A 72089-nucleotide genomic window follows, 5' to 3' on the forward strand; every position below is an offset into this window, starting at 1 on the left:
TAATCATTCCTGCCAGGATAGTGATGATAGGGACCATTCCTGCCAGTATAGGGATGAGGGGGATCATTTCTATCAGGATAGGGATGATGGGGACCATTCCTACCAGGACAGGAATAAGGGGGCATGCATACCAGTCTAGGGATAAGGAGGCATGCTTGATAGGATGGGGATGATGGAGCTATACATACCTGGGTAGGGATGAGGGGGCCACCCATACCAAGGTAGGGATGAGGGGGGCCATGTATTCCAGGGCAGGGATTTGGGGGCATGCATACCAGGGTAGGGATGAGGGAGGCAATGCATACCAGGGTAGTGATGAGGGGAACCATGCATACCAGGATAGGGATGAGGGGGCCATGTGAATCAGAATGGGGGTGAGGGGACCATATACACCAGGATAGGGGATATTAAGTACAGAGTTGACCACATTTTTTGCTTACATTTTTTTTCCTAATTTCCTCCTCTAAAGCCTAGGTGCGTCTTATGGTCTGATGCGTCTTATAGTCCAAAAAATATGGTAGATAATTGATTAAATTCTAGGTTTCTAACATTCAAAGGTACTGCTCAAAGTACTCTTAGCTCCAGTGGCAGAAACCTGGGTAGCGTTCTTGCACAGACACAATAACAGAATTTCCAGGCTGTGGTTTTAAAATGTTATATTGAAGTGCTGTGTATTACTTCTCATTTTCACTTAAAGGACATTATTGATTCATTTTAAAAGGAACAGTGAGATAAATTGTTGTCTGACTGCATACTAGGATAGAGATGGGCCATGCTTACTAGGATAGGGTTGGGGGTGATCATTCCTGCCAGAATAGTGATGATGGGGACCATTCTTGCCAGGATAGGGATGAGGAGGACTATTTCTACCAGGATAGGGATGATGGGGACCATTCCTACCAGGACAGGGATAAGGGGGCATGCATACCAGTCTAGGGATGAGGAGGCATGCATAATAGGATGGGGATGAGGGGGGCCACGCATACCAAGATAGGAATGAGGGGGGCAATGCATACCAGGGTAGGGATGAGGGGGGCCATGCATACCAGGAAAAGGATGAGGGGGCCATGTGTATCAGAATGGGGAAGAGGGGACCATATATACCAGGATAGGGTATATTGAGTACAGAATTGACCACATTTTTTGCTTCAATTTTTTTTCCTAATTTTCTCCTCTAAAACCTAGGTGCGTCTTATGGTCCGGTGCGTCTTATAGTCCAAAAAATACTGTAAATAATTGATGCAATTCTGGGTTTCTAATATTCAAAGGTATCGCTCAAAGTACTTTTACCTCCAGTGGCAGGAACCTGGGTAGAGTTGTAGCACAAACACAATAACACAATTTCCAGGCTGTGGTTTTAAAATGTTATATTGAAGTGCCGTGTGTTACTTTTTTATTACTCGTTTTCACTTAAAGGACATTAATGATTGATTCTAAAAGGAACAGTGAGATAAACTGTTGTCTGACTGTTGTAGAGATTTTATCTACCTAAAGGACAATAGACCTTGTTGATCCATCTTTCCTAACAGACACCTTGATCTACTGAGAAAAGTCTTATGCATTCCCAGTTTTCATAACTTTCTGAAACATTTATATACATAAGTGAAAATCCTTTGAAAATGACTACCTATGTGCTGGTTTTGTGTAAAATGATGATTTCTTATAAGTAGAATATAAAGGCAAGGACCAATCATTCTTCTCTGAAGGATGACATTCTGCAGTAGCTTGAATTGGAACATGGAAATAAGTGCGTAGGATGAGGCGGCATAGCCAGCAATACGCACAATACCTGAGCTATGAACGCTTTTTGTTTGTTCATACTCTTATCTGGCTTAGCTACTACAGTGAATAATATTCCTGAATGGTTCGCAGTGAGCTATGAATTCTTATTTCCCCACAGGTTATGAAAACTACAAGTATTTCCAAGCGGTATGATTCTATGGAGTGCATCTTTTAAAGCTGCTCCAAGGATTAGACTGTTGTTAATTTTTTTTGCAGTTACTTAAATCCCATTGTTCCTTCATGAAAACCTTATATCATCTGTGTGGAAACAAGACAATGCAGCGGAAATGAAAAATGAGTTTGACTACCAAGTTATCTCACTTGAAAGGGACTACGGAAATAGTGTTTCAAAACAAAGTTTATTACTTTTTTTCCCAAGATATTTGAACCGATGTTATCAGTTTAATGCAAAAATTGGATTCATATAGCAATAAAAAGAAGGTTCAACGGCTATTAAACTTTTACTACAGTTTGAAAAATGGAAATATATTAATTCTGCACTTTTGCTAAATATAGATTGCAATAAGAATCATTTAAAACAAGATTTGGGACACTTTAAATATTTGAAATAGTCTGGAGTTAATGACATTACGTTGACTAGACACTGTCAGTAAATGGGCTAAGATATTGGAGAGTCCTTGATCAATAGATATTAGTCAGCAGTGGCAGCTGGCACATGGTCTGTATCTTGTAATGATTTAACTGGTTTATCGGTCTCATTTCAAGCATTAAGATATTTCCAAACTTTTTTACTAAGCTTTTCTTCTTGAAATGTGTGAACCCAGTTTCCGTCTCCCCACATACATAATTTGACACTTGATTATAAACCTGGGTCATTATTTTAAGTTCACATCTATAAAAGTACTACTGCACTGGTAGGGTGGTTTTAGCACAAGGGAAGAGGAAAAAAAATTGGCTTTCCCAGTCTCTGAGTCCCCAAAATACCCTTGCTACCTTTATTTTCATTTTTTTATCTCCCTTTTAGCCTCTTCAATTTATCCTTGTGGTCTATTTTTTACAATCTTGCCTGCTGTCCTTCTGTGCCACTAAAAAAAGGGAAAAATCACTACACACAGTTTTGCCTTCTATCTTTAACCCCACTTCATCTAGTATACACTGTCATGACACTCTCCTGCAGTCAACAATGATCCAGGGGCTGAAACTGGAATCATGCAGGCTCAGTGATCTGTAGGGGAGCAATAAGTTATAACATGTAGTCATTTATTATAAGGTAATCTAGAACTCCAAGATGCCCAGCACATTCTCTCTGACCAAAATCAGTAGTTGATAAGCCTTCTATTTTTGTGGAGCTTCTGCCATCGATCTCTCCCTGTGAATCTTGCCGAGCTTGACTGGCCCCAATTAAATCACCATTTAGTCAAGCTGTTTTGAGTTCTGACTCCTGCTTATGGGGCTGTGATGACTGACAGGATATGTCTCTGCCTTTCTTAACGCAGACAAGTAATCTCCGTACTCCATGTTTTGAATGGACTATAGCAGGAAGTAAGTAGCAGGATGTCACACCACAAGTCACAGCTTAAGGACAGAGCAAAATTTTGACAGCAAGTAAATTATGATGATTCCTCATTTTTCATAGGTTTTTTAATGTTGTAATATTCTATTTGACTGGAAAACCCCTTTAAGATATGAACTTTGATACATGATCCCTTATTTTAACTTATAGCAAAATTCCCCAGCACGTAGGTTTGTTCTAAGTGTTTTTTTGTTTCTGAAAGCACTTGCTTCCATCGCTTTGTCTGGATATGTTTACCATGCTAGAGTTTTGCTGAACTTGCACTGATGAGCAAAAGGGTAACAATGTTTTGAACTTTTGCATTTCAGGCTCCATATCTCACCATCCACTAATGCTTCGAATGTGAAACTACCATTATGTTATAGACAATTTTCTTGGCTACCTCATTCAAAAATTTGACTTTTGAACTATTTAACACATGATCAGTTATACAGATTATTGTTGTGTCACTGCTTTGTTAGTGTTTTGCTCATAAAATCTAAATTTTATTTTTTATTATTTTGTTATTATTTTGTAAATCCACTTTTTGGCTTTACATACTGCTTAAATTGGTCTGGGCATGTTCTCCATAAAATTCAAGCATGTCTCGACCGAAATCTGATCCCAGGTCTCTTTTGCACTTTCTCTAAGTTGGTGCATACTGGTTGACTCACTTGGGTTTGTATACAGCTTTTTCTTCCACTCTATCCACCAGTGTTCGATTGGATTGAGGTCTGGGGACTGTAGGGGCCAATCCAGCACCTCTACTTCATTGTCATTGAACCATTTCTTCGCCAATCTCAACAAATGGTTTGGATCATTGTCCTTCTGGAACACTATGTCATCCTTTTCATATCCATAGTAGTCAAGTGTATGAAGTAACTCATCTTGTATGATACTTGCATATAGCTCAGCATTGAGACCACCATCGGTCCTGGTCAAGTATCCATCCCTATATCATCAGGCTTCCTCCACCAAACTTGACAGCTCCTTCAATTTTTTGATCCGTTAGCCCCTTTTTTACTTTTTTCTTACAAACGCATTTGCACCCATCAGAGCCTAGTTTATTGACTTTCATCTCATTGCTCCAAATTACTGGTTTCCAATCATATATAGTGATGAGCGCGTATACTCATTGCTCGGGTGTCCTTCTTTATTTTGGTGTGCTCGGAGATTTAGTTTTCGTCGTCTAATCTGCATGATTTGCGACTTGTAGACAGGCTGAATACATGTGGGAATTCCCTAACAAACAGGAATTCCACACATGTATTCAAGCTGTCTAGAAGTCGCAAATCATGCAGATGAGACGATTAAAACTAAATCTCCGAGCACGACAAAATACTCAGAGGACACCCGAGCATGCTCTGAAAAACCCGAGCAACGAGTATACTCGCTCATCACTAATCATATACTGTCCAATCTGCACTTTTTTGCAAAATTGAGCCGATGCTTCTTATGAAAATATTGAAGTCGAGGCTTCTTCAGCCTTTTTTGGGTCACCATTACAGACTTCTGCAACATGCATCACATGGTGCTTGCATTAACGTCTGTGATTTCACTGTTATGAAGCCTCCTCCACTGCCAACTTTATTGTGCCAGAACCGATAGACCTTGTGATGAGCCGACTTGTTGACTCCATTTTTTGCCTGGACATCCACTTCTTGGCTTTTGAATGGTTGGATGGATTTCATTTCTTATTCTTCCAACTGTCATGGCACTCACATGATGTAGTTTGGCAATTTTCTTGGCCAATAGACTGCCATCAATGACCTGCATAATGCTGTTTCTCTTTTCTTGGGAAATCTTCATAGCTGCTCCTCAATTCGAACCAGTGACCGTTCACTTGAGAGTCAACCTAATAACACAATGAGCTATTAGGGAATGTGAGAACGGTTGTAATTTGTAGTACACAGAAAAGAAAAAAATATCTTTACAACACCTGGTGCAAAACAGTAACAATACAGTGACATGACAATAATCTGCATAACTAATCATTTGCTAAATAGTTGCAAGTCAAATTTATGTATTCAATAACCAAGCTGATTGTCTATAAAATGATGGTAGTCTCACGTTCAAAGGTTTAGTGGATGATAACATATGGAGCCTGAAAGTCAAAAGTTCAAAACATTGCTACTGTCTTCAATTTATAATAGCCAAATGAAAGCCAAAAAAATTCAGGCACTTTTATGTTTCTTTATATTCCCACAACATATACACTTAATATGTAAAACTTTCCAATTACTCTCTTACTTGCACATCTTCAAAACATATTTATATACTCCTCAACATCAAAATTGCAACAAGAAGGAAAAGTAATGGATTTATGAAAAGTACAGTATCAATAGACATTATAGTGATATGTAAATCATGATTAATGGAAACAAAGCTTTCAAAACATCCTTATTTATTCAGTATCAAGTCTAAAGACCACAGGCAGAATTACGCACTCTTACATGTGTCGGCTGCTATCAATGAGGTTATTATTGTTTGTCTGAAGAATGTTCTGCTATATTGAAAGCAATTGAACAGCAAATCATCAAAATCCACTGCTGGAAGCTCCCTTTGTAAATGCCGAACAAAAACATCAGAGGAGTGCTCTAGGGGAGACAAATCCGGAGACTCTGCAGGATTTGGCAGCACGTGCATTGATTCCGCATGTGTTCATTGAAACATGCGGAATCACGGTATCCTATACATAGGATGGTGATATTTTTCTTGCAGAGACTGAGCATCTCCTCAAGATACAGTAAATAGACATGCTGCTGTTTGGAAAGATGCGCCGCATGTCTGGTTATGCAGGGAAGCCGGAGGTGTCCCTCCACGCATATTGGAGATGGGATTTCATAAAATTCCCTCCACTATGCTGTAGCATCTGGCCACTGTGGATTGGATGCTGCAGCTGTACGCAGCATCCAATCCGCAGCGTTTACTGACCGTGGAAACATATCCTAATGTGTTTGGAGGTAAGGATCCTCTGCCCTGTTGGAGTTAATAAGATACTGCTCACTTTATGTAAGCAATATAATCGCATGAATCCCATACATGATGAAATGAACGGGGTTGCTGTTGCCCAGTGTCCAACTGCCAGATCCCAAGTCAGAAATTTCAGAGGTGCACCAGTAGAGTCAGTATAACTATGCGATGGGAAAAACATCTTAGCGACACTGTTGAATAACGGGATGAGATGTCGGAGTTGAATGCAAATGGCAGATTAATTCTAGAGATGCTTGTTCAGTGAAATATTTTCCTTTATTTGGAGTTTCAGTAATGCATGTACTTAGCTTGATGAAGGGGAATTATTCCCAGAATCTCTCCCGGGGGTATCCAACAGTGCCCTTGAGTACTTTTTCATAATATAGCACTACTAATAAAAGTCTTTGGGCACTTTACATCAATTTCTGTGAGGGAAACTCCAAAATAAAGAAATAATATACTGTCCAACAGTTATACTGTAATATTAACAGATTTATTCAGTATATTATTATGTCTTTCACTAAGACATGAAGATGAAAGAATTCTTATCTGCAGCACATGGAATAAAATTAAACTCTTAGTGCTTTGAGTGTTATGCAAATTCCGAGCATTTGTCATCATTTTATTTCTTCAGCATTAATGTAAATGCAGCCATTTTGTAGGCATTATAATTATGTTGCATTAAAGTAAAAAGGCATATGCATGACGTAAAGATGTATTATTTAGAATGTCTGTGATTTTTTTATATTTGGAAATTGAATATGGAACATAAAAGTAGAACACAACAATAGATTATAAGATTCCTCTACTTACTGTAAGGTAGTATGAGGTTATGCCTATTTTGTGTTTAACTGAATATGTAAAAATTTAGTTTGCAAAAAATATAGGTAGAAGGGTCTAAAAATTAGGTTGGAAGTTTGCATTATTTAGAAGATTCTGCATACTTAAATACAGAGAAATGGAAAATATTTTAGGCTCTATTAACAATAGCCATGCCAGCTACAACAGATTTTTAACTTGCAATGGAGTCCTTCAGGTTTCCATCCTACGTCTGGTAATTTTGATAAGATCAGAGCTGTGGGCTGCTAGTGTGAACAAAGTCTTTATACTTAATACAACATATATTTAGTTGTAAAGCCAGCTCATAAAATCTTTAGTATACTGGAGCCATTTTCAATTGCAATGAATTTCAACTCCTCATCAATAGCAAGAAAAGCAATGTCAAAACAAAAGACCCCTCCTGATGCAACCATATTTATTCTCCACCATGCAAGATTCCCACATTGAGACCACATAATTTTATACACTATTTCTGTAATCATGATTGTTTAGCATGTATACTGGGACTGTGGAGACAATTGGAAGCACCAATTATTTCTCTATGGGTATTCAAAGTAAATGGTATTATAATGACACCTTGTAAGAAGAAGGACCGGACCGGGGGTACCACTCTTGTGCAGGGTCTGGAACTGTCGGGGCTGTGACCTTTGTTGTCCGGGTGAAAGCTTAGAAACCCGGACCGATCTTTGCACTCAACAGCAGGGGGCATGACTAAGCTAAAAAAGCCTGAGTGTACAAAAGAGCAGAGAGACTGGGCGGGAACATGCAGCGCATAGTAGGGGAAATTTGTTACTCCATCCTCTGAGCACCGTGACAGCACAGATCTGAGCTATAGAGTCACTGCGACCACGTACAGAGACAGTGATCAGAGGTGTGCCGTGTGCCCGTTGGCTCCCGCACCTAAAGGTACCAAATGCTCCGGGCCAGTTAGTACTGCACGCTTGCCTCTTAAGAAGAATTGAATTACTCATCGTGAACTGTGCCCTTACTCACCCGCATACATCTGTCGAGCTACGTTAAGCTCCAGCAGTGTTGGAGACTGTACTTCACTCCGCACAATGAATCCTGGACCAAGGACCCTGTACAAGATGTCAAGGACTCACCTTCACCACCAGGAACCAGATCGTTAATGCCTTCAGGACGACACCATACTCATCACGTGCTAACTGCGTTGGTGCCACCATTTGAACCTAAGACTCTGCATTAAGGAAGCTGTCGGACTGATAATTTAACCCTTAATGAACGGTTGCTTTACTTATTACAATTGCTATCTCACCTTGCACACCTTTTGTGCTAATATAATGTGCTCTACCCTTGTTTACCCCTTCTCCTCCTTTCGTGGAGTATCCCCCTCTTCAAGTAAAATTAACATTAACCCTAATGCTGCCTCCTGTCTGTTACTACATCCGGCAACCTGCTCACACTTGACATAGTCGGCAGGATGCAGTTGAACAGCACGGAGGTGGCAGACCAAGCAGATGGGGGGGCAAGGTCCAGCGTATCCCTGGGGGTGATGTTGAGTAACCTCCTGAAGTTTACTGGGAGCAACACTATGCTATGGAGCTGGACTGAACGGATCAGGGGAATGATGCGGATGCACCCCATGACCCCTGCATTAGAGGTGGAGGTTGCCATGATGGCTTTAGATGGAGAGGCGAGGGATTCCATCATGCTACGACCCCCTTGAGAACAGGACACTTTTAACAAGGTGTCACAAATATTGGAAGAGACACAAGGAGACCTCATGGACGTAGGGGAGTTAAGCATGCGTTTATTTTGCCGGGTTCAAAGGGAGGGGGAGACGGTGACCCAGTACATGAACGTGTTACAGGAGATCCACACTGCCATTACTAGAAAAGATGGCATAGGGTCTACTGACATAATACTGCGGGATCAGTTGGTGACAGGCTTGAGAGACGTGCTGCTGAAACAGGCCTTATGAGAGTGTTTACAGGTAAATCCACTCATGACCTTTTCAGAAGTGGGGAGCGAAGCACGCACACGCGAGCAGGAGCAAGGGGTGACAGTCCCGGCGGGGAAGGTATGGAGCAGAGAGGTATCTGTGACAATGGCCACCAAACCGAGATGTGTGGAAGAGTTGAGGAAAGAAATCCAGAATATATGAGAAGAGTTGTCTGATTCAAAGAGGAAACCAACAGCATCATCAAACCCACCTGGGGATTGAACTGGTCCTGAACCTCGTCGCAAAGTGAGAACGTCCCACAGAGTACTCCCTACATGCTACAACTGCAGTGAGATTGGACATTTGGCTCAGGGTTGTGTATGACGAGGGAGGCTCGTTCAGCGCCATCCATTAAACTAGGAGGTTCTGAGGCTGGGGAACATTGCCCAGAGCCTGAACAGTCAAGAAAGAGAATTAGAAGTCTAGTTTCCCTGTGTCCTCTAGTCTGTTTCGAAATGGATGTCGGGCTGTTCACTGTTTGGTTGACACCGGCTCACAGGTGACTACGATGCTTGAAACATACTTCAGATGACATTTTTCTGAAGCGATGCATCCTGAAAGGGGCCTGGTGGTAAAGTTGATGGCTGCTAATCACTTACCCATCCAGGTCACAGGGGTGGCATGGATGCAAATCACTGTCTGTGGCAAAGACCTGAGAGTGGTGCTGAACGCTGGAGATGTAGGTAATGGGCATGCTGTCACTCTAGGGATGAACGTGCTGAAGGAATTTGGAAGTCTCCTCATCAACAAGTCCCCAGATGTGTTCCTGAAACAGTGGAGTCCTCGCACTCCCCAAAGGAAAGTGTTCAAGCAGCTAATCTGTACAGCCCAAGCCCAAGAAACCTGACGGAAAGATGCTGGGAAAAGTGTTCGTCCCAGCCGCAGCCAACCTTACTCTGCCCCCAGGCCAAACCGTACTCACTCTACCCGTTCAGGCTTGCATCACTCTGGAAGGAGTTGAGATACAGCTAGAGCCAGCTTTTTTGGAGCAACTACCTCCAGGGCTCCTCGTTGCGCGGATGTTAGCTATGGTGCACATGGCTCCAGTGCGATGTATTAATCTGGGAGAGGGTAATCTCATGCTCCCATCCAGGAGTGAAGTAGTGCAAATTCTGGACATGCTGAAAGAGCTGATACCACCACAGGCTGTTCAATTGACAGTGAAACGGAGATGCTTGAACCGTGGCTGTAGACACATCTTCAGTACCAGAAACCCAGCACCTGCGGGAGGGGTGCCATATTCTGGAGCAAATGCAGGCTGAATTAACAGAACTTACACAACAACAGGTACAGCAGGTGGAAGCCCTACTAGGGCGATATCAGGACGTATTTGCACGTCATGAGGACGATTTTGGCTGCACTACAGGAATCACTCGTGAGATTCCAACTAGAAATGCCCCACCCATTAAAGCATGATACTGACAAACCCCACTGCAAATGTACCAAGAGGTGAAGAGGATGTTGCCACAGATGCTGCAGAGTGGTGTTATTCGAGAGAGTCAGAGCCTGTGGGCTGCTCCCATTGTGCTGGCATGAAGGAAAGATGTAACTTTAAGTTTCTGTGTGGACTATCATAAACTGAATGCCTGCACTGTGCGAGATTCATATCCATTACCAAGGATCAAGGAATCATTGTCTGCACTGAGAAGCACAAAATACTTCTCGTCGTTTTTTATTTAGCCAGTGGCGATTAGCAAGTACCTATGTCCGAGCACGGCCGAGCGAAGAGGGCCTTCATACTGACTATGGGCTTGTTCAAAATCAACCGGATGCCATTTGGTCTTGCTAATGCTCCTGTTACTTTCCAGCAACTCATGGAGAGGTGTCAAGGCGACTTCAACTTTAAGGCCACTCTCACCTGTCTAGATGATATCATCGTGTACACCGCCACATTCAAGGAACATTTGGAGAGACTGGAACAGGTGTTGAGCCATCTTCAGAAACACGGTTTGAAATTGAAACATCAGAAATGTCATCTGTTTCACACCCAGATTGAGAACTTGGGACATGTTGTCTCTGCTGAAGGGGTGAGACCATCTCATGAGAAAATTGCAGCAGTACATGATTGGCTCACCCCAAAGACTGTGAAAGATGTTAGGGCCTTCTTGGGGCTCATCGGGTATTACTGGTGATTCGTAAAGAACTTCACTCGGATTGTGAATCCATTGTTGGAACTGTTGAAATGGGTGCCATTTGGCACAAAAAACATGGCTATTCTGTGGGGAGATCGTCAGGAGAAAGCGTTTTGAGCCTTAAAGGTGGCTTTGACTGAAGCGCCGGTGCGAACCTATGCAGACTTCTCCCAGCCATTTATTCTGCACACTGATGGAATCCTGCATGGACTCAGAGCTGTGTTGTCCCAGATTCAAGATGGAAAAGAGCAAGTGAATGTCTACGCGAGGCAGTCCCTCCATGACTCTGAACGGAATCCAGACAGTTACAGTTTGTTCAAACGAGCTGTTGGCATTAGTGTGGGCCATGACTAAGAAGTTTGTGGAATATTTGTCTGGCTCTGAAGTTCTAGTACACACCAACAATAACCCTTTAGCCCACCTGGAAAACATGAAACTAGGGGCCCTGGAGCAGCATTGGGTGGCTCGGATGGCGAATTATCGATATAGAATCACCTACAAGAGGGGAGCTGAGAATACTCACGCAGAAGCCTTATCCAGAGTGACACATGAGAAACCTAGACCCAACCAAGATGAAGAACTGGATACTGAAGAGGTCCCTGAGTTCCATTATTCTGTCAGGACATTGGTGGCTACGCAGGAACAGATACAGGCAATGTCCCGGGAATGCATACTGGGACGGTCCCGTGACGAGTGGGTATGATTACAACAGGAAGATGGGGAACTCGCTCAAATGAGACAGTGGTTAACTCTAAAACAACTTCCCAGTCAGAGACGCCCTGTCCCCGGGGACTCTGCAGATCCTTCAGCAGTGGGAAAGGCTCCAACTGAAGAATGGGATGTTGTACAGAAAAATTCAACTAAGTGGGTGTCACCTGGCAGGTGGTGATCCCCGAGGCACTGCTACAAAAGGTGGACACAGAGACACATGAAAGAAGTGCTCACTGCGGTCAAGACAAGACCTTTCAGTGGCCGCTAAAGTTGGTTTATCATCCTCGACTGAAAGCTGTGGTTGAAGATGCCTGCCGGCAATGTAGAAACTGCAAATTAGCTAAAGCTCCAGAGCAGAGAACTCCCAGACAGACCATCGTGACTTCAGCTCCTCTAGAAGTAATGATGATAGATTGCCTGACAATAGGTCCGGCACACCATGGATATGAGCATTGTCTGGTGATGATGGACCACTTCACTAAGTTTGCCATTGTGACTCCGACAAGTTATCAAACTGCTGAATCAGCAGCACATTCCATTTGCAAGGCACCTATTTCCTATAGTGAGTGATGGAAGAACGGCATCGCCTGTATCAGATTGAAAAATCTCCGACGACGCCTTATCATCCTCAATGAAATGGAGCCTGTGAATGGTTCAATCGAACTCTAATCCAGATGTTAAGGACGCTAGAGGAAGACAGAAATGTCCAATGGCCTGAATTTCTAGCTGAGTTAGTATGGGTGTACAATAATCGAGTACATCGCATCACTGGTCACACTCCATATACCCTGCTGTTTAGTCTGCCATGATTACTGAGCTGGAGTTGGATCCAGAAGAGGACTACCCATGGATGGGGGTGTCCACCTGGGTCCAAGAACATCATCGTCTTCTGCAGACAATACATTGCCTGGTGCAGACTAAGTTTTGGGAACTTGAGCATTCAGAGACAGCTCCTCTGCAAGGAACAGCTCTCCAAGCCAGGGACCATATGTTGGTCTGAGATAAGTATCCGGACAAACTGGAGTACTGGTGGGGAAAAAAACTGTATCGGGTGAAGCAGAGAATCAACTCCGAAGGGCCCGTCTATGAAGTCCAACCTGAAGGGGAAGAAAATGCCCCCAATCGAGTAGGGGGCATTTTCACCAGAATATGCTATGTCTCTGCTTGTCGAGAGATCCTGACCAAGTAGAAGAGATGCAATGTGCTTCTGAAATACTCCCTCCGGTAGTTGCTGATTGTGAGAAAAAAGAATTTTCTGATATATCGACTGTAGACCCAGGAGTAGTCCCTGAAGTGGCGGTTCCGTTGGAAATGTGTGCAGCCCCGCCCATGTCTGTTCAGCCCAGCTCAACTACTCAACCTAACTCGACTACTCCTTCTGACTTATGGCACTCTGAACAGGCAACAGTCGGGATACCACCCAACAGATACGAACAATACCAGATTATTTGGCAGCAAATCAGTCAAGGAATAGGAGAATGTCAATGCGTGCTACAAGAACTCTCGCCTGTGAGATGGTGAGCAAAAGGAGAGGGGTTGTGTAAGAAGAAGGACCGGACCGGAGGCACCTCTCTTGCACCGGGTCCGGAACTGTCGGGGCTGTCACCTTTGTTTCCCGGGGGAAAGTTTAGAAACCTGGACCAACCTTTGCACGTGACAGCAGGGGTTGTGGCTAAGTTAAAAAAGTCTGAGTGTACGAAAGAGCAGAGACACCTGGCGGGAACACGCAGGGGAAGTTTGGTGCTCTGTCCTCTGAGCACCGTGACAGTGCAGGTCCGCACTATAGATTCCCTGCGACCATGTACAGAGACTGTGATCAGAGACGTTCCATGTGCTCGTTGGCTCCCGCAACTGAAGGTGACAAACGCTCCGGGCCAGTAAGTACCGCACACGTGCCGCTTAAGAAGGACCGGGTGACTCATGGTGAACTATGCCCTTACTCACCCACATACATCTGTCAAGCTACAATAAGTTCCAGCAGTGTTGGAGACTGCACTTCACTCTGCACAACGAATCCTGGACCCAGGACCCTGTACAAGAAGTCAAGGACTCACCGTCACCAATGGGAAATGGATCATCAACGCCTTCAGGATGACACTGGACTCATCACGTGCGTTGGCGCCACCATTTAAACCTAGGACTCTGCAATCAGGAAGCCGCCAGACTGATAAGTTAACCCTTAATGAACGATTGCTTTACTTATAACAATTGTTATCTCACCCTGCACACCCTTTGTGCTAATGTAATGTGCTATACCCCTGTTTACTCCTTCTCCTCCCTGCATGGAATATCCCCCTGTTCAAGTAAAATTAACGTTAACCCTTGTTCTACCTCCTGTCCGTTACTGCATTCGGCAACCTGCTCACAACCTTTCCTCTTTTTTGGAAGGGTATATCTGTAAATGTTAATGACTAATGGGCTTTTGTGAGGAAATTTCCAAAAACTGTAAGTTATTATGATTTACTACGATGAGGGTGGTTTGGGGAGCTGCTCTCAGAAAGATGGATGAATGTTTGTTTACTTTTTAATTTTATTTTTCCTCCAATTTTCTTTGAATAAAGTTATCTGGTGAAGGTTGCATTTTGGAGGGGATAGGTATTAGGGAGCTAATTTAATGTTGCTGTTCTTGCTGATCAAATTGTCATTTACATATATAGTCATGTAGAATTTTATTTTAGACTTCCAGATTTATATTTGTAATCCTTTGTTAAAAAATATAATGGAAATAATAGTATAGAAGCTATTGTTACATGTTGTTACATGTTGAAAAACAGAAATGTTATAGACCGATTGTAAGTCAACTTGACCTGTCAACATTCATAAGAATCTATAAAAAATAGGACAAATGATGCCGCTGCTGTGAACAAAGCCTGTAACAAATAAGGATGAGTTTTCTGTCCAAGTTTTCCAATTACTCAATAAATTAAATAGTTTACACAATAAACAGATGTGTGTAATCAAGTATCATTCATAATATAATTTATCTATTTAATAAAAAATGCAGATAAAGGTAGAAAGCACCTTAAACCAAATTGCCCTCAAAGCAAGAAAGAAGAGGATCTACTATATTGATAAGGTGAAAAAATGATACTGAATATTTATGAAAAAGATCAAAAACCTTTAAAAATAATATGTTGAGTCTGAGTATCCATTTAGACATCTTATTATTTTACTCCATTATGTTCAAATGAGGGTATTATCTTGTCCAATATAATGGAAAAGTCTGTAATGAAAAGGAGCTTTGACTTCAGAGATCTTATTTTCTATTAATTATGTTTTTACATATACAGTAGGCATATTAAGTAGAAAAGGCAAGTACATTAGGGAAATAACAAAACAGTTTCTGGCATTGGTAAGGTTCTTTTACAATAACTATGTTTTCAGACAACTAGATTGGCAAGTTTTTTAATATGAACATATGAAAGATTATGATATTTTAATGATAATTAAAGCTGAGAAGAAGGAAGAATTGGAGCTGAGATGTAAGAAGGGAAGAGGGAATTGGATAGGATAGAAATAAATATGTTATATTTGATAATGTATAGTGTGTAGTGTATAGTATATAAATAAAGTGTAATTGCAAAATTATTTAAAAAAAGGGGTAAATACGATTCTCAAAAAAATTAAAGAAACACTTTGAATTGCACATCAGATCTTGATGACGGGAAGTTGAGAATCTTTGCTGATATTAATTCTGTAATTTATTGAGAATAAATTGACTTATCAACTTACAATGGAAACCAAAATTATCAACCAACTAAGATCCATTATTAAAATTCCAAACACACAGTAATCTCCAGCGATCTCAGGCAGGAAGGCAGTTATAAAAAATATTCCTTGATTCCATGATTAAGACTCCTTTGAGTTGAAACACGTTGGATTTTTTACCATCCACTGGGGTATCCACTACCTGTGACATGCTCTTTTAACGAAAAGAAATAAAGGAATATTTTTTTATAACTACCTTCCTGCCTGAGATCGCTGGAGATTACTTTGTGTTTGGACTAGTATCCGCCAGGCCAAGGCGTGCGGTGGTGTGGTTCCTGCTATCCAGAGGACGCTAATGGGTGAGCTGAAACATTTTTTTCATATTATTAAAAATCACCCAAAAACGTAAGATAAAAATTTTAAATCACAAGCAGAACTAATTTGTGTGAATTCATCACGGCAACTCATAAAGTGACTTTGAATGGCCTGTATGCACCGGCACCCCCAACATAAGTCTCATACAATGGTGGATGGTGTCTTGAGGGATCTTCTTCCATGCCTGGATAAGTTGCATTGATTTATAATGTCCTAAAGGTTTTCAATTAGATTCAGGTCTGGTGAAAATGAGGGTTAGTTAGTTGCCACTGTTTTACAGGAACTGCTACACACTCTAGTCATATGAGGCAGTGGCATTCCATAAAATGTTATAATGGCTCTGAGGATTTTATCCAGATACCTAACAGCCGGTTATCCAACACATTATTACTATTATTATTATTTATTATTATTGCTCCATTTATTCCATGATGCTTTACATGTGAGGAGGGGTATACATAATAAAAACAAGTACAGTAACCTTAAACAATACAAGTCACGACGGGTACAGGATGCGAGAGGACCCTGCCTGCGAGGACTCACAAAGCGATGCAAAATTATTACTTTTTATATACAGTCATATGTAAAAGTTTGGGCACCCCTATTAATGTTAACCTTTTTTCTTTATAACAATTTTGGTTTTTGCAACAGCTATTTCAGTTTTATATATCTAATAACTGATGGACTCAGTTATATTTCTGGATTCAAATGAGGTTTATTGTACCAACAGAAAATGTGCAATCTGCATTTAAACAAAATTTGACCGGTGCAAAAGTATGAGCACCCTTATCATTTTCTTGATTTGAACACTCCTAACTACTTTTTACTGACTTCCCGAAGCACTAAATTGGTTTTGTAACCTCATTGAGCTTTGAACTTCATAGCCAGGTGTATCAAATCATGAGAAAAGGTATTTAAAGTGGCCACTTGCAAGTAGTTCTCCTATTTGATTCTCCTATGAAGAGTGGCATCATGGGCTCCTCAAAACAACTCTCAAATGATCTGAAAACAAAGAATATTCAACATAGCTTTTCAGGGGAAGGATACAAAAATTTGTCTCAGAGATTTAACCTGTCAGTTTCCACTGTGAGGAACATAGTAAGGAAATGGAAGAACACAGGTGCAGTTCTTGTTAAGCCCAGAAGTGGCAGGCCAAGAAAAATATCAGAAAGGCAGAGAAGAAGAATGGTGAGAACAGTCAAGGACAATCCACAGACCACCTCCAAAGACCTGCAGCATCATCTTGCTGCAGATGGTGTCACTGTGCATCGGTTAACAATACAGCGCATGCATAACGCCTTTTTGTATGACCAAACAACTCAATCTTTGTTTCATCAGTCCACAGGACCTTCTTCCAAAATGTAACTGGCTTGTCCAAATGTGCTTTTGCATACCTCAGGCGACTCTGTTTGTGGCGTGCTTGCAGAAACGGCTTCTTTCGCATCACTCTCCGATACAGCTTCTCCTTGTGCAAAGTGCGCTGTATTGTTGACCGATGCACAGTGACACCATCTGCAGCAAGATGATGCTGCAGGTCTTTGGAGGTGGTCTGTGGATTGTCCTTGACTGTTCTCACCATTCTTCTTCTCTGCCTTTCTGATATTTTTCTTGGCCTGCCACTTCTGGGCTTAACAAGAACTGTACCTGTGTTCTTCCATTTCCTTACTATGTTCCTCACAGTGGAAATTGACAGGTTAATCTCTGAGACAACTTTTTGTATCCTTCCCCTGAAAAGCTATGTTGAATAATCTTGGTTTTCAGATCATTTGAGAGTTGTTTTGAGGAGCCCATGATGCCACTCTTCATAGGAGAATCAAATAGGAGAACTACTTGCAAGTGGCCACCTTAAATACCTTTTCTCATGATTTGATACACCTGGCTATGAAGATCAAAGCTCAATGAGGTTACAAAACCAATTTAGTGCTTCAGGAAGTCAGTAAAAAGTAGTTAGGAGTGTTCAAATCAAGAAAATGATAAGGGTGCCCATACTTTTGCACCGGTCAAATTTTGTTTAAATGCAGATTGCACATTTTCTGTTAGTACAACAAACCTCATTTGAATCCAGAAATATAACTGAGTCCATCAGTTATTAGATATATGAAACTGAAATACCTGTTGCAAAAACCAAAATTGTTATAAAGAAAAAAGGTTAACATTAATAGGGGTGCCCAAACTTTTACATATGACTGTAAAATAGTTTTTATTGTATAAAAGCGCCAAAACATAAAAAATGATATGAATGAGGTATCGCTGTCATCATAGTGACCCGAAGAATATAACTGTCTTATCAATTTTATTATATGCGGAACGGTATAAACGCCCCCCCAAAAGAAATTCAGGAATTGCTGGTTTTTGTTCATTCTGCCTTCCAAAAATCAGAATAAATAGCGATTAAAAAATGTCATGCACCCATAAATGGTACCAATAAAAATGTCAACTCGTCTCGCAAAAAACAAGACCTCACATGACTCTGTGGGCCAAAATAAGGAAAAAGTATAGCTCTTAAAATGTAGTGATGAAAAAAATATATTTTGCAATAAAAAGCGTCTTTTCGTGTGTGTCAGCTGCCAAACATAACAACCTGCTATAAAAACACACTATAAATAGTAAATCAAACCCCCCTTATCACCCCCTTAGTTAGGGAAAAATAATAAAATAAAAACAATATTTATTTCCATTTTCCCATTATGGTTAGGGATAGGGTTGGGGCTAAAGTTAGGGTTAGGGTTGGGGCTAAAGTTAGGGTTAGGGTTTGAGTTAGGGTTTGGGTTTGGATTATGTTACAGGTGGGATTAGGGTTAGGGTTGAGATTAGAGTTAGGGTTGGGATTAGGGTTAGGGGTGTGTTAGGGTTAGGTTTGTGGTTACGGTTATGGTTAGGGTTGGGATTAGTGTTAGGGGTGTGCTGGCGTTAGGGTTGTGGTTAGGGTTGGGATTAGGGTTAGGGGTGTGTTGGGGTTAGGGTTGTGGTTAGGGTTATGATTTGGGATTAGGTTTAAGGGTCCATTGGGGTTCCGATTGGAGTTAGAATTGGGGGCTTCCACTTTTTAGGCACATCAGGGGCTCTCCAAATGCGACATGGCATCTGATGTCAATTCCAGCCAATTCTGCGCTAAAAAAGTCAAACAGTGCACCCTCCCTTCCGAGCTCCGCCATGCATCCAAACAGTGGTTTACCCCCACATATGGGGTATCAGCATACTCAGAACAAATTGTCCAAAAACGTTTGGGGTCCACTTTCTCTTGTTACCCTTGGGAAAATAAAAAAATTGGGGGTGAAAAGATCATTTTTTGCAAAAAAAATATGATTTTTTTTATTTTTACGGCTCTACATTTTAAACTTCTGTGAAGCACTTGGGGGTTTAAAGTGCTCACCACACATTTAGATAAGTTCCTTAAAGGGGTCTACTTTCCAAAATGGTGTCACTTCTGGGGGGTTTCCACTGTTTAGGCACATCAGGGGCGCTCCAAATGAGACATGGCGTCTGATCTCAATTCCAACCAATTTTGCATTGAAAAGTCAAACAGCGCTCCTTCCCTTCCGAGCTCTGCCATGCGCCCCAGCAGTGGTTTACTTGCATATATGGGGTATCAGCGTACTCAGGACAAATTGTACAACAACCTTTGGGGTCCAATATCTCCTATTACCCTTGGTAAAATAAAATAAATTGGATCTGAATTACATTTTTTGCGAAAAAAATTAAATGTTAATTTTTTTTAAACATTCCAAAAATTCCCGTGAAGCACCTGAAGGGTTAATAAACTTCTTGATTGTGGTTTTGAGCACCCTGAGGGGTGCAGTTTTTAGAATGGTGTCATTTTTGCTATTTTCCATCATATAGACCCCTCAAAATGACTTCAAATGTGATGTGGTCCCTAAAAAAATGGTGTTGTAAAAATGAGAAATCGCTGGTCAAATTTTAACCCTTATAACTTCCTAACAAAAAAAAATGTTGTTCCAAAATTGTGCTGATGTGAAGTAGACATGTGAGAAATGTTACTTATTACGTATTTTGTGTGACATATCTCTGTGATTTAAGGGCATGAAAATTCAAAGTTGGAAAATCGCAAAATTTTCACAATTTTTGCCAAACTCCTGTTTTTTTCACAAATAAACGCAAGTTATATCATTTAAATTTTACCACTATCATGAAGTAGAATATGTCACAAGAAATCATTGTCAGAATCACCAGGATTCATGAAAGCGTTCCAGAGTTATTACCTCATAAATGTACAGTGGTCAGAATTGTATAAATTGTCCCAGTCATTAACATGCAAACCACCCTTGGGGGGTAAAGGGGTTAATATGACCATCAAAATTCTATACAGGTAGGGAACGTTTTGAGGCCGCCCCAAATTGGGGAATGCCCTAAGACACTTGGTGCATGTGGACCAATTTTATCCTGCCTTGATTGTATGTGACTTCCATGATTACACCCCTGTACATCCTGTTCAACTTTGGAATAGCAGGTAGGTACCTAGGTATTGAGGTATGAATATCTACATGATATATTCTTAGTGGAGATCGAGATAAACATTTCACCATGATTTATTTCATAATCTTTGTTGCTGGGGTGTAAAAAATATAACCTTTTTTGCATGAACCAAGTAATATAAAAACAACCAAATGATTACATTGATTTAACGATAATCATATATTATCCCTTATCCGATAGCTATGGAATAACCCAATAACTTGTGTGGCAGGGCTAAGGGTCGTGTAATCGATGGGAGATACAGTATGTGTCTCATAAATGGCTTGTCTCCATAATGTAAGGCATAACAAATATTGCTGCATTATTATTATTTTGAAGGACCTGTGGTGAGGTCACAGTCATGTGACCAGTCAGCTGCTGGGTTCGTGGGTGTGGCTACACCCTTATAATGTGGCCTGCTCATGAACCAGGCAGCTGTGTGTGAGGGGGGTATACACCTCCTGTGTGCGCTGAGGCTCGCGGACTGAGCCTGAAGTAAAGGATATTTTGATGTTATTTTGTCACCTGAACTGAAGGCTGTTTATTTTGGTGACATGCTGTTTGGATTATGAAGTAATAAACTGCATGAACTTCAAGGGAACCTGCCTCCTGACTGTCTCCCGTCGCACCTAAGCGAGTAGAATCCCTACAATTGGTGCTAGACGTGCGGGCAGAGTTCCCATCAGAGACGTGAGACCATTGCTGCATGTCCTGGGTAAAGTTTTCAGCGAGGCAGCAAGCTCTACCTGGAATAATGGAGGACCTGCTGAAACACCTGGTCCAGGCCCAGATACAGCCACAGGAGGCCAACAGGCTGTTCTTACAGCAGCTCCAGCAGAGCCAGCAGGAGCAACGGCAGCAGAGCAAGCAGGAGCAAACGGCAGCTGATGCAGCTTCTGGCAACCGCCATCCAGGAGGGCAGGACGAGCGCCCCAACCCCAGGTCCGGCTGATGCCACCCACATCACGAAGGCGGTAAGATGCGCATTGCAAAAAATGACCCCTGAGGATGTGGAGGCCTTCCTGATGGTGTTTGAGAGGGTGGCTGAGAGGGAAAAAATTCAGCCAGAGCGGTGGGCAGAGGTACTGGCCCCATACCTAACGGGGGAGCCCCAGAAGGCGTACTTTGACCTGACTGTACAAGACGCCAGAGAGTATCCCAAATTAAAAGTGGAACCTCTAGCACGCTTGGGGGTAACAATGACTACCAGGGCACAACGAGCTGATCGCTGAGCCTATCACCGGGACAAACTGCCGCACTCCCAAATGTTCGACCTGTTGCACCTGGTCCAGAAATGGCTGCAGCCAGAGTCATCTTCCCCGGCACAGATGGTAGAGCGAGTGGTCATGTATCGGTTTGTGCATTCTCTGCCGAGACCCCTACAGACTTGGGTGGCCCATGGTGATCCCCAAAATGCAGATGAACTGGTTAGGCTGGTAGAGAGATACCAGGGGATGGAAGGTTCCTTGGGGAAGCAGCCCATTCCATATTGGGGGACCCAGCAGGGGTGGAGTCCCAAAAAGGGGTGGTGCATCCAAGGTCAAAAGGGGTGGGGGAGGCGGTGCCCAAGGTCCCCTCGGGTGATATTATTTGCCGGAAGTGTTACAGGCCAGGACATATAGCTGCCCGTTGTTCCCAGACCACCGAGTAGATGGACTGCAGCATGGGATGCCATAGTTCATACTACACATATCCAGGTTGCAGTGTGAATTCGCCATGTAACTTGGAGCCACAAGCGTGTCCCGTGAAGGAGAACGGGCTAGCAGCAATGGCGCTTCTAGACTCCGGGAGCTTGGTGACCCTTGTGAGGGCAAGTTTTCCTCTCAACATACTCCCGGGTAAAAAGATTGGCGTTGGGTGCATACATGGTGATGCAAAGGACTACCCTATGGTTAGGGTGAATATTGAAATGGCGCATGGCACCGAGTCGCATGAAGTTGGCATTGTTCGAGACTTGTTGCATCCTATAATTATTGGCCGGGATTTCTGTCTGTTTTGGGATTTGTGGGGGAAGGGTTCTGAGTGTGCTAGCAAGAGCAGAGAACCAATCCACCCCAATGAGGTATCGCCACCACCAGAGGCCGACGGGTTTCCTTTATGTGTCCTTGTTGGGGATGAAGAGGAAGGGTCCCCTGTCCCTGACATCCCAGAGTTAGGGGTGGCCGGGGAGAATTTTGGGACTGCTCAACATAGGGACCCCACGCTGAGGGAAGCCTTTAACAATGTCACCGTCATTATGGGGTTGCAGAAGAGCCGGGAGCAGACACAAGGTTTCCCTATTTTACATTGAGTGGGGAATTGTTGTACCGGGTCACGAAAATAAGGGAGGAGCAGTCCTTTCCCAAGAGATACGTGGGGAGGAGCATCCTGTTCTCTACTTGAGTAGGAAGTTGACTTCTTGTGAGAGAAATTACTCAGTTGTAGAGAAGGAGTGTTTGGCCATAAAATGGGCAGTGGATACATTACAGTACTACCTGGTGGGACGGAAGTTTAGATTAATATCCGACCATGCCCCACTCAGGTGGATGAGGGAAACAAAGGGTAAGAATGCTAGGGTCACCTGCTGGTTCTTAGCCCTACAAGACTTCAGCTTCCATGTAGAGCATAGGGCCGGGAAGCTACATGGGAATGCCGATGCCCTCCCCAGAATCCCTTGCTTGGTAGGTGAAAGTGCCAAGCCCCATGGCTTTAGGCAAAGGGGGGAGGTATGTCGCAGGGCTAAGGGTCATGTAATCGATGGGAGATATGTGTCTCATAAATGGCTAGTCTCCATAATGTAAGGCATAACAAATATTGCTGTATTATTATTATTTTGAAGGACCTGTGGTGAGGTCACAGTCATGTGACCCGTCAGCTGCTGGGTTCGTGGGTGTGGCTACACCCTTATAATGTGGCCTGCTCATGAACAAGGCAGCTGTATGTGAGGGGGGTATACACCTCCTGCGTGCGCTGAGGCTCACGGACTGAGCCTGAAGGAAAGGACATTTTGATGTTATTTTGTCGCCTGAACTGAAGGCTGTTTATTTTGGTGACATACTGTTTGGTTTATGACATAATAAACCGCATGAACTTCAAGGGAACTGGCCTCCTGACTGTTTCCCGTCGCACCTAAGCGAGTAGAATCCCTACACTTGGTAAAAACCCTCTATAGGAAATTTGTCTCTAAATTAGACAAAACTAATTGCATACATCACTTAATAGATCCATTAAACCTTAGAAGGCTGATGTAAAAGTTTGGGCACCCCTAGTAAAAATGACTATTATTGTGAACAGTTATGCAAGTTGAAGATGAAATAATCTCTAAAATGCCTGAATTTAAAGATGACATATTTTCTTTGTATTGTAGGCAATATATATATATATACAGTTGTGGCCAAAAGTATTGACACCCCTGCAATTCTGTCAGCTAATACTCAGTTTCTTCCTGAAAATGACTGCAAACACAAATTCTTTGTTATTATCTTCATTTAATTTGTCTTAAATGAAAAAACACAAAAAGAATTGTCCTAAAGCCAAATTGGATATAATTCCACACCAAACATAAAAAAGAGGGTGGACAAAAGTATTGGCACTGTTCGAAAAATCATGTGATGCTTCTCTAATTTGTGTAATTAACAGCACCTGTAACTTACCTGTGGCACCTAACAGGTATTGGCAATAACTAAATCACACTTGCAGACAGTTGACATGGATTAAAGTTGATTCAACCTCTGTCCTGTGTCCTTGTGTGTACCACATTAAGCATGGAGAAAAGAAAGAAGACCAAAGAACTGTCTGAGGACTTGAGAAACCAAATTGCGAGGAAGCATGAGCAATCTCAAGGCTACAAGTCCATTTCCAATGACCTGAATGTTCCTGTGTCTACCGTGCGCAGTGTCATTAAGAAGTTTAAAGCCCATGGCACTGTGGCTAACCTCCCTAGATGTGGACGGAAAAGAAAAATTGACAAAAGATTTCAACGCTAGATTGTGCGGATGTTGGATAAAGAACCTCGACTAACGTCCAAACAAGTTAAAGCTGCCCTGCAGTCCGAGCGTACAAGTGTCAATCCGTACTACCCATCGGCATCTGAATGAAAAGGGACTGTATGGTAGGAGACCCAGGAAGACCCCACTTCTTACCCCGAGACATAAAAAAGCAAGGCTGGAGTTTGCCAAAACTTACCTGAAAAAGCCTAAAACGTTTTGGAAGAATGTTCTCTGGTCAGATGAGACAAAAGTAGAGCTTTTTGGGCAAAGACATCAACATAGAGTTTACATGAGAAAAAAAGAGGTATTCAAAGAAAAAAACACGGTCCCTACAGTCAAACATGGCGGGGGTTCCCTGATGTTTTGGGGTTGCGTTGCTGCCTCTGGCACTGGACTGCTTGACTGTGTGCATGGCATATGAAGTCTGAAGACTACCAACAAATTTTGCAGCATAATGTAGGGCCCAGTGTGAGAAAGCTGGGTCTCCCTCAGAGGTCATGGGTCTTCCAGCAGGACAATGACCAAGAACACACTTCAAAAAGCACTAGAAAATGGTTTGAGAGAAAGCACTGGAGACTTCTAAGGTGGCCAGCAATGAGTCCAGACCTGAATCCCATAGAACACCTGTGGAGAGATCTAAAAATGGCAGTTTGGAGAAGGCACCCTTCAAATATCAGGGACCTGGAGCAGTTTGCCAAAGAAGAATGGTCTAAAATTCCAGCTGAGCATTGTAAGAAACTCATTGATGGTTACCGGAAGCGGTTGGTCGCAGTTATTTTGGCTAAAGGTTGTGCAATCAAGTATTAGGCTGAGGGTGCCAATACTTTTGTCTGGCCCATTTTTGGAGTTTTGTGTGAAATGATCAATGTTTTGCTTTTTGCTTCATTCTCTTTTGTGTTTTTTCATTTAAGACAAATTAAATGAAGATAATAATACCAAAGAATTTGTGTTTGCAATCATTTTCAGGAAGAAACTGAGTATTATCTGACAGAATTGCAGGGGTGTCAATACTTTTGGCCACAGCTGTATATATATAGATTTTTTTTCATCTTTTACATTTTAAAAACTACAAAAAGGAAAATGTGACGATGCATTTCCCTTAGGAAGAAATGTGTTGGGACACATGGGAGGCATCTAGGGAGCGTGTAAGGCCCTTATAACAGAGCTAACTGTGGATTGCCCTTGTTGGAGTGTGAGCTAATGGGGTATTAGGATATTGCAGTTGATATAAGGTTTCTACAAGGTCAGCTTCATCCCTCACTGTGGGCATCTACACAGAAAGATATTCTACATTCCCTGAAACCAGTCCACTAACCGTCTTGCCCTCAGCTGCAGGTCCAGTCTCTCATGGACAGGGAGAACGGTGCGCATCACGCAGCGTTATGTGCTTCACCCGCTCTGTCCCTGCTGCAGGTCCAGTCTTTGTTGTGCCGGGAGACTGGCGCCTATCACGCAGCTCCATTGGTACCGCTCACCCTGTCCGTGGTTCGAGATGATCGGCGGCTCCTTTCTCTGCTAGGAGAAACGTATATGATCCAGCGGGAAACAAGATTCTTCATTAAAATTCCAACATTTATTAGACCATAATTAGCAAATAGAATAATATGATGCACCACAAAATATTATTTCTAGCACTTGTCATGATTAAGACGTATGTCAAAACGTGTTGGTAAATGCTACGGTAAATGTTGCTTCTTGTGCATTATGTTGTAAAGTGCTAGAAACAATTTTTTTGTGGTGCACCAAATTATTGTATATTTTAATTATGGACTAATAAATGTTAGAATTTTAATGAAGAATCTTGTTTCCCGCTGGATCATATACTTTTCTTGTTGCATTGTACCGGCTGCTCAGCCTTTTTCCGTGAGGAAAGAATGTGGAGAAGTCCTTGAATTAGGGGAGCTGACAACCCCATATCGTTGTTTCTCTGATAGGAAACTGCATCCCCTTGGCAGGTCTCCTGGAAATGCTCTTAGGAGGTGCGCCCCGCTTCCTGCACATACTTAAAGCAGCAGGGCACCTGTTCTCTATTAGGGCCATCTGTCCTGTGATGCTCTGTGCATGAAAGACATTCTTCCCTTAATGGAGGAGCCTGGACAATGTGTTCATTCTATAGGATCACTGCCTTTGGCTCAGGCCACAATCTGCTGTGCTGGATTAGAAGACTGTTGCTTTGCATTTTACTAATACTTCTATCTCCACAGAATTCTCTACTGGCAGTTCCCTGTCCTGGCTCACTCTGGACACTCCGGATCATACTCCAGGCTTACCAAGCTTCACCTTACGGAACCATCCAGATACCACTACCGGCTGGATCAGCCTTTCCGGGATTACACAGAGCTTCTGGGATTCTGTACACTGACAGAGCCTGTCTTCCACAGTCTCTTCTATCTGGTCTGTACGGGTCGTTCCAGAGGGTTCTTCTGTCAGGCACTTTTTTCCTTTTGTTTCTTTAATAAATATCTTGGTTTTATGAAGCTCATTCTCCTGTCTCTTGAGTATCGGGTATGCAGCTACCACTACACCATCAGTGGTCTAGTGAGCTCACTATACATCATCACACTCTGTGGGCGTGACACTAACGACTGATTCCTGAATCTCTGAGAACATTCCTTTCCACAATGACTAAACCGATGTGCTGGGTCTCAATGTGATTTGTTGGAGGAGTCTTAACTTCCATAGAGATTGGGTGATGCTGGAGCCAATGAACTGGCACTGATAACGCGACCTGATCTGCGGCAAAGCTCTGCAATAAATCACACTGAATTCTCAGCCGAGCAGCCGCTGATAGGAGACTGTAGAATCGTCTTGTTCCCTCCTCGCTGCAGACTTCCTGCTCGATGCTCTAATGACTTCATACTTAGCTCCACGGATGCTGTGTGACATTTCTTCCAAACATACCCACTCAACGTGCAGTGGTCATGTTACATCACTCTGATGTGGTTGGGCCATCATCAACCACTTTCACAGGTTCAGTACACACTGCTGTGCCCAGCGGCCCTGAAGAGCTCCTTGGTTACCAGCTCTATGGGCATTTGCCCCTCTGCTCACTGGCCCAGCGCACCGCTAGATACAGTGAACATCCCTGGTTATATATTAGGTTATTATTTTGGAAAACGCACATTTTAAATCACAAAGGTTTGAGGAATATACTTATAAATATATTTTGAGCAATTGTCCCAGTAAGACATTACAGAAAAAAGAAGCAAGCTTTCTAACAATAACAAAAGGTGCCAGTTAGAAGAGCTGAATAATTGGTCTGCCAAGGCTGTAATGGCAACTGCTGACATGTGCTTTGACCTTTTGGGAGCACATCAGTATGGCTCTCCTGTTGTTTCTTTCTCTTGCAGTAATAGACATCCATTATTTCAGATAGGGAGCTTGTCAGCAGCCGCTCACTGCCAATACATACCACAAAAGAGATTGAACAACTTTATAGGAATTTCAACAAAAGGCAGCAATGGAAGCGGTGATAATAATGACTTTTAACATAAATGTATGTTGCTTAGCAAAGAAAGCATAAACTCACATAGGAATTACTGTATAGTTTTAATTAAGTGATGATCATGGGGTAATTTATGTAGCTGAGCCTTTGTTTAAAGGGTCATTTGTACTACTAAAATAATAGAAATCGACCAACAGGTTTGCATTGTCAGTCAAGGTCGTGTTACATCGGAAATGGCATGTGGTATTGTTAATAACAGATTTCATGTCATCGTGAAAAAGTTCATAATTTTATAGTGCCTCAGTATATTTTATGAAACCTAATGAAGAGTCATTTCTTATGACTTCCATCTGGTGTTATGGAGTTTGTGATTTAACCATTTTTATACTGAATTTATAGCACTCAGAAGAAATGAGTTCATCCCCTTTGAAAAGTAAGATTTTAATCATATCTTGCTGAATAGAAAAAAACATTTTTCAAATTTTGGCAAGGCTAAGTTTTATAGAACATTTTTTAACCCATAACATGAGAGTAAGGTTAATAATATAACTTTCATTATGAAATCTTTACTCAAATTAGTTGATGCAAAAATGAGTACACCCCACATCAAAAACAACTACATGAAGTAATTTGTAAGACCTCCAGAATTTATGTATTTTGAGGAATATGTATATTCCTCACCAGTCGTTACACTGATGCCTCTACCTTGTGCCAGTCATTACACTGGCTACCCATCCACTCCAGAATTCAGTTTAAACTCGCCCACAAAGCCCGCCATGGCTCAGCACCACCCTACATCTCCTCCCTTGTTTCAGTCTACCACCCTACCCGCGCCCTCCGTTCTGCTGATAAACTGAGGTTAGCATCCTCAATAATCAGAACCTCCCACTCCCGTCTCCAAGACTTTACACGTGCTGCGCCAATTCTTCGGAATGCACTTCCCAGGTCAATACGATTAATCCCCAATCCCCACAATTTTAAGCGTGCCCTGAAAACGCATTTATTCAGACTGGCCTATCGCCTCAACACATTAACCTAATCTATCCCTGTGTGGCACAGCTAAAAGTTTTACCATAACCAGTTTCCCGCATCATGTTCCCACATGCTTTATGCATCCATTAGCCCTCTGTGTGTGTACTGTTACACACTTAACATTATGGCTGGTCCATACAAATAAGGGCAACTGTTACCACCCACCTTTCGTGTCTACCTCTTTCCTCATAGACTGTAAGCTTGCGAGCAGGGCCCTCATTCCTCTTGGTATTTGTTATAATCTATGTGATTATTATTATGCTCTAATGTCTATTGTCTGTACAAATCCCCTCCGAAATGTAAAGTGCTGCGGAATATGTCGGCGCTGTAGAAATAAAATTTATTATTATTATTATTATTATTATTTTAGGTTGTTGGGATACAACGTGTGATCTGACACCAAAAATGCAATATCCTTTGCTACCTTGTGTTGCTTAGTTTTTTTGTTTTTCTATTAATCCATCAATCGATCTAATTGTGATCTGATACAAAACATATTTTCTACATTGTGCTGCATAATTTTTTTTGCTTTTTAATCTGTCTTCCATCATCTATTTTTATATCTATTTTATTCAGACAGAAATATTTTCTGTTTGCATGCTTAGCAAAATATGCTTTTTGTGCCTTGAATTTCTCCCTTTCTAGCTCTAATATTTTGTGTTGTGATGTTTAGCGCTAAAAATATCTATTTCAGTTTTTATGATGTATTTGGATTCTGCACGATCTGTTGATTCCTTCGGGAAAATATTTAATTTTCAAATTTTTGTGCCATATAATTAAAATTATGCAGAGAGAAAATGTATAATTAATGATATGGTCCTAATTGAGGAGTATGGGAGAATATATTATTGTAAATGAAATATGCCGCATCGCTCACATCATTAGCTAGCAGGACTCTTTAATGCACATTCTTTCATAGCTATGGGGCATTGAAATGGTCCTTTTAATAGGCAGTCATCTGGAGAGAACTGTTATGCTATTCATCACACTTGGCTGAACATACAGTACTAAGAAGCTGTGCTCTGTGAAACTACGCAAAAGTTTATGGCTTGTTTCATAGTTGATGCTCAAGCATATCCATTATATAGCTCAGTGCGTGTGCAAAGCTTTAGCGGTGTTGAAAATGTGCTCGTTTTTTCTTTAATACACAGATGACTGCATTGTGTGTCTTTTGGCAACATAATATATAGTTTGTAATAGCAGTTGTGCGGTACCTGAAACTCAATACAATATACTGTGCAAATACAAAGACAGACATAAAATCAGGTCCAGCTGGACCTATAGTGCAAAACACAATGCAAAGAGCCACTATACCTGTCAATTTGTAGCTTAGGGGTGTTTAGTGACCTCTCTGGTTGGGTCTATAGGGTATCAACCCTGGGAAATATAGTAACACCTCCAAGCAAACACACTTTGTCACAGCTATGATAACAATGAGACCCAAATGCCACCACTTTTTAAACCTTCACTTTTTGGTGCCATATGTGTCCTACCTCAGTAGATTAGTGGCTTAATAATAACCCCTGTCTATCAGTAAGAGACACCAATATGCATAGTGTTAAATTAAAATTTGGAACTCTTTCACCTCATCTACAGCTTGCAGGAGTCGCAGTCCGACATGTTCCCTTCATATGGGTCTGATCTCAGTATGTCAAATCCAGGACATGGTATGTGGTGCGTAACAGTCTTAATATAAGGCACGTCAATCCGAGTGTGAAGACGGGGTGCACAGAAAAAGGGTACCAATCCCAATACAATATATAAAAAAATAGGAAATCTGGCACTCCCAATTGCAGAGAAAAGAATTTTCGTTTTATTCACAGCTTTAGTTTTCCACAAGACATTTATTGTGTAGTTTTCCACAAGACATTTATTGTGTAATGTTTCGGTCCTTAAAATGGACCTTCCTCAGACTAGATGTCATATAACAGAAAAAAATAAAGAAACAAAATATTATCAATACTGTAATATCCACACGTTATGAAGAATTCAAGGTATTAAACTTTAGATATGTTTTATTCTTCGTCCTCCAGCACACAGCATAACACTTGCATTCCCATGCTACCAGAAGTGAAACTGAAACTTCCCTTCTCATCCCTCTTGTCTCCACCCTCCAAGTCCCATAAGTCTGGCTTGCTTAAAGAGACAGATCTAATTATTATACATTACATCATCCCCTTTTTTTTTTTTTTTTTTTACTATAAATAACCCATATTACTGATAAATGCAACAACATGAAAATGTCCAAAGAAATCATATGTCCGTTTTGTCTTATTTGTTCAATTCTAAAACCAGAGAAACAAACAACAAAAAAAAAAACAAACAAAACTGTAGTTACACTTCTTCAATAAGCCTCGATGGAGCTCCTCTCTCGTGTAGGATAACGTCTGGGCTCATTGAGAGAGTTCATTGTTGATGGACCAGCTACCTCTTGTTGGTCCTCTCCACCATCAGATACCAAATCTTCCACCAAAGAGAGTTCATTGTCATCATTCTGCGGTATGACTTTAAAATATGAAGAATTTCGCGTTATGGAGTGTCCATCTCGTTCAGCTGTGATCATGCTACCTTTCCTTTTAGTAACATAATATTTTGCAGGACCATATACAGGTGAGGTCTTGTTGGTTGGTCTTTGACGTACACCACGACATCCCCTCTTTCGATGGCACTTGACTGTGTCCTTCGCCTTCTGTCTGCATAACGTTTCATGGCTTGTTTGTTGGAGAAATCTGTGGATCTCACTGAGGAGTCACTCGGTCGGGGATGGCTGGTCACATCAGGGAGACGTATACGCAGGGTTCTGCTGAACATTAAATGAGCTGGAGCAGCATTAGTAGTGGAGTGTGGCGTATTGCGGCAATTACGCATGAATTTGTATAATGACTGTTTCAGTGGGATGTGCTCCAGACTCGCTGCCTTGATACGTTTCCCCAGAGTGCGCATAAAACTTTCCACAATTCCATTGGCTTGCGGCCAGCAAGGTGTGATTTTCCTGTGATTGAATCCCAAGTATTCAGAAAATTGTGTAAACACATGTCCATTGAATGGAGGTCCATTGTCTGTTTTGACCACTTTTGGAATACCATATGCCGAGAAAATGTCGTCCAGCTCTGGTATGACATTATTAGCAGATGTTGAAGAGATAAATGAAATGACAGGGTATCGAGAATATTCATCAATTGTTACGAGAATGTATTGGCCATTTGGCAATGGTCCATATATATCGACTGCCACTTCCTCCCAGACAGCAGTGGGTAACGGAGACATTTGTAATGGCTCTAAGTTTGATGATGGAGTGATTAATTGACAAGTAGAACAGCGTCTAATCTTTTTTTCCACCAAGTGATCCATATTTGGGAACCACACTTTTTCACTGAGTAACTTCTTTGTGCCAACAATTCCTAAATGACCTTCATGTGCTATCTGTATGACTAAGTTACGCAAAGTCTTAGGTACAACTAGTTTGGTACCTCGAAGAATGAGGTGTTCTTCAGTGACTGATAATTCCTCACGTACATTTGAGAATAGTTTTAACTCTTTCAGATCAATCTCAAAATCAGGAAATTTTTCCTTTTGAATTTCATGCCACCTTCGATTTTGGATGATTTGTATTAGGGCACAGAGTGTCTTGTCTTTTGTTGTTTCATTTATAAATTGATCAAGAGAAAGTGCTTTTGGCACGGCATGATCTGTAACAAAACGTAGGTATTCTTCAATGGAGGAATGCACAGGTATATCATCATTAGTAGGATGTCTTGAAAGATAATCAGCCGGATTGCTGTATTTTCCAGGTTTGTGAACAATTTTATAGCTGTAGTCCTGTAGACGTAGGCCCCATCGTTCAATTCGTGCAGGCATTTTAGCTCTGGGATTTCCAAAAATTGTAAGAAGTGCTTGATGATCTGTGACAATGGTGAAGGGAGCTCCATAGAGAAATAAGTGAAAGTGTTCACATCCCCAGACAACTGCCAAGCTTTCTTTTTCAGGTTGAGAATATTTTCTTTCAGTGTTTGTTAAGCTCTTACTTGCATAAGAAATGATGTGAGGATTTTGATTGTTATCCTTGTATTGCGCTAGAATAGCACCCAGTCCCACGGGACTGGCGTCCACAATCAGTTCAGTTCGAAGAGCTGGATCAAAATAAGCCATAGTGGTTGTCGAGCAGAGTTCATTTTTAATTGTTTCAAAAGAGGCCTGACAGCCTTGAGACCATTGAAAAATACAACTTTGTTTTGTAAGTTCCCGTAGTGGATTGCTGATTGTTGAAAAATTCGGAATATATCTAGCACAGTAACTTGCCATTCCAAGGAAAGAACGCACTTCACTAGCATCCTGTGGAATTGAGGCTGTTCTGATAGCTTCCACTTTCTTGGGGTCGGGTTTTACTCCTTTTGCCGAGAAGATGTGACCATAGAATTCTAATGAACCCTTGTCAAACTCGCACTTCTCTTTGTTTAAAGTGAGTCCAGCAGAAAGCAGGCATTCAAAGATAGCATATAGAGCACGATTATGCTCAGCTTGAGTTTTACCAAAAACCAATATGTCATCACTGTAATTAAAGGCATTTGGGATGTGTTGAATGACACTCCTTATTTCGTCATGAAAAATTTCTGCTGCTGAGCAGACTCCAAAAGTCAATCTTTTGTATCTTCTGAGGCCCACATGGGTGGAAAATGTGGTCAAATATCGGGACTCTGGACTCAGTTCTAATTGATGATATCCCTTATTGAGGTCGAGCTTTGAAAAGACGGTGGCTCCATTTAATAAATGAATAATGTCATCAATCGTAGGTGAGATATGTCTTTCCCTCTGGATAGCGGTGTTGGGCAGGCGCATGTCAACACACAGTCTCACTTGATCAGGAGTCTTTGGTTTTGGAACTACCACAAGTGGAGAGACCCACGGAGTAGGACCAGTAACAGTTTCAATAACGTCCTCATCCATGAGCAATTGGAGTTCCTTTTCTACCTTCTGTCTCAGGTGAAATGGAATACGCCTGTGAGGCTGGGCTACTGGACGAACATTGTCATCCACATGAAGGTGTACTTGAGAGTCCTTTAGTTTTCCCAAACCACTAAATAGGGAGGGAAAATTGTTCACCATAGTTTGTACATCCATATCTGCAGGGTCAGTTATGGTATGAATAATCTGGATGAGCCCTAGCTCCAAGGCAGTGTGATAGCTGAGAAGACATCCTCCCAATCCTTGTAATGTGTGGAAAGTGGTTTTCTGCCTGTTTTCTTTATATCTAATTTCAGCATCAAATTGTCCCATTATAGCTAGAGGTGTTTTAGATCCATAAGGAAAGATTTTAGTCTGCACTTGTTGTAAGACTGGCCTTGTTTTCAATTGTTCATATGTAGTGCCATCTATGATATCCACTGAAGCTCCTGTATCTATTGTAAAGGTAATGTCAGTGTTGCAGATTGAGAGTGTAACACAGGGAGACTGTACTGAACCAGTGACAGAGGTAGTGAACACATAGTTCTCAGTCGCAGACATTTCTTCTGTGTCTTGATTTATCACTTTTACATCTGCAGATTTTGTCATAGGCAGCGGAGGCTTGTAGTGCGCTGATTTGCAAACAGCTGCAAAATGATTCCCTTTTCCACATTTACTGCAGGTTTGTCCCATAGCTGGACATTTGTTCTGGTGGTGAGGGAAATCCTGTCCACATCTATAACATTTCTTCTGTTTCTGGGCTTGTTTGTCTGGTAAATTTTTCTGTTTGAGATTATGCACATGTAATTTATCCCCATTCTCCATTACGGTAGCCTGATGATCTGCTATTTCTATAGCACGGGCCATTTTGAGCAAATCATGTAGAGAGATATCCTGCTGCAGAGCCTTACGCCTTAGGTTATTAGACGAGCAGGTGACAATTATTTGAGTTAGGATTTCATCATCTACATCTGTAAAGGCACATCCATGTGCTAACTCTTTCAGCCGTGTGACATAAGTGTCTATGGACTCTTCTGGAAGCTGCTTGGCAATCCTGAATTTATATCTTTCATAACTGATGTTCTGTTTGGGGTTGAAATAGCCAGTGAGAGCTTTAGTGCAGTTGCTGTATGTGTCTGTTTCTGCTGCAGGTAATGTACTGTATATGTCATAGACTCCTGTGCCCGCACAATGCAGGAGCAAAGCTCTTTCTTTTCTCCTTCTTTATGTCCATGGCTTCTAGGAAATTCTCAAATCTGTTTAGCCATTTTCTCCAGTTATGGGAGAGATTAATGACATCAGTCATATCAAACTGTGGGAATGTGTGCAAGTAGCCAGCCATGATAGAGTCTCTCAGTGGTGCTGGCGTGTGAAGCGGTAAAATATAGTCTGTACTCACAGCAGTAGGTGATTATATCCCATCCTCGTCGCCAGTTGTAATATCCACATGTTATGAAGAATTCAAGGTATTAAACTTTAGATATGTTTTATTCTTCGTCCTCCAGCACACAGCATAACACTTGCATTCCCATGCTACACAGAAGTGAAACTGAAACTTCCCTTCTCATCCCTCTTGTCTCCACCCCCCAAGTCCCATAAGTCTGGCTTGCTTAAAGAGACAGATCTAATTATTATACATTACATCTACCAGAAGAATATAACTCAAGTTATCAAAAAAAGCTGGTTTCCTTAATGAAACGAGAACCAACTAGGTCACATCTGATATAGCGCTGCATAGAATGACAAGTTGCTCACAAGTGAGTCAAACATACTTTAACTATAGCATACAAGAAAATATCATAACTACTTAATCACAGTAGAAAAATAGATGCAGGAATACTAAAACAGTACATTTAGATTAATATAGCATATAAGACACGAGTTTAGAGTTTTATACCAAAAAATAAAAAATAAAAATTACTGGAGCAACCATTGCATGGGTAAGTATAGTAATAATAGTCAATGATTGAATAATGCACTTATGATATCAATAATTTCAATATGAATGCTATATCAAATAATAAATCATCATTCTCTGTATAGAATGGACCTCACAGACTTGCAGAACATAATGATAACAGAATAGAGAAGGAACCAAAATTTAGAAGGGGTATGCAAGTACTTAATGTACAATACTAGAAAGGTTCATCAGAAAAATAAAAGTAAAAAATTCCAAAAAAATATATAAAAAAATTTAAAGTAATAAAGAATATATTAAATAATACTGCAGAAAAATGACAAAACAAGAATGGCACAAAAGCCTTACCCTGGGAATAATCTTGTCAATGCTCACAAAAGACCTCGTGGGCCAGAGTAGCAGGGAGCAAATGTGAAGGAGCCGATCTGTTAAAACAAAAACCAGACCGTTTCCTAGGACTCATATTAAGGTATAGAGAGATAAATAGAAATAAACAGTGCTCCCATGGAACACCAGCCATATCGCTTACCAAGTGGAGCTGTGAAGAAACATCAAATGAAAGTCGGCGCTATCCGATGTACGTCATATCAATATGAAAAGGAGCGCTGATAATAACCGTCTACAGCCGGGAATAAATACCCGACCCAAGTGCGTCCTGCATAGCACCTGTGTGAGGGCTGGCAGGAGAAGACCGGAAGAAAGCTGAGTGAACTGCACCGTGGAGCGCAAAACGGAAGTATATCATCCAAGATGGCCGCGGACAGGAAGTAGTCAGTGAAACGCTTAGTGCCACACAGTGAAACTGCGTTAGTGTAGATCATGGTGTCCGCCCAGCGCTGAGTGGTGTGAGGTATTAAAAGGATACATGTGTAGTCTCATTAGTGAATTCAAGGGTGTCCAGACACATCTAGGCGGCGTGATCGATTCATGAGCAGCGTCGGACTGGCCCACCGGAGAACTGGAGGATTCTCCGGTGGGCCCTGGCATCTGGTGGGCCCTGGCACCTGCTGGCATACAGGGCCAGCAGTTGCCTAGGGCCCCCGCTGCTCCAGGGGCCCCCAGCCAGTGGTGTGTCGCACACCATGCAGCTGCTATGGGGGCCCCTGCCAGCGGAGCAGCAGCGGGTGTCAGGAGGCAGGAGCCCCTGTCCCCGCTGCTAAAGAGAAATGAATATTCACTGCGAAGCAGTGAATCTCATTTCAGGTCTCCACCCCCAGAGGCCCCGCCCCCAGCCCAGTAAGCCGCTCTGCATCAGGGCCGGCGCCGCCCTCAGTCCTCTCTGCTCCTGGCTCACAGCCAGTGCGCGATGACGTCACTACATCGCGCACCCGCTGTGTGTCTGGCAGAGGGGACAGCTCCTGACACTGAAGCCGGGATCAGCGTGGGAGCGAGGAGGAGAGGTGAGTATTGTGTTTTGTTTTGTTTTAATATCTCTCTCGCTCTCTCTATCTGTCTCTCTCTCTCTATCTCTATATATCTCTCTCTCTATCTCTCTTATATCTATCTATCTTTCTATCTCTATCTGTTATCTATATCTATCTATCTCTATCTATTATCTCTATCTATTATCTATATCTATCTATCTTTCTATCTCTATCTATTATCTATATCTATCTATCTCTATCTATTATCTCTATCTATCTATTTATATATCTATCTCTATCTATCGCTCTATCTTTATATCTCTCTTTCTATCTCTACATCTATCTCTATATCTATCTATCTATCTCTATATCTAGCTATTATGTCTATCTATCTCTATATCTATCTATCTTACTCTATCTATCTCTATATCTATTATCTCTATATTTATTATCTATCTAGCTACCATCTATATCTATCTTTATCTATATATATATATCTCTATATCTATCTATCTATCTATCTATCTATCTCTATACCTATCTATCTATTTATCTATCCGTTATCTATCTCTATATCTTTTCTCTGTATCTATCTATTTCTATATCTATATCTCTCGCTATCTATCGCTCTATCTCTATATCTCTATCTCTATCTATCTCTATATCTCTCTCTATAGCTATCTATCTATATATCTCTATCTATCTCTATATCTATCTTTCTCTATCTATTTATCTCTATATCTTTTCTCTGTATCTATCTCTCTCTATATCTATATCTATCTATCTCTATATATTATCTCTATATCTATCTATTTATCTCTATCTCTATATATATCTTTCTGTATATCTATCTATCTTTCTATCTCTATATCTATCTCTATATCTATCTATCTTTATCTATCTATCTATCTCTATCTATCTATCACTCTATCTCTATATCTATCTTTCTATCTCTACATCTATCTCTATATCTATCTTTCTATCTATCTATCTCTATCTCTATCTATATCTATTATGTCTATCTATCTAGCTATCTCTATTATCTATATCTATCTATCTCTATATCTATCTATTATCTCTATATCTATCTACCTATCTATCTCTATATCTATCTCTATATCTATATCTATATCTGTTTCTCTCTATATCTATCTCTATATCTCTCTCTATAGCTATCTATATATTATCTCTATATCTATCTATCTATATATTATCTCTATATCTATCTATCTCTATATCTATCTATCTCTATATCTATCTATCTATCTACCTATCTCTATATCCATATCTATCTCTATATCCATATCTATCTCTATATCTATCTATCTCTATATCTATCTATCTCTATATCTATCTTTATATCTAACACTATATCTCTATATCTATCTCTATATCTCATTATCTATCTATCTCTATCTCTCTCTCTTTATCTATCTATCTATTGATCTATCCATCTATCTCTATATCTATCTCTATATCTATCTATTATATCTATCTATTATCTCTATTATCTATATCTATCTATCCATCTATCTAGCTATCTCTATCTATCTCTATATCTCTCTCTATATCTATCTATCTTTCTAACTCTATATCTAGCTATTATCTCTATATCTATCTCTATATCTATCTTTCTATATCTATCTGTCTCTATATCTATCTCTATATCTATCTATCTATCTATCTATCTCTATATCTATTATCTCTATATCTATCTATCTCTATATATAGCTCTATATCTATTTTTATTTATAGCCATCTATCTATATATATTTATCTCTATATCTATCTATATATGTCTATATTATTATTATATCTGTATATCTCTATCTATTATCTATCTCTATCTATATATCTATCTCTAGATCTTTCTATCTATAGCTATCTATCTATCCATTATCTAATTTCTATCTATCTCTATATCTATCTACCTATCGATCTATCTATCTATCTATCTATATTTCTTTCTATATCTATCTCTATCTATCTCTATGAATCTTTCTATCTATATCTATCCATTATCTACTTTCTATCCATTATCTACTATCTATCTCTATATCTATCTATTTCTACATCTATCTTTCTATCTATATCTATCTAACTCTATATCTATATAGCATTATACCCTATGAGGGGGCAGCATTATACCCTATGAGGGGGTGCATTATTCCCTATGAGGGGGCAGCATTATACCCTATGAGGGGGGCAGTATTATACCCTATGAGGGGGTGCATTATACCCTATGAGGGGGGCAGCATTATACCCTATGAGGGGGTGCATTATACCCTATGAGGGGGCAGCATTATACCCTATGAGGGGGTGCATTATTCCCTATGAGGGGGGCAGTATTATATTCTATGAGATGGCTGCATTATATTCTATGAGATGGCTGCATTATACTATGTGAGGGGGCTGCTTTATATTCTATGAGGGGGCTACCCCAACTCCTGCTACATAATTAAGACATGTACAACCTTATATTATACCCGGATATTAGCGTGTTTTACCGCATAATTGGTGGTCTGGTATTTAACTCTATGCAGCTACATAGTGGGCCCCAAGAATGATTTTCTCTGGTGGGCCCAAGGTGTTCCAGTCCGACGCTGTTCGTGAGAATGCACTAAGAAAGACAATATAAGATATAAACAAAAGATAAAATAAAAAGATAAAATGTGAATGGCCTAATGATTGTAATAAATCTACCTTATAAAAAGAATAAAATATAGAGAATAAAACCCAACACCAGAATAGTTTACATAATGAAAAATAAATAAAAAATAAAAAATACAAAGTATGATAAATAAATTTGATGTATCTGTCATTAAATTTTGTCATGAATATGACATGAAGCCTAAAACCAGCAAAAAAATTTCATGTACAACAAAGAAAGAAAAAATAAAAAGAAAGAAAAAAAATAACTTAGAAAAAACTATAATAAAAGTTCGAAAAAAATAGAAAAAAGGATAAAAATAGAAAAAAATAAAAATAAAAATGAAAAATAAGAATATTTGAAAATTACTTAGTACTTGGTTAACCATACCCCTTCTCAGGAACCATTTCTAGCGTGGTTGTTGTTGCTGTAGAGAATAGAAAAGATATCATAAAATAAGAATAAGCAAACTAGCATAAGCCCATAAAATCATATTCTCTATTTAACCCTTTAGGTTCCATGGTTTCCAGAGAATGAATCCAAAACGCCTCCCTAAGTTTCAAACTCCTAATCTGATTGCCACCCCCCCTATGTGTCGGGACCTGTTCGAGTACAAGGTACCTCAATTGAGCTATAGTATGACCCATAGCATGAAAGTGAAACGGAATAGGTAGATGGTGTCGCCCACATTGAATGTCAGACTTATGATGCGATATCCTATCCTTTATGCTCTGTGTCGTCTCCCCCACATATATCTTGCCACATGGACATTTTATTGCATATACAACAAATTTAGAATCACAGGTGTAGAATCCCTTAATAGGGATTTCTGCACCAGTTTGTGGATAGGAAATGAAGGGACCTTTTAGAACATTAGCGCACTGAGCACATTGTAAACAAGGAAAAGTGCCTTTTCTCTGTGTCTGGAGAAAACTCTGTCTGGAAACTTTGACAGAAGAGCCAATATCTGCTCGAACAATTTTATCCTTCAGGTTATGAGGTCTCCTAAAACAAGGGAGAAAAGGAACTTGAAATTCGGGAACGTCTGGGAAACTATTCCCAAGTATAGACCAGTGTTTACGGATTTTCTTATGAAGTCCATACATAAATGGGTGAAACGTGTGGACGAGGGGAATCCTAGAACCCTTCTTGGACTTGCCACGGGAACGATCGTCATCACGACACTTCTTAAGTAAATGATGGGGATAACCCCTTTCTACGAACTTCCCTTCCATGTTATCTAGTTGTACACAACATTGCTGGGGGTCACTAACGATCCTTCTGACTCTATCAAATTGTGAAATTGGAATGGACTTCTTAACCGCCCTTGGATGGCAGCTTTTATATGCCAATAAGTTATTATGATCTGTTGCCTTCGTAAATAGATCAAAAGATAGATTACCAGAGGAATCCTGTATGACTTTAGTATCCAAAAAACTAATCTCAGTTGTGTGATAATTCAAGGTAAAAGTCAATTCAGGCCAAACGTCATTAAGATAAATATGAAACTCCTCTAATGAGTTCAATAAGCCTGAAAATAAATGTCTTGTGGAAAACTAAAGCTGTGAATAAAACGAAAATTCTTTTCTCTGCAATTGGGAGTGCCAGATTTCCTATTTTTTTATATATGGTATGTGGTGCGGTGATCTCAACATGTTTATCAGGAGAGACTTACGCTATGTAAGGGGCTACCATTCCCTGCAATTGGCACCCTATAACTACTAATGCCTGTAGCAATGTGGTGTGTGTTGGTCAGTGCTGTTTAGGCTTTAAACTGCCGCATTCAAATCTCTCTCGCCATCACTTCTGGTAGTGACCGTGTCATTTTCTGTGCATGGAGCACATCAGTCGGCGGTGACACACATATGTCACTTTGGGCCGTGCACTCATCAGCACAGGGTTCATAGGTATGAATAAGCATAAGGGGTAGTGCTAGAGGGATATGAGAGCTGCTCCATACAGAACCTCCCCCTGTGGACACCTGAGACCATGGGCTTAACATTTCCTATGTCCTGGAGGTGCAATACTTATACCTTCCTGGTACATCAACACCCCAGAGAGGGGGAAAATGGACAGGATTAGGACCATGGAAGGTTTTAATGACCAACAGACAATGCTAATATCTATAAATAAGTTGTCACCAACCAAGTTCACACATATAATTGAAAGAGGCATCATTATATGACGCAAGCACCACACAGTGAGACAGTACATCATAGGACAATATAAAGTTCCTATATGGAGCAGCAGAATAAGGGCAGGGGTGACAGGTAAGCAGAGAGAGGCCCCAGGAATGATGATGCCAGGGGGGAAACCTGTTCTCAATTCTACTAAGATCTGATCTAGTATGACCCCATCTAACAGTGGAAATTGGCAACCTAAGGACCCTTTGCAGTGGCACCCCCACTCCGTGACAACTGTCCCCAATCTGCCTGTCCCTGTCTCTACCTTAAGTTCCAACATGCCCTGGCTTGTGGCTTTGTAAATAATTGCTTTAGACCTACGGATAATGAAGCACCTGTGTCGAAGGTTTCCCCTGTGACTTTGCTAGTAAATGTCTTGGGCTGGGTAATTGATTTACAGGCAAAACAGCCACTGCACCTATGGCATCCCTTGTTGCTTGATCTCAGCCTTTCATGGTTATGTACAGAGTAGTGGCTGTGGAGCAGTCTGTCCTTAATTGACCTACCCCGTCTGTATGTAATTTGTGGGGTAGATTGAACTAGACTGCCAATATCTTCATCCATCTGGAGAATGGGATAATGTTTCTATAGTATATATCTATCTGGCTGGATTTGTTAGAATAGGTGGTGATGAACCTACATTTGTTGTCACTTATGTTGTCTTTGGGAGGGGGATTTGGCATTTTTAAATGTTAACTCTTTAAAGTTTCTAGATATGCTTGTTTCACAACTCACCTAGGGTAACCTCTCTCTGCAAACCCGCCACTCAGTTCCCTGGCCTGACTTTCAAAGCTCATAGTGTCTGAACAATTTCTGCATACTCCACTGAATTGACCCTTCGGTATCCCTTTTTTTAATGGAATGTGATAGTTAGGGGAATTTGTGGCCGTTGTTTACCTCTATGTTTCTGTTACCAGTTCACACCTAGCATTTTTCTGGATAAGTATGTCCAGAAAGGGCAGTCTGTTCACCCCCAGTTCATATGTGAAATATGGATTGAGGTCATTATTATTCAATTTCGCCACAAAACCTGTGAACTGTTGTGGGCTACACTTCCAAATAACCAGAATGTCAACTATGTAAAAGCTCCAAAGTGACACATTCTCACTGCCCGCTACCAATACATCCCCTAATACTGTGGTTTCCTCCCGCCAGCCCAGGAATAGGCTCGCATATGTGGCACCCCAGAGTCCGGTTGCCATAGTGGCAATGCTTCCCTCTAAGGGGTGATGTCATGCCTGGAGTCAGGAGTGGGGTCCCCAAGCCAGGTAACACATTGTACATGACAATTCTTGCTGCAGGCCAGAAAGGGGAGCTTCCTTATAAATTCTGGCCAGCAGGTGTGGTTAGTGAGTCAGTAAGAAGACAGCTGAGAGAGTAAACAAGAGAGTTGTCATGGAAACAGGGACAGTTGGAGCTCATGACAAGACAGTTAGACAGTTGAAGTTGGTTTGTGGAGCGGGAAGGGACAGGAGCAGAGACAATGGGCTCTGGGGAACTAAAATTGTGTATAGCTGACCCCAGAGCGGAGCGCTGATAAAAGGGATGCCAAAGTCCTTGGCTGGGCAGGAGCTTATGCCCCGACAGCCGAATCTGGAGTGCAGGGGACTGAAAGTTCCTTGGCCACACTGAACACCTGAAGGCACGGCAGCAGACCAAGAGCCCGGGGCTGACAGAGAACAAGAAAGTGCCCGTGATATAGGCTCACATTGTCAACCAAACAGGTAAGCAATAATCATGCAGGAGAGGGCCGCAGCTTAGCTACAAGCAGCAGGGGCCCAAAAACAGAGCGCAGAAGGAAGGTCCCCAACCCCTCCTGGCAGGGTGGGTCCCCTGAATGCCTCCAGGCAGGCCGGACTCAATCCATCATCAGTAATTGGTACCCCAGATTGGATTTACGTTCAAGTAAAAGGTAAAGAAAACCGCACCTCTGTGTCCTTCACTTTTCCTCTGCACCCCAACGTTCACCATCATCTGAACAATCAAATATATTTGCCCTGGGGCCCTGCTCTACCCGTGGGGACCTGAGCCATCTTTGCGATGTATGTCCCGGTAAAAGTTGAAAAAGGTAGTGTTTAATTCAACGCATTTCAAAGTGCAGAGTTACTTTTTCATCAGGAATGAAGGAGGAATTGATCAGTGATGCCATGAATATAAGATGAGGCAGACTACAAAAGGTTTAAGAACTCTATCTAGGTATATCCTCAAATTTTGTGTCAGACTGTCAATCAAGGGATTCATGCCCTTGTGGATCTTTGGAAATGAATAAAAAGTTGCCATCACAGGAAATCTGGGGTATACAAAGTCGTATTCTTGTTTGCTAAGAATAGATTGTCTAGGCCCTCTTTTGCAAGTCTGCCTAACATGTTGGAATTGAACCTGTGCATTCTTCTCCAATATGTCATAACATAATAATAATATATACATACAACTACTAGAATGATGTCTTAAAGTGATTTTCTGATCATAATAGACATATTAACTCTTTATTGCACAATGCCATTTACAGAATATCTAATATATAAAGCTCAAAGTGTGTATGTATGTATGCATGTATGTATGTATGTGTGTATGTGTGTATGTCCGGGATAGGCATCCGCACCGTCGCAGCTACAGCCACAAAATTTGGCACAGTCGCACGTCTGGACCCCGAGAGCGTCCTAAGCTATGTTGTGAGATGAAATTTTAACCCCGCGCATTCCAATTTACCAAACAATTTTGCCCCTATCTGCATACTGGGGAAAAAGTGTGTGCGTGTCAAGCCCCGACCCTCATTATGATGTCATAATGCCCCTATTTGCATACTGGGGAAATAGTGTGTGCGTGTCAAGCCCTGCCCCTCATTATGATGTCACAATGGTTGCCATGGCGACGCCGATGTCATCATAGGTTGCAAGCCCCGCCGCTCATTATGATGTCATAATGGTTGACTATGGGATGGAGGATGTGTGAAGGATATATGGGCACTGGACTATGGGATGGAGGATATGTATGATGGGTATATGGGCACGGGACTATGGGATGGCGGATATGTATGATGGGTATATGGGCACGGGACTATGGGATGGAGGATAAGTATGATGGGTATATGGGCATGGGACTATGGGATGGAGGATATGTATGATGGGTATATGGGCACGGGCCTATGGGTTGGAGGATGTGTGATGGGTAAATGGGCACGGACTATGGGATGGCGGATATGTATATGGGCACGGGACTATGGGATGGCGGATATGTATGATGGGTATATGGGCACGGGACTATGGGATGAAGGATAAGTATGATGGGTATATGGGCATGGGACTATGAGATGAAGGATGTGTGATGGGTATATGGGCACTCGACTATGGGATGATGAATATGTATGATGGGTATATGGGCATGGGACTATGGGATGGAGGATATGTATGATGGGTATATGGGCATGGGACTATGGGATGGAGGACATGTATGATGGGTATATGGGCACGGGCCTATGGGATGTAGGATATGTGATGGGTATATGGGCACGGGACTATGGGATGGCGGATATGTATATGGGCACGGGACTATGGGATGGAGGATGTGTGATGGGTATATGGGCACTGGACTATGGGATGGAGGATATGTATGATGGGTATATGGGCACGGGACTATGGGATGGCGGATATGTATGATGGGTATATGGGCACAGGCCTATGGGATAAAGGATGTGTGATGGGTATATGGGCACGGGACTATTGGATGGTGGATATGTATATGGGCACGGGACTATGGGATGAGGATGTGTGATGGGTATATGGGCACTGGACTATGGGATGGAGGATATGTATGATGGATATATGTTCACGGGACTATGGGATGGCGGATATGTATGATGGGTATATGGGCACGGGACTATGGGATGGAGGATAAGTATGATGGGTATATGGGCATGGGACTATGAGGTGAAGGATGTGTGATGGGTATATGGGCACTCGACTATGGGATGGCGGATATGTATGATGGGTATATGGGCACGGGACTATGGGACGGAGGATATGTTTGATGGGTATATGGGCATGGGACTATGGGATGGAGGATATGTATGATGGGTATATGGGCACGGGCCTATGGGATGGAGGATGTGTGATGGGTATATGGGCACGGGACTATGGGATGGCGGATATGTATATGGGCACGGGACTATGGGATGGAGGATGTGTGATGGGTATATGGGCACTGGACTATGGGATGGCGGATATGTATGATGGGTATATGGGCACGGGACTATGGGATGGCGGATATGTATGATGGGTATATGGGCACGGGACTATGGATTGGCGGATATGTATGATGGGTATATGGGCACAGCCTATGGGATGGAGGATGTGTGATGGGTATATGGGCATGGGACTATTGGATGGTGGATATGTATATGGGCACGGGACTATGGGATGAGGATGTGTGATGGGTATATGGGCACTGGACTATGGGATGGAGGATATGTATGATGGATATATGGGCACAGGACTATGGGATGGCGGATATGTATGATGGGTATATGGGCACGGGACTATGGGATGGAGGATATGTATGATGGGTATATGGGCATGGGACTATGAGATGAAGGATGTGTGATGGGTATATGGGCACTCGACTATGGGATGGCGGATATGTATGATGGGTATATGGGCACGGGACTATGGAATGGAGGATATGTATGATGGGTATATGGGCATGGGACTATGGGAAGGAGGATATGTATGATGGGTATATGGGCACGGGCCTATGGGATGGAGGATGTGTGATGGGTATATGGGCACGGGCCTATGGGATGGCGGATATGTATATGGGCACGGGACTATGGGATGGAGGATGTGTGATGGGTATATGGGCACTGGATTATGGGATGGAGGATATGTATGACGGGTATATGAGCACGGGACTATGGGATGGCAGATATGTATGATGGGTATATGGGCACGGGACTATGGGATGGAGGATATGTATGATGGGTATATGGGCATGGGACTATGAGATGAAGTATGTGTGATGGGTATATGGGCACTCGACTATGGGATGGCGAATATGTATGATGAGTATATGGGCATGGGACTATGGGATGGAGAATATGTATGATGGGTATATGGGCATGGGACTATGGGATGGAGAATATGTATGATGGGTATATGGGCATGGGACTATGGGATGGAGGACATGTATGATGGGTATATGGTTATGGGCCTATGGGATTGTGGATATGTATGATGGCTATATGGGCACGGGACTATGGGATGGAGGATAATTATAATTTGCTATAACTAACCACAGTTAGTTACTATGCCCGGGCAGCGCTGGGCTCTTCAGCTAGTATCTTATATAATGGTGGATGCATTCTTCTGTCCGAAGCCAGGATGGGTGGCCTCTGCGCAGTTTGTGCACATATCGCACTAAGGCACCATTTTATTGAAGAGAATTGGAATTCTGCAGATCTGATAAAAAGCTTTGATGGTTCAAATCCATTCAAATCCTCAAGAAAAAAATATGCTGTATGTGCATGAGATTTCAGAAATCTAATTCACTTTGCTGCTAATGTAAAATGTGTATTTTTTCACTGCAATATTGTGCAGAAAAAAATTAGCTATTGGTGTAGAGAAGCTTTTTGTGTTAACTAAACATGAAAGGATTTTTCCAATATTTCAAGAAAACAATCCGATGGAGGAAATGTCATTAAACAGAAGTAAACTAGACTCGCTCATCCCATGATGCACCAAAGATTCCTGCTGGTTTCTATTTACTTCATGCAGCCATGGTATACTGTTTATGCGGTGAGGTCAGTGAATAGTTACAGAAGTTATGTGGGCATTGACAAGAAAGTAATCAGAAATGCACAGAATTTTTTGAGCTGCATGCTGGCATCTACCCACTCTGATTTATAGGAAGTTTGATCTCTCCATGCACTATGGAGTCAATGGTCTGACAGTGGAAGTGCCTTATAAACAGTAATGCATCTGAGCTACATTACATTAACTTTCATTTAGATACTGAGTGCAGGAATGGTTTAGACTTGAAACCGAATAGAGCATATTTACGAATTATGGCGTACAGCCAAGACTTTACTCCAATGGTATAGAGTGCCAACTGAGCAGAAGGCAATTGAGAAAAATTGTATTTTTTAGTAAGCAATCTCATATTTGAAAGACATATTAAGCAAATTTAAAGGGAACTTGTCACCCTGGATAACACTATTAAGCTGACTATAAACTTAGATTTTTCAATATAGTACATTATTACTGAAGTAGTACACCGGATTGGTTGAGCTACACCAAGTCATCGAACTCCTGAAGTTAATTATAGAGGAAGCCCAAGGACATGATCTTATGTACATTAAACTTCAATTGCCTTCAAAAGTATTCAGCTTACATAAATCACTCTGTAAAATTGTTGATTACCTTGCAGAATTTAATGCCATCTGCAAGTGTTGAAAATTCTACTCTGTAGAAGGTCATTAATAAATATATTAAATAAAAGAAGACCCAGTACTGACCCCTAGTGTATCCCAGTGTTAATTGTGACCTTGTCAGTGTATAGTATATTCCATTAATAACCACACACTGTTTTCCATCACTGAGCCAGTTGTTCACCTAATAACAAATATTTTCCTCTAGAAGAAAAATTATTAATGGCACTCTGGAGGGGATAGATGAGGTGCCTGAGTAGGGTTCCAATCCATTCCAGTAGTAGTAGTAATGAAACTCATCACTAAAAAGGATATGCTACAAAATAAGGTGAATTTGTTTACAGTCTGTGGATCAACAGCTAGTGGATAACGTTTCAGTGCACATGGACCTTGATCAGATAAATGCTGCGTTGTTGAAGTGGAAGATAAGCAGTCAATACTAATAGGGGATGACATTTTAAACAGACTGAAGGTGCTGATAGGTATGTGTGTGCAGACATACAGTACCTCTCTACACCTTCAGTCTATTTAAAATGCCAACCTATATGAGTATTAACTAATATATGTTCCTCTAGTCCCATTGTTCTCATTTTATGTGTAAATCTTTCATGTGACACTGTATTAAACTTCTTTGAAAAGTCCAGATAAATATTATTGACAGCCTTTCCCTGGTCCAGTCTGTAGCTTACCTTTTCATAGAAGATTAATTTGACAGGACCAATCCCTTTTCAACACACGTTGATATTAGGTTGTGAGGTTATGTTTAGAGAAATATTCCAGGAAAGTATCTCTTGCAAAACCATGAAAGATTTTGCCCACAGTAGAGGTTAAAATTACTGGCTTATAGATTCCAGGTTCAGTTTTTCACCCCAGTTTAAATAATAGCACCATGAAAATGTATTATTTTGTGATAACTATTGGAGAAGTGACCCTCAGATCATACATTTGATCTATGTCTAGCCCATTGGTAAACTTCACAATTCACTGGAATGTTTACATCAGAGTCTCCTATCTAAATAAAGGCAGAGCAGTTTAGGAGTAATAATTAGTATCTAGAGATTGTCCATGTCATAGGTAGCCCTAAGGGCCGTGTCACACACAGCGAGATCGCTAGCGAGATTGCTGATTTTGTGACGCATCAGTGATCTCTTCAGCGATCTCGCTGTGTGTGACATCCATCAGCGACCGACCCCCCCGCCGGGTATCGCTGATCGTGCGGCATCGTCCTGTGCCATTTTTTGATCGTTGGTCTCCCGCTGGCCAGCACGCATCTCTGCGTGTGGCAGCGGGAGACCAACGATCAGCGACGCTGGGAGCTGGTATCTAGGGTAAACAGTGGGTAACTAAGAGCCGCGCGATACCCGCTGTTTACCTGTCACATAGACAGACTCACCAGCGATCAGGACCAGCGAGCATGCTGGTATCTAGGGTAAACAGTGGGTAACTAAGAGCCGCGCAGCTCTTGGAGTCTGTCTATGTGACAGGTCACCAGCGATCAGCCTAACTATGTCCCAGCGATCCCATCCATGTCAGATCATTGGTGGGATCGCTGGGACATCATTGTGTGTAACGGGGCCTTAAGTGTTGAAAAGTGAAAACAACAATTATTGTCACACTATGCCTCAATCTGTTTCAGTCATCTGTTTGCAGTGCAACACTGAACAGTCACATCCATTCTCCAGTCATTCCCATTATCCAGTTGATTGAAATTCCAAAGGAGAACATCTCAGTGTTGTGCCCCACCCTGATGACAGGAAAAAGAGTGCGACAATACAAGTATCAATTTTTCTCTTTTCACCATTCAGAGCTACCTGTGACCCAGACATGTCTAGGATGTTACATTTTACTTTTAGCCTGCTCTTGCTTTACTTAGATGGGGGAAAATGACCTGATAAGTCCATTACAAAACAGTCAATTACTTTTCACTTTGTATCTTTTCTTTTAGACCTATTACGATAGAATGGACTTCCCATGCTGCATTCAGTGATCCCAATTATCACGCTGTGCTTTTTAGTTGATTGTAAATGGTAGGTTATAGGTCTTCAAGATTCCAAGATTATATCTACTTTCCAGATTTCACTAAAGTAGTCAGTAATTTGAGAAAGTTAACTTTGTTTTTAACATCTTTCCAAGCAAATAAAGATTTAATGGATTTAAACTAAATTTGATCAGCAGCGATTCATTAATGCTGCAAAATCTCTCCTTTGCTCAGCTACTTCATATATTTTTTATGGGCGAGTAGGATATTTGTGGCTCTGTAGGTCTGCATTCATATTCTACCTTATATGCACGCAGTGTTTTATTATGTCCTTGGCATATGCAGTTTGTTTCATATTTTGCCATAACTTCAGTAAATTGAGTTTATTTGTGATTCCTCTGTGATTGTCTTTTTTTATATATCATCTATATTTCTTACCCAGACAGAAGCTGTTAAAATGCACATATATAACTTTTACTGTTATCGATGCTTGTCGAATATATGCTGTGGGTGTTAATTTTGTGTAATAGAATACAGCAGGTCCATGGTGATTTATAGCATTTTGGTACACCTGACAAACTAATTTGCAGAGAATGTAATATATGTTTTCACTTTCAATGCTTTAACATAGAAGTGCTTTGTTATGCAGGGCCTGACTGCTTAAGTTGCCGTTTTACAGAATATCAATTTTTCTAGTGGATTATTCAGAAAGAGTTAAGATTTTCCACTATGACTTATATGGTAATATACAAGCACAGAAAATAAGTGTGTAATCAATAATGCAAAAGAAACGCGTAAATCAAAGGAAATGTGACAATCCATAGACAAGACGGTTTAAATTTAAGAAGAAAAAAATGATTAGTAAGAGCAAGGAAGCTTTACTTTTATGTTATGTCTGTGAAATATAAATTAGTTAACAAAGTGCAGTTTTTAAAAGGAACTTCACCTAAAATACTATATATTCCCTATTTATTTCTGCCCACACGGGGCAGATGCCTTTAACAGCAGCAATTAGTACTACAGCTGATTGCTACTATTAACCAATGTGTTGTAAATCACTGACAGTGGCCTCTAAGCACTGAGACCTATCCAGGGAATTTATTCGAGCACCCTATGGCCTCCTGCGACCCAATTGCAGGGAGCTTATTGGTTGCTGAAACATCCGGGGAAAGTGATCAATCACAGGTTTAGGTCCCCTAATGGGACTAGAAAATAAAATGAAAAGTAAAAAAAATACTAAAAAATATGAATATTTGGTTTTGCAGCATTCTTGAAAGTCTGATCAAAATAAAAAAGGCTTAATCTGTACAGTAAATACCATGAAAAAGATAAATATTTTTTACTTTGTCTATGTACCGCCCACAAATGCAATAAAAATTAATCAAAGCATAGTTTGTACCCCAAAATGGTATAAGTAAAAAGCAATAACTTGCCACGCCAATAAAACACAAACCTTCACACAGATCAATTGACCGAAAATAAAAATGTTACTAGTCTTGGAAAATCAAGCACAAATCAATTTTTTTATACAAAGTTCAGAATTTTTTTTAGTCAGTAAAATAGTAAAAATAAAATGTTAGAAGCTTGATATTATAGTAACCGTACTGATCTGCAGAATCATGTTGGTAGGTCACTTTTACTGCACAATTAATGACGTAAAAAAACAAAGACAATTTTTTTTATCACCAAACTTGGAATTTTTTGGGGCCATTTTTCCTTACTCTTTATGCCAAAGTTAATGGTGTCAAAACTATAGCTCACACCACATAAAAGCAAGTCCTCATAAGTTTATTTAGTAAAAAAGTTATGGCGATTAGAAAAAAAGAGAGGAAAAAATAAGTGCAAAAATGAAAATTGGCTGCATCCTTAAACCTGTCACCAGGTTTCACTGATTTGAGATATGGCAAACACCTTTCAGAGCTGATATAAAGCATTCTATAATGCTGTATATGCCCCCAACCCAACCTGATAGACAAGAAAAAGACCTGTGGGGAGGTCCTGTCTTGGGGCGTTGCAGATCTTTGTCCGGCGCCTACCTTTTTCTTGTAATGGTGTCCTCCTTCTTGCTTCACATGTTTGATGTATCCCTACATCATCCACACTGTCTCCCTGGCATTGCGCTCTTGCACAGGCGTATTTCTTTGCCCTGACTAGGGCAGAGTGAAGTACTGCAGTGCGCATGCGCCGAGGCTCTTTGACCTTTCCCAGTGCCCATGTTGAGCAGGGGATTGGACACGGTGAGGTCCCTTCCAACTCTAACATTCTTTGATTACTAACCCTATATCACAATTAGACAAATACACTTTATATAAATAATATTTTAATATACATAGAAGTTATCATTTCAGTAATACATACCATTAGGTTGTTTTGTGTTCATCAATAAAATCCAGTATATTTCTTTCAAAAGCAGATTTTTCCGCCAATTGCCCCCTCTGTCAGGACAAGTGACCCTTTCAATCCCATGGTACACAACGTTAATAAATTCATATGAAGATATTACATGTCTGTCACACTCAGCAGTGCTTGCATCAGCCCATTTTTATTTTAATTTTTAAACTATGTATCTGATACATTATGGTTCCTGCACAAGACCATCACATGTGGCAGCTGGAGATGATTGATTCCATCACTCTACCCTTTCTGTCAACCTCTCCATCTCTATTGCATTAAGAATTTCTGCACTTCTAAGAGTTTTTTCTTCTCTTTATTGGTTCATGATTTTAAATGATATGTCTAAGGACTCCACTAGAAAAGCTCTGTATGCTTTCATATGCAATCCTTGGCATACACAGGTAAAGTAAAGATGGATTACGGTTGTGTACGACTACATACATTCCAAATTATTTTGCAAATGCTATTCTTTTCTGATTTTCCTAAATGGTCAATGCAAATGAATCACAAGAATCTTCAAATGATCAATTGTTAGAGTATAAATCAAATTTTATTGGACAAATCTCCCAATGATAGCAATATTTTCTTCAAAACTAAAAAAACTGAAAATGCATTGTTCCAAATTATTACACAAAACAGTTTCCAAACATTTTATAGGTTGTAAAGAGCTGAAAATGGTCATTTGTTGAATTTACAGCATTAAAAGGTCACAATTACTGGAATCAAAAGCCTTTTCAATCAAAAACATCTTATAGGAATAGGAAAAGTTCAGTGTTAACATAAGACTCCTTCTCTGATATCGTCTTCACAATTCTTGCATTCATTGAACTTCTTGAATTTCTTTGCAGGTTGTCAGAATAGTTTTCCAGAGCTGCTGTGAACTGGCTCCCACCCTCATAGATCTTTTGCATGAGAATACTTCAAATTTTCTCAATAGGGTTAAGGTCATGGTAGGATGATGGCAACACCATGAATTTCTCTCCTTTTATGCCAAAGGAGTCAATTACGCAGAGGTATTCTTTGCAGCATGAGATGGCGCATTGCCATGTATGAAGATGATTTTGCTATGGATGGCATGGTTCACTTTTTGTACCATGGAAGAAAGTGGTCAGTCAGAAACACTATATACTTTGTCTCAGTCATTTTGACACCTGTAAGTATCCTAAAAGGGTTTACCAGCTCTTTCCCCGTGATTCAGGCCCAAAACTTGAATCCATCACTTGCTTGCTGACATTGTAGCCTTGTTGGGACATGATGGCCATCCACCTGACATTCACTACTCCACCCATCTGGACTATCCAGGTTTGCACGGCACTAATCAATAAATAAGACTGTTGTAAAATACACTGATGAGGGCCAATAGCCCGAAACACTGTGTCTGCAAATTTAGATTCTGATTTGGCTTTTATCCTAAGTAATATTGCAAGACTTGATAAAGGGTTGATTGTGACTTGTAGGATCGCTACTACCAACAGGTGGCGCTATAGAGTTCAAGTCCTCTTTCTCTCTGAAGAGGCAATTTGCATGTTGTAAAATTAGTCTTTATGTATGTATGGGCCAGCTGCAACCATTTCTGCTTGTGAGCACTATTTAGGGGTGTCAAAGTAGTGGGTTTATGCACAACTGCAAGCCTCTGGAGGATCCTACACCTTGACGTTCATGGGATTCAGCAGCTTCAAATACCTATTTGTTGCTTTCTAATGGAATTTCAGTATCAGCTGTTCTCTTAATATAATGAATTTGTCTGGCAGAAACCTTCTTTATGCCTGTCACAACACAGCTGTCAGGTGACCAAGGATCAGGGGCTCCTTCCCTGTCCCTAACATTAAGGGGCGCTCTAGCTCGCCCTGCTCCCCGAGATACTTCAGGTGGTGAAGATGACGAGGCCTCCGCCCTTGCTTTATCTTCTGAGCTAGCCCTCTGTCTGTTCTCTTCCCCTACCCTGGGAAGAGGGGGCGCTACTGTGCATTGTAGTACACCAACCTGACATACAAGGCAACATGGACAAGGGTTAACAGAAAACTCCAGGCATACAAAATATTCACTCAGATCTAACAGAGGAATGCACCAGGGTGTGAAGGTAAGGCAATATTCAAAAACAGAAATGGATAAGGAATTACCAAGTCTACAAACCAAGCAACAGTTACTAATAACTCCTTCAACTATCTTTCTCAAATGAACTACTCTTCCTCCATTAGTCATGCAGCAAACGTTTGCTCTGACAAGGATTAGTAGCAGAGCCCAAATTATAAAGGGGAAGGGAGTTGCTAACTGAACACAGGGATTCCCAACATGGCCGATTATCCCCTAATCTGCCAATAAAAATAAACACATTTAAAATGAAGAAGAAGTGCTTCGTCTCTGCGCTGGAGTAGGAGCAATCAGATGCTGAAGTCTTCTGGCTCCACACTGTCTCGGTAACCCTGTGACAATGCCTTTATCTGAACGAACTGAACCTGTTTATGCTCTGTATCAGCCAAAATTTTTTTCACAGTGCAAAGATCACACTTAATTTTTCATGAAGTATCTAATTCTTTTATACCTTATCCATGGCATTGCACTGTTGGATGCTTTTCGGCAGCAGAGAAATCCATTTCTTTCCCATATTGCTAGAAACCTGCTTTATAATGTGGAACATCCTTCTTAAGTAGTTTTCCATTAATTGGGTTCACCTAGTAAACTAATTATCACAGGTGTTTGAGATTGATTGCAGTGATCCACAGAGCTCTGAGACACAATACCATACATCCATACATGAGTTGATTTCAAGAACAAAGAAATTTCATCCCTATGACACTTAAATCTAATTTGAAACACATTGTAACCACTAACCCTCCAAACAAGTTAAAGACAGAAATTCTAAAAAACAGACTTTGCTACATAACTTTTAGAAATTGGCCTTTTCCCGTTAGATGACATCAGTTTTCAATGGAAACAATGACACATACTTGTAATGCTAAATGCAGCCAGTAAGCCAAACAGGGAGTATTTTATTACATTCTAGAAGAAAAGAAATGGATAGATTTCAGTGATAAAGTGTCAGAAATTCAAGAAGACTCTTTGTACAAAATAAAAATAGAAACCTTAATTTTAGCAGCTGCGCTAAGTAACAAACCATTGGAAATTGACCTCAGAAATCAGAAATGGTTAAATATTCATTATTTTATGGGCATCAACATTTTTTATACTTTACAGAGGAAATAAAAGGCTGTGATATACTTAATGACATCCTACATAATTAATCACTTGACTGATATGTACAAATGATGAAGGTCACTTTGTGCAAATGGGATAGAATTACTCTGAGCTTGGGTATCATATTATAAGTGTGTCATTTTCTGATGCATATAATATTATATTCATAGATTTCAGGATGCAATTGCACATGCTGTGTATAACAATCTACCATTACTGAACACTTTGATTTAAACCCTTTCACAATGTACACATAAAATGTTAATTGTAGGATTATCCTATCTTTACAAAGCATATTACTGAAAAATGAAATTTGAGGTAGCATTATTTCTTCACAATGTGTTAACTGGCTGCACTTTTATTAAACTTAGTTGTATATAGTATTTATACAATTTGAGGACATTTGTACATGAACCAGTTATAGAAAATGTGCAAAGAACTGCAATAGTTCACCTGCATGAGCAATATGACTGAAAACAACATCACAAAACCATACACAAAAAAAGAAATGTTCATTCTGCCTAATATAAAAAAAGCTATGCACTCTCACTATGGGAACGGGCACAGAATCCCATATGGAAGGATGATAGAACATGTGAAAAAAAATGATAATCTTGGCTGGCACTCAATTTCCAAATTTACAGATAAAAAAAGCTTTATTGATCGATTAAAAGGATAAGAAAACACATAACGTATTTTTCGGAGTATAAGACGCACTTTTTTCCCCCAAAAGTTGGGGGGGAAATGGGGGTGCATCTTATAGTTGGAATGTACTTACAATTTGTGTGGTGGCAGAAGGAGTCGGGTGATTCTTCCGATGGTCTGATGCTGCAGGGTGATGATCTCACTCCCATCCCAGCCTGGTGCGACAGGTTCATTGGTGCTCGGTGGTGTGGGGGCTCTGGCAAAATTTTGTGAAAGCCCGGAGCCCCCGCACTTCCATTACCTTGATGTTATGGCCTCCGGGAAAATGGCCGCCAAAGGCGGCGCTTGCTCAGATTGAGATCTAGGCAATGAGATCTCATCCTGAGATCTCAGGAGATGAGATCTCGGTGCCGAGATTACAATCTGCACAAGCGCCGCCTCCGGCAGCCATTTTCCTGGAGACCACAGCATCGAGGCAATGGAAGTGCGAGGGCTCCGGGCCTTCACAAAATGTCGCAGGGGCCCCTGCAACACTGAGCACCGCCAATCCTCCAAATTCTGTCTTTCAACATGGTGTAAAAGACTAGCTCAGATGACGGTAAATTATATTTAACCCTGATCTCACCGAATTTCAGGAACTCCACTCCACTAAAAACATCCCCCACCCTTTTAATTCCAGATTTCCCCCAAACCTCCGGTATCGGGAGATCATCCATCAGTGCCAATGAAGATAGAGTCAACTTTAAGATTTGCTCTGCTTTTTTGATATTTTTAGTCGGCTTAATGATATCCCTCCAGGCTGAGATTATCGGCCAGAATATAGGATGAGATGAGTTCGCACTGGGCTTTTGCAGAAGGAAGTGAAAGAAAATCTTTTGCATGGAATCTCTATCACTAGCATCTCTCTCCAAGCCATACCAAGCTGGATGCGTCATGTTTTCAGTAAACCAGTGCCAGCTCTGCTTGATGAGCGAGGCCTAATAATAAGCGTATATGTTGGGCAGTCCTGCGCCCCCATGTTTTTTATTTTTGTACATCAAGTCTGCAGATATTCTTGTTTTTTTATCTTTCCAAATAAATAGTCGGATGAGCTCTTGAGCTTTATCAATGGTTTGGCGCGGAAAGCTAACTGGTAAAGTCCTAAATATGTATAAAATTTTGGGAAGGATAAAAGTTTTGACTGCCAGAATCTTCCCAAAGATGGAAGTCTCTAGCTGAGCCAAAAAGGATAGATCGCATGTAATAGTCTTTATAATGCTGACTAAATTGGCCCTAACTGTGGCTTAGATTGATCCAGCTATTCTAATCCCTAGATAGACAATCTCTTTCTCATCCCAAATGTACTGGGTTTGGGCCTTTATTTCGTTAATTTCAGATTGTTTCATGTTTAGAGTTATAAATTTTGATTTGTTTGGGTTTATCTTAAAATAAGATGCTCTAGAGAATTTTTCTAGTTCAACTGAAAGGGCTTTAATGGAGTTTGCAGGATCCAGTAGCGTGAGGAATAGATCATCTGCGAATAATCCAATTTTAAAATTTCGTGATGGCAGTTCAAAGCCTTTAATATCATTGTTTATTCTTATTTTTTCGGCTAGGGGCTCTATGGCAAGCACAAATAGAAGGGGGGACAGGGGGCACCCCTGTCTCGTGCCATTGGTAATGTCGAACGGGTCGGAGAGGAAATTGTTTGCATAAATCCTGGCACTAGGACCTGAGTACAAGGCGAAGACTGTTGATAGAAACTTCTTGTCAAAGCCAAATCTAGCGAGAGTTGCTTTTAAGTAAAGCCAGTTTAGTCTATCAAACGCCTTCTCGGCGTCCAGTGCCAGAAAAGCAGTTTGGGTTCTCAGGTTGTTCGCTAAATTTATCAGATTCAACACCCTTCTAGTTCCGTCTGAGGCCAGGCGGCCCTCTGTAAAGTCTATTTGATCATCCGCCAACAGACATGGAAGGATGTTTTTTAATCGGTTTGCAATGATCTTTGAGTAGATTTTAATATCGCTATTTATGAGCGATATTGGCCTATAGCTGTTAGGAATCTGGGTTCTATGCTTCCTATGCGGGAATCCAGGTTCTCACATTTGTCTCCAGAGGCTAAGTCCTTTTTTCCAACTTCTGAGCATGCCCACGGGACGAGCTCCCATTGGAGTTCAGGAGTCAGGTGCTCAGGTCCTGCTCGTGATTCCATTGGCTTAGCTCAGGGCTCTGGAGATTTCTGGCAGGTCCCATACGCTATAAAAAGTGCACATGGCCGCTATGCCATGTGCTAGTATTTTTATACTGCTGCTGTGTGAATGGTGACGGATGCTTGGACTGGTGACTGACTCATTATGAAACCCCTTCCCTCGTTTATTACGTCTGTGTGAGTGAGTGGTATTCTGTCAGCACCTGCGCCAACGCGCACAAGCTCCATCTTCCAGCAGCTTAGCGTCCTGCATCGTGCTTGCGATATTTGCGGTTGCAACCTTTCCAGGCGTGCGCAGTTGCGACGCCGAGCACACGTGTACACGGTAAGTCCGCTCGGTTGTAGTGACTATCCTTAACTACTCCGGTTTCCGGCTACCGCACGTGTGCCGCTGAGATCCTGTGCTGTTAACAGGCTAAGCGACACTATTTTGTGTTATTTTTCCCTGCAGCTCTGTGTGCTAAAACAGGGCTTGCCGTATTGCATCTGGGTGAGTTAGAACCATGTGCATATTAGTGCTCTGCCTCTCCCAGCAGCGGTTTTGTCATCCACCGCACGGTGGACCCCGAGTGGCGAAGGGACTTTAATTATTTATTTTTTTAGTGCCTTCTGCCACTCCTAACAATAGCTCTGTATCCTCTCGGGGTCCCCCCCTCCTTTGGAATCATGATAATTGTTGCCTCTAACATCTCCTTTGGGAAGGAACCCCGAGAGGATGTCAGATCAAAGACGGAAGCCAGCTGTGGAGTCACAACTTTTGAAAAGGATTTATAGTAGTCTCCAGAGAAGCCATCCAGCCCTGGTGATTTTTGGGACTGCAGTTTCTTGATAACGTCAACAATTTATCTCTCTGTAAAGGGGCTATTGACATAATTCAAGTCCAGCTCATCGACTCTTGGTAGATTGATACTCTGTAGAAAAGAATCTACAAAATTCGAGTTAACCACCGGTGTTTGGGGGTCATCTTTCAGGTTATAGAGATTTTTAAAGAATTCTGCAAACGAGTTGACAATGTCCCTAGGGTGAGTTTTGGGGTCACCCGAGGGAGATACTATCTTATTTATTCTCCTTTTAATTCTTTCTCTTTTTAATTTCCTCATCATAAACCTGGTAGGCTTGTTAAGAGCCGCATACGATTTGTACCTAGATGCTTTGATGACTGCATCATATTCCTGGTAGATTTCAGATCTCAAACTCTGTCTGTCTCAGCCTGGACGGTCTGGGAAGGAACTTTTTAGTTTGTTTGTTTTTTCTCTAGATCATTAATTTGGGCCCGTAGGTTTGTAATATTTTCCCTATTTCTCTTCTTATGTTTAGAAAGAATTTGCATAAGACACCCCCTCAGGACTGCTTTATGGGCGTTCCAGACCGTGAACTGATCTACTTCACCAGGTACGTTTTCCTTGAAGTAGTTTAAGAGAGCGTTTTCTATCTCTTGTTTATACTCTGGTATATACAGTGGGGCAAAAAAGTATTTAGTCAGTCAGCAATAGTGCAAGTTCCACCACTTAAAAAGATGAGAGGCGTCTGTAATTTACATCATAGGTAGACCTCAACTATGGGAGACAAACTGAGAAAAAAAAATCCAGAAAATCACATTGTCTGTTTTTTTTTTCATTTTATTTGCATATTATGGTGGAAAATAAGTATTTGGTCAGAAACAAGCAATCAAGATTTCTGGCTCTCACAGACCTGTAACTTCTTCTTTAAGAGTCTCCTCTTTCCTCCACTCATTACCTGTAGTAATGGCACCTGTTTAAAACCTTCTCCTTGGTTTCAAAGAAATGGACCCTGAGGATAGTGTCCCTGGGCTTTTCCTGTGGGACCCCTTTGGGACGTGGGAGGCGGCGCATACGATCGATATTGACTTCTAATTCTGTCTATTTTGGAGATAATTTTTTAAACAAATTTTTGGTGTAATCAGAGAGATCTGTCTGGGAGACCGACTCAGGGATACCTTGTATCTTTAAGTTTTTTCTCCTGCTTCGGTCTTCCAGATCCGTCAATTTGTTTTTAAGGGAAATAACCTCCTTTTTGAGGAGTGAATTCTCCTTTGAGAGGTAAACTATATCCCTCTCCGCCTGTACCATCTTTACCTCATATTTCTCAACCTTTTGGCTAAGATTTCTGCAAGTTTCCTGTAGGGCCTTGGCCTGAGTCTTAAACCCTATTTTTAGGGCATCACTGAAGGACTGGAAGAGATCCGCCATGAATCCTTCAGTGGCTTGTTTGTTGGACCCCTTGTATTCCCCCAGGTTAATGGATGGAGGAGGAACCTTAAACGAAGGGAATGGACCTCCATTATCCCTCCTAGGCTTCTGCCTTTCAGGGCTTGTGTTTGGAGTATAGTCAGCTGAGACTCTGTCGGAGTCCTCAGATGAGAGACTCCCAGTGTTTTCCTGATCGCCTGGACCCTTCCTTTTGTTTGATTTGGAAGTGTCCATTTCCTCCGTAAGAGTCTCAATTGGAGGGGGGGTTTAATGTTGCCCCCTAAATTTTTATTTTTTTGAGGCGTTTCAGGCTGTGTTTTAGATAGTGTTTTGGTCAATGAGCTATTAGTACCTGATCCCCCTTTTGCAACTTTGACAGATGCAGGGTTCTGAGATTTGTTTTAGATAAGGCGCTTTTTGCTCGTCTCCTTTCAGGGGTGACCTAGATTTTATTGGGCTTAACAAATTAGAGATATCGTTGTATGATTTAGAGTGTGCCCCAAAATTGTACCTCGTGACCCTGTGTGGGCTATTGGAAGCTCTGCCCCTACCTGACTGCATCTTGGTTTGCCACAAACCCTTCCCAGACATCAGATCTATGACCCCTTTAAATTATTCAATCAAACAAGTTAAGAAAAATGGTCAAAAAGCAAGTTTCCCAAAGGAGTTAACTGAGAGACCCTCAGTGAGAGCGAGTAAAGTCACACAATTCTGCAGTATCAATATCAGAAGCCCACTGTATCTCTGATCCTCAGTTGAAATAAAGGTAATCTTCTGTTATAATTCACTGGTCAGATGGATACCAGGCACCGGGACCACCAGCCATGAACTGCAGACTCTGTTATATTGTATGCCTGCGCTGCTGATATGCTGAAAGCAGCCAGTGAACAATCCCTAGGGACACTATATGGGGATAAAGAGTGCCTCCCAGATGCCTGTGTCCTTTCCCCAGTACCCCTGTGGTTAAGTCTCTGCTGTGTTGTACAGTTCGTGAGAGTATCTGTGCCTGTCACAGGGGAGACCGCTGACTGAACGCTGCAGGGCCTGTGACGTCAGGTCTGCTCAGTGCTGACAGGCTGGAAGCTGGGAGCGGTCGGATCTACTTTCCATTGAAGTCTATTGCGGCTGTGAGCACTAATCAGCAGCCGGATCTAGTGGCCCAAACTCGGATGTGCCTCACCTCTGCTGTCTTCAGAGGCTCCCCCTGTGCTTGTCGCCCCCTGTCCGGTCCTCCATGTGGCTGTGGAACGCTGTTCTTAGCCGTTCTGATGTCTGTTCAATGGGTCCAGTGGTATCCCTCCGCCTCTCTGCTCTGTGACAAGAAAGTAGTCCCCGCCGGTGTCCTCTGCTTATATTTCTCGGTGTGTCAGTCCAGAAAGGGTCTAGATCAGCTCCTCTGCCCTCGCTCTCCTCACCCTGGCTGTGGAACTTCCTGATTTCGGCGGCACTCAGTCAGGGGAGATTGTGCATAATTCCGTATCCCTCCGCCGCAGCAGTGCCATTATCCTCTACACCCCGCAGGCAAAAAACATTGCAGTCAGTTAGAATCAAGTTGTGCCATACCGGGAGGATTCCAAATAAAGTCCTTATTGTCCTTATTACTGGCGATGAGCCTCCAGATCAGTCCTGGCTTATATACAGCCCACAGTAGCACTCCAGTCACTTCCAGGAAGGCAAATGGTGGGAGGGTGATGTCCCTCTGTTTCTCCTACACCACTACTGTCTCAAACTTTTAAAAGTTCATATCTTCCGTCTCCTTTGGACCAGGGTCCTAGTTTTAGGCTCAGAATGTGCACCAGAGTTTCAGGAATAGAATAGGGTCCAGTATGGGTTTTTTTGTTAACCCTTTGCACGCTTTTTTGTTGCTTTGTGTGTGACTGTGGGAGCTTAGAGCTCTTGCCTCCTACATGCTCAGAGCCCAGGCCACGCCCCCTGATTCATTCCCATTTGTGATGCAATCGCACGAGTGTAATCTGATAAAACAATGGATGGCACTCGTCCCAAAGTTTCTCTATGGTGCAGCTCCTATCTGTAATTATTTTCTCATACCAGTTCGGCATGCGAAAATGATCGCGGCATGCTGCAATTGCACTGGAGAATCGGATTGCATGCACCCATATAAGTATATGGGTGCATGAGAAACATCGCGCTGTACTTGGGTGATATCCTGATATCACCCAACTGCAGTGCAATTCCTGCTTATGCCAGCAGCAGAGGAAATGGAGAAATGAATTTCTCCATCTCCTCTGAGGTTGTGCTCTGATTCTCTCATGCAAGAGGATCAGAGCACAGTGCACTGATACTGGGCTACCTCTTGCAGCAGAGCAGGAGCCGAGGGTCATTAGCATATCGCAACCAATGCTCTCGCATGAGAGAACCATCAGATGCCATACTATAAAATGACCTGTGCCTAAGACTTATTGATGCACTCAAGTTAGAGTACAGGGTGGGCCATTTATATGGATACACCTGGGTGGGCCATGTATATGGATACACCTAAATAAGGCTACTTTCACACTTGCTTTTTTTTGCTGTGCGTTTTTTTGCGCACACAAACGCATACAAAAATGCATTATGCATTTGTGTGTGTTTTTTTGCTGGTTTTGGTGTGTTTTTTTAAAAAATGGGTGTTTTGCTGTAAAAAAAAGCGCATTACGTGTGCATGCGTTTTGGGGGGCAAGTCGGACGCACAAAAAATGCAACAGGATGCATTTTGTGCGCCTGAGCGCACACTACAAAAAAACGCATGCGCATACAAACGCTTACAAATGCATGTGTTTGCGCACCTATGTGCACCCATGTAAAAGATAGGGGAAAAAAACGCATGCTTTTTTTGCGCTAAAAAACAGCGCAAAAAAACACAAGTGTGAAAGCAGCCTTAAATGGGAATGGTTGGTGATATCATCTTCCTGTTTGTGGCACATTAGTATATAGGAGGGCGAAAACTTTTCAAGATGGATGGTGACCACGGCGGCCATTTTGACGTTGGCCATTTTAGATCCAACTTTATAAATGGCCCACCCAGGTGTATCCATATAAATGGCCCACCCTGTAGTTGTACAACACTTTTTAAAAGACTTTCCACCTCCTATTAAAACTAACATTTTATGATTTCAGTTCCATCTGGACTATTAAAATGCTAATTTCAAGTAATTACACCATTTTGATAAAGTGTAAGTTATCTATTTTGCGGGTTTGTGTGCAAAATTTGGGAGTTGTAGTTGTCATTTAAAGGGGTTAATTCGGTTTAAAAAAATGCGTGGGCTTCCCATTGCCCTGTAGCGGTGGCGAATGGGTTAATCTAACAAAGGGTTAATGTCACCTTACAATCGAATGGTGACATTAACCCTTTGTTAGATTAACCCACTCGCCACCAATATAGGGCAAAGGGAAGGCCACGCATTTTTAACAACGAATTAACCCCTTAAAATAACAACTACAGCTCCCAAATTTTGAACACAAACCCTCATCTAATTATTAGTCAGGGACATATAAAAAAACATGAAATGAAATGGTTTACTGAATGTAAACCATGTGTCATTTCATGTCGGGTTGGGGAAGGATTTGAAAGAAGCCAGCAATTTAATTAGCGGCTATTCTGCTATGAAGAACTCTGTGAAATATAAATATATATATGTTTGTCACAATGACATGTATGTATATATATATATGTGTATATATATATGTATTCTATGTGTATATATCTATTCTTTCGTTTCTTTATTAAACCTGTCAGTGTGAGTTTACTGTATCGCGCACTGAATTGCCGGCTTTTCTAAAAGACACCGGGTGCGTATTTCTCGCAGGTCACATGTGTCGTCCGTGTGTAATCCGTATTTTTTGCACATCCATAGACTTGCATTGGCGTATTACGGGCGTAGTACGCTGACAATCGCAGCATGCTGCGATTGGCATGGACCGTAGAATGCGCCCGAGAAATATACGGCTGTTGGGAGAAAACCCATAGAGAATCATTTGTCCGTGTGTAATGCGTGCTTTTAGCACCTCTCACTCGTCCGTATTCCTCGCTAGTGTGACCCCGGCCTTACAGTCCTTCTAAAGGCTAATCTTGTGCTTTGCTCTTTGTATCAGATACATTCTGCATTTAGCATAGAGAGGGAGAGAGAGTTGCAGGAGTAGGTAGAGTGGCTGAATGTCTCTAGACAGGGATTAGGGAATTAGGGGCAACCGATGCACACAGTTGAACACATCACTCTCTCCCACATGGGCAAGAAAATTGTTTTTTTTATTGCTGCACTATGACTGGCACTTTAAATGTCCAATGGATGGTATTGACACTTGTCTTTGTGTACACTGGATGCCACCTTTTTGGACTATAAGTACTGCTCATGGTGACATCGCCATGTAATACATATTATATCATCTCTTGCCTTTTTTTGGTACAATTGAGTGACGTGAGCCTCTTGGTTTATCTGGACTCTTTTTTTCCTCCCCCATCTTCACTCGTCCTATATATTGGATTCAGGGTCATTGGTACCTAGTTTTATACTTGTGAAATAATAAAGTTTCTAATTGATTATTCATAATAATTTGTGTCTCACTATATTTATTCATTGAGTTGATTGCTCCATTTGTATGTAGGATTATAAGGGATTAGGGAATTGCAGTCCATTGCTAAATATATAGCTGAGGCAGTTGACCACATTCTTTTTTTGTATACAAAAATTGACTATATTGTGATCTATAGAGTATTACGTGCTGTGTGATACATTTTGGTGTCATATAACACACCAAAAAAGTGTTGAAACATTTTTCTGGAATCAATTACTCACCCATAGAGTATTCTGTGCTCTGTAGTACATTTCTGTGGCATATAACACTCCAAAAAGCATTGAAAAAGTTTTCTGTATTCACTTACTCATCCATAGAGTATTCCATGCTCCGGGGTGCATTTCTGTGGCATACAACACTCCAAAAAAGTGTTCATGAATTTTTATGGATTCAATTACTTAGAGTATTCCATGCTCTGGGGTACAACTCTTTTGCATATAACACTCCAAAAAAAGTTCAATTTCTTTTCTGCATTCACTTACACATCCATAGAGTATTTCTTGCTCTTGGGTACATTTCTGTGGCATGTAACACTCCAAAAACACATTAAAAATTTTTTCTGGATTCAATTATTCATCCATACAGTCATTAGAGCAAAATGACAAAAAAGAGTAACCATGAACCGCAAATAAAGTTAAAAAGGACCATTTATTGAAACAATTTACAAAAAAATTACCATTAGCTACAAAATGAGTCCACTAAGAAGGGAATAAGATGGGAAATTACACAAAAATCCTATGCATAAAGTAGCACACAATGTGCAAAACACAAAAGCACCCAGTCTCAAGGCGTCAGAGATTGTGAAGCAGGCCGAGTGGCCAAAAACACAAAGTGAGACAAAAAAAGATTAATTCAAGTGTTGCTTACCCATGGTGAGGGAGGATTAGTTGAACCCACCAGCACTGTCCTGGCACACGTTTCTAATGTTGCTTTCTCCTTTTTTGCACATTGTGTGCTGCTTTATGGATAGGATTTTTGTGCTGATCCCCATCTTTCCTTTTTAGTGGACTCATTTTGTACCTAATGGCAATAATTTTTATTGTGAACTGTTTCAATAAATGATCCTTTTTAACTTTATTGGTGGTTCATGGTTACCCTTTTTTGTCTTTGTGCTATAATGATCATGTTTTGGAGTACTCCACCATTTGCTCTCTTACCAATGATGTACTGAAGGGGGACCGCCTGATGAAACTGCGAGCGGCGGTGAAACTCACGTGGAGGTGCGTTCTAGCAGTCCCCATACCCTTCTACAATGGTCACAGGTAATTTAAACTGGTGATATCTTGTGGCTGTAGTGATATTGCTGTCTGTTCAATGGATACTTTAGAATAGATATTGTATTTATTGCACATCCTTTATAAAGAGTGTTAAGACATTACTCTTTCCCGGAGCTCCTTTTCCTATAAATCCAGATTAGACTAGTATTTATTCTTATTATATATTTATTGTTGTAATAGATTGCAGCTCTAGGTCTTTTCCTACATATATATGCCACTTCAAATTATTACTCCCTTTTTTCTGATAGTGTCTATTTTAGTGGGTATTCCATAGTCACATTTGTGTATTGTTTTAATATTATCATTATACTGTTATTTTTTTTATATATGTGCTATGGTGGGTTTCTGCTTATATTGGTCCTCTGATGATTGTCTCTGAGTATATGTACTAGTCCTAATTTACATCCTTATACCAATTTTATGTAGCTATTGTCTAAATAATACATTTTGATATATTTGTACATATTTTAGATTGAATGATCCTTCAGTTGTTGTCCTTTGGCTATTGTGTTTTATTTTTGAAGGGTTCAATCCACATTTTTTGTGAGGAATTTTTTCTGCGTTGTGGTAATAATTTTTATTGTGAACTGTTTCAATAAATGATCCTTTTTAACTTTATTGGTGGTTCATGGTTACACTTTTTTGTCCTTGTGCTCTAATGATCATGTTTTGGAGTACTCCACTGTTTGATCTCTTACCAATGATGTACTGAAGGGGACGCTAAACTCTAGTCCAATACCTTCATTATGATTTTGTGCTACATGAATTTTGTCTTATTGTCATCTTTACAGTGTAACATGCTTAGTGGGTGACAAAGATGGCAGAATCACATGAGACTCCCAAGGGAGTGACCAGAGGAAGGTCGGAGCCAGGGGAAGCATCCAGGGGTGAGGTCTTAGGCTGAGTTCACACGTGGTGTTTTTTTCGCATTTCCGTGGCGGTTTTAACCGAGCGATTTTGCTGCGAAAATGCAAAAAATAAGCATCCCATGCATTCCTATGGGATTCTGCAATGCTGTGCTAATGCTGCGGTTTTTACCGCGGCATAATTGCTTCGCGGTAAAAAACATAGCATGCTCATTAATTTCGCGGAATCGCGGCAATCCCGCACACATAGGAATGCATTGTTCTGCTTACTTTCCGCATGTGGCTGTGCACACCATGCGAAAAGTAAGCAGAACATTTGCAGATGGTACCCACGGTCCGGAGGAGAGGAGACTGTCCTCCGGGCTTTGGGTACCATATCCCTATAAAAAATAGAATTTAAAATAAAAAATATTGTTATTCTCACCTTCCGACGTCCTGCGCTACCTTCCCGCCTCTCTCCACGCTCCTGGTCCTAGTAAGCCTTTGCGAGCGTCATTCACGCGACCTCATCGCGAATGACTGTGAGACGTCGTGATCCTGCGAGAACGGGCGTCATCGCGGTAATTGTCGCAAAGGATTACTGGGACCAGGAGCGTGGAGAGAGGCGGGAAGGCTGAGCGGGACGTCGGAAGGTGAGAATAACAATATATTTTTTTTATTATTATTATTTACATTCTATCTTTTACTATTGATGCCGCATAGGCAGCCTCAATAGTAAAAAGTTGGTCACACTAATCAAACACTATGTTTGACAAGTGTGACCAACCTGTCAATCAGTTCTCCAAGCGATGCTACAGATCGCTTGGAAAATGCTAGCAATTCTGCAAGTTAATTACGCTTGCAAAATGCTAGTTTTTCCGTGGGAAAATCGTGGGAATTTAAAATGCGATTTTCCCGCGGAATGGAATTCCGGAACTCTCGCGGTAATTTCCGCGAGAGTTCTGCTACGTGTGAACCCAGCCTTAACGTACAACTACCAGCGGAGTTAATTACCTTCCAGGCACCTGGGAATAAGGCTCCTGGAAACAGGTGGAGTCAGTCCCCCCATCCTCCAGAGGAAGGAGAAGAAGCGGACTGAAGAGGATTTCTGTATTACCCTCATCATAATTTTTTCCTTTATGAGTGTACGATTACAGCAACTACACTATAAATATATTTGAATGAGGTCGGCCAGTTGTTACTTTTCATGAGTCTATGGATGACTGGATGACCCTCCTTTTAATTATTTCCTGGTTTTGCTCTCTCTGCAAATCCATTATGAGTGTAGGAGTACAACAGCTACACTTTAAAAATATTTGAATGAGGCGTTGCCTTTCAGGGGACTATTGAAGACCCTCCCTATATTTTTTCCTTTCTTCCAAAAAAAGAGTTGAAAAATGTACCTGGATTCAATTACTCACCCATAGAGTATTATGTGCTTTTTGCTTCATTTCCTTGGTATATAACACTTCAAAAAAAGTGATCAAAAACTTTTCTGTATTCAACTACTCTTCTATATACTATTATGTGCTCTGAATTACAATTCTGTTGTATACAACCCTCCAGAAAAGCATTCAAATATTTGTCTGTATTGAATGAGTCATCCATAGAGCATTGGGTGGTTTCTGTGACATGTTGGTGGTATATAAGACTCTGAAAAAAGTTTAAAAAATTTTCTGGATTCAATTAGTCATCCACACAGTATTAGGTGCTTTCTGCTAAATTTTGGTGGTATATAAAACTCCAAAAAAGCATGGGAAAATTTGTATGTATTGAATTAGTCATCCATGGAGTATTAGGTGCCTTCTATGACATTTCAGTTGTATATAAGAGTAAAAAAAGACAAAAAAAGCATTTGATAATTTGTCTGGATTTAATTAGTTATCTATAGAGCATTAAGTGCTTTTTGTGATATTACGATGGTATATAAGACTTAAAAAAGTGTTCAAAAATTTGTCTGGATTCTATTAGTCATCCATATAGTATTTGATGCTTTCTGTTAAATTTCAATGATATATAAGACTCCAAAAAAGTGTTGATTTTTTTTTTCAAATATTTAATTAGACATCTATAGAGTATTATGTACTGTGGAGTACAATTCACTGGTATATAACATTTCCAAAAAAGCATTAAAATATCTTTCAGTTTTCAATTACTCATCCATAGAGTATTTCGCGCTCCAGTGTACATTACAGTGGTATGTAAAACTCCCAAACAGCATTCAAAAATGTATCTGGATTCAATTACTCACTCATAGAGTATTACTTGCTTTCTATTACAACCTTCCAAAAAAGAGTTAATTTTTTTCAATATTCAAAAGTTCATCATTTTTCTGGATTGAATCAATAATTTATACAGTGTAATGTTCTTAGTGGGCGACAAAGAGACAAAAAATGTCAGAAACCTGCAAGACTTCAGAGGGAGCGACCGGAGGAATATCAGGACCAGACCAAGCTGGCATTACAGCAGAGGTGGCAAGAACCTGTGGCCCAGAACTGGCCGCTTTCCCAAAACCACATAGGATGGAATCCAGTCTGCAGCCTTCAATACTGGGGTTCTTGCGTACTGCAGATGGGAGAGCAACTACTGAGCAGACTGTGGGGCCTAGGCTGGATGGAAGAGAGAAGGATGCGAGCCAAAACCAAGTCTGGAGAAATGCTATTGGGTCCACTAGCTGCAAGGTACCGACAGTTGGCATCCGGGGGAGATCGTTGCATACGACCGTTAGCTGGGATGGGAGTCCATAGAAGACTTTAAGACCCGTCATCCTGTTCAACCAGCAAGCAGTAGAGACTGAACACTTGCCTCGAATGCTCCAAGACCTGACAGCTGGGACCAAGGTCATGTTCCTCAAAATGAAGGTCAACATTGCTGGTTTGCGGTGGGTGTGATCCGAGAAGGAAGGGAGCAGGATGATCTCTTCTTGAGAAATGAATGGAGCTGGGAAATTGGATTTTCCTTGGGATTCCCCACCTTCTATGCAGGGGCAGGTGACACAAGGGGCGGGTGCACATTTCTATATGTCAGGGGCACCCATTGCTATTCTAGTCAGCCTCCACACATAACAACTGAAGAGTGGGCATGGATGTCTGTCATTTGTGTGGTTCTCCAAGACTTTGAGGACTCCACAAAGATGGTGAGCAGTGATGTTGCATCATCAACACAATGATCCCGCCTCTGTTCTTACTTAAACAGTCGCTGCTGACAATTAAAATGAAGCTTTGCTCTGCCGCCAGCATCTTGTCTCAGTGGATTTTTAGTGTCAACAGACAGGTGCTGTCACATGTCAACAGAGAGTGCTGACAGGCTCACTCTAGTAAAAATGAACAAAGACTGGAATAGAGACTTTTCCACATCACCAGATGACAGCAGCACATAAAGTGCTTTCAATGTTCAATATTTGAATGAGACCTGCCAGTTGTTGCATTCTATGGATGTCTGGATGACCATGCTTATAATTTTTTACTGCCTTTGCACAAAGAAAGCCTTTATGAGTGGAGAGATGTCACAACTAAACTTTCTTAATTTTTTATGAGTCACTCCACTTGGTGCTTTCAAGGGTTTATGGATGACCCTGTTTGTAATTTTTGGCAGGCTTTGTACTGTTTACAGAGCTCTAATGAGTGTAGGAGTACCACAAACATACTTTGTTCACAATATTTGAATGAGGCACTACAGTTGTTGCCTTGAAGGGTTTTTGAATGACCCTGCTTGTAATTTTTTTGTTTTTTTCTTAGTATTTTTGTATTCTGTGCAAGCCGGGGTGTGACCTCCCTCTCCTTAGCTGGTAATTACATTTAAAGGCTTCCCCAAACTGGTGTCTACAGGTTGGGACCTTGTCCTTTTGTCTGCCCTTATTCACACACTGATGTCAACTCTGACAGATGGTAAGGTTTTTAATATTAGACAGTGTAGAACCGTCTCTATTAACCCTTTTCCTACATTAGACATACAATTCTGCCCATGTGACCTGGGACCTATGTCCCAAGGATGGAATAGTATGTCATAGCGATCAGGGGCTCCCCCCCGTGGGGAGCGCTGCTGATCGCGGCCGGGTATCAGCTTCTTATCACAGCTGACACCCGGCACTATGTGTCAGGGGCCGTCACGGACCGCCCCGGCACATTAACCACTGGCACACCGCGATCAAACATGACTGCAATGTACCGGGGGCATAGGAGAGAAGCGATCTGTCACATGGCAGTGATGTCCGCCCTGGGACAGTGTAATAACGTTAAAAAAAAGTGTAAAAATAATTTATAAAAAATCGCTAAATAAATTTAAAAAAAAAATATTCCCTAATAAATACATTTTTTGAAAATAAAAAAAACAATAAAAGTACACATATTTGGTATCGCCGCGTCCGTAACAACCCTCCCTATAAAACTGTCCCACT

The sequence above is a fragment of the Dendrobates tinctorius genome, unplaced genomic scaffold (assembly GCF_039654945.1).
Source record: "Dendrobates tinctorius isolate UK_male_01 unplaced genomic scaffold, ASM3965494v1 ptg000154l, whole genome shotgun sequence".
Lineage (NCBI taxonomy): Eukaryota > Metazoa > Chordata > Amphibia > Anura > Dendrobatidae > Dendrobates > Dendrobates tinctorius.